Source organism: Oncorhynchus kisutch, linkage group LG6, assembly GCF_002021735.2.
Source record: "Oncorhynchus kisutch isolate 150728-3 linkage group LG6, Okis_V2, whole genome shotgun sequence".
NCBI classification, from domain to species: Eukaryota; Metazoa; Chordata; class Actinopteri; order Salmoniformes; family Salmonidae; genus Oncorhynchus; species Oncorhynchus kisutch.
In genome coordinates, this window is record NC_034179.2 from 59116587 (window position 1) to 59177534 (window position 60948).

Consider the following 60948-nt stretch of genomic DNA (forward strand, 5'->3'; position numbering starts at 1 on the left):
CTGCAATAGGTAAGCAGCTTGGTTTGAAGAAATCAACTGTGGGAGCAATTATTAGGAAATGGAAGACATACAAGACCACTGATAATCTCCCTCGATCTGGGGCTCCACGCAAGATCTCACCCCGTGGGGTCAAAATGATCACAAGAACGGTGAGCAAAAATCTCCGAACCACACGAGAGAGAGAGCTGGGACCAAAGTAACAAAGCCTACCATCAGTAACACACTATGCCGCCAGGGACTCATATCCTGCAGTGCCAGATGTGTCCCCCTGCTTAAGACAGTACATGTCCAGGCCAGTCTGAAGTTTGCTAGAGAGCATTTGGATGATCCAGAAGAAGATTGGGAAATAGTCAAATGAAACCAAAATATAACTTTTTGGTAAAAACTCAACTCATCGAGTTTGGAGGACAAAGAATGCTGAGTTGCATCCAAAGAACACCATACCTACTGTGAAGCATGGGGGAGGAAACATCATGCTTTGGAGCTGTTTTTCTGCAAAGGGACCAGGACGACTGATCCGTGTAAAGGAAAGAATGAATGGGTCCATGTATCGTGAGATTTTGAGTGAAAACCTCCTTCCATCAGCAAGGGCATTGAAGATGAAACGTGGCTGGGTCTTTCAGCATGACAATGATCCCAAATACACGGCCCGGGCAACGAAGGAGTGGCTTCGTAAGAAGCATTTCAAGGTCCTGGAGTGGCCTAGCCAGTCTCCAGATCTCAACCCCATAGAAAATCTTTGGAGGGAGTTGAAAGTCTGTGTTGCCCAGCAACAGCCCCAAAACATCACTGCTCTAGAGGAGATCTGCATGGAGGAATGGGCCAAAATACCAGCAACTGTGTGTGAAAACCTTGTGAAGACTTACAGAAAATGTTTGACCTCTGTCATTATAACAAAGTATTGAGATAAACTTTGTTATTGACCAAATACTTATTTTCCACCATAATTTGCAAATAAATTCATAAAAAATCCTACAATGTGATTTTCTGGATTTTTCTTCTCATTTTGTCTGTCATAGTTGAAGTGTACCTATGATGAAAATTACAGGCCTCTCTCATCTTTTTAAGTGGGAGAACTTGCACAATTGATGGCTGACTAAATACTTTTTTGCCACACTGTATGTATAAGTCCGTATGTGTAAGCAAGCATGTAATTGAGTATGTGTGTGTTCATATCCACTTCATAATGTTCAGACCATTTTACAGTTCCCATACCTTCTTTTTCCCCTGTAAATTGAAGTGCCTGTAGAATTTAGTACAGCCACAGTGTTATGGAGCTGTCTCGGAATAGCTGTCCATCTATAAAGAGTTTGTCCACAATGATAAAGGCATGCCTACCATCCTTCCTTTGTTGTCTTTGTACCGGATACATTCTCTTACAAAGTTTCTTTTATCTCCCTTGGAAATGTGTCATTGAGACCAAATTTGGTCACTTAAGCTCCATTCCTCTGCTTTTGATCAGCTCCTTTTGTTGGTAGTCTTCAAATTTTGCGATGATCAGTTGGGGACCCTTGGTCTTGTTGCTCTGAGCTCCAAGTCTGTGTATTCGGTGGAAAGCCACCTTGTTTACAGTCTCTATAGGAAGTTAAGGCGAATTGCATGAATTCTCTGACCACGCCCACTGGATTATTGGATGCGTCTTCAGAAATCCCAGAAAAAAAATATTTTCATGCATGCTACGATTTTGTATGTCTAGTAGCGACTCCTTCATCACCCTGTATTCCCTGAGTAGACAGTCCATGTTGGAATCGTGAATTTTTACCTTGGATGTGATTGTCTTGTTTTCTCTTTGGAGCGTGAGAATTTCACTCTGGCTGAACTCCAAACTCCCCTGTAGCCTTGCTACCTCCTCACACAACCTTTCCAGTGTTGCATGGATTCCAGCCAGAGCACTAGCCTCTACCTCAATGGTAAGTAAATCGTCCGTGCCTGTGGATGAATCTTCTTTTTTTTTTCGGGTTAAAGTTATTTTGTGAGGTGGTCGGATCTTTCCATGAAGGAGTATGTTGTGCCTCCATTGCGTAAAGCTGTTGGTACTTGTCGATTTCCCTCAGGATCTCCTTCGTATCCAGATTGGCTGGATACAACTGCAACCAGTTGTTTTACGAAAATATAACAATGAGTCTTTCCCAAGATGACGACAGGTGTCTGTAGTACAGCCAGCTAGCACTCGCGGAATCCACACAAAAAAAGTAATGATGATGTATTGACGCTGATGATGTATTGACGTATGGCCCTCCAGGGGTTTGCCTCTGTGCTAATTTCAGGGCGGTGGAAGTATCAAGCCACTGTTCCCCTGTCTTGGAATATCTGATGGTCAAATGAGGACCCTTTTACCTCCTGAGGAAGTTTTCAGCTGTTATTGTGTCTGCTGTATACATTCCACCTCAGGATGATAAAAATAAGCTGCCTCTTAACAAACTGTACCAGGCTATAAACAAGCAGGAAACCCTATACCCAGAGGCTGCCTTTATGATTGCCGACGATTTTAATTTCACATCACAAAGACACATGATTCCCAGCTTCCATCAACATGTCTCCAATGCCGCTAGGTGCAATAAAGTTCCAGACCACTGCTATTTTACTTATAAGCAAGCATACAAGGCCCTACCTCATCTGCCATTCAGCAAATCAGATCATGACTCCCTACTATTGTTTCCTATTTACAAGCAGAAGCTGAAACAATAAGCCCCCGTGATTTGCTCCATTGAGAAATGGTCACCAGAATCAGAGGGTATGCTACAGGACTGCTTTGCGCTGATTGGAATATTGTTTTGAGACTCCGCCGATAATGTCAACGAGCATTATCGGCGGACCTCTGTCACCGGCTTCATTAGAACATTGTACCCACGGTGAGGGTTCGCTGCTTCCCAAGTCAAAAGCCCCGGAATAACACTGAGGTTGGTGCTAAACTAAAGAGCATGGCTACCGCACACAGAGTTACAGAAGACAACCCTGATACTATGGCCAAAGACAGGAATAAGTACCAGGCCCGCTATAACCTCTACAGAGTAATCAAATGAGCAAAAGGACACTATGGGAATAAGGTGGAATCATAAACTCAGCAAAAATAGAAACGTCCTCACACTGTCAACAGGTTTTATTTTTGGCAAATTTAACGTGTAAATATGTGTATGAAGATAAGATTAAACAACGGAGACATAAACTGAACAAGTGCCACAGACATGTGACTAACAGAAATGGAATAATGTGTCCCTGAACAAAGGGGGGTTCAAATTCAAAAGTAACAGTCAGTATCTGGTGTGGCCACCAGCTGCATTAAGTACTGCAGTGCATCTCCTCAAAGACTGCACCAGATGTTCCAGTTCTTGCTGTGAGATGTTACCCCACTCTTCCACCAAGCCACCTGCATGTTCCCAGACATTTCTGTGGAAATGGCCCTAGCCCTCACCCTCTGATCCAACAGGTCCCAGACATGCTCAATGGGATTGAGATCCGGGCTCTTCTCTGGCCATGGCAGAACACTCACATTCCTGCCTTGCAGGAAATCACGCACAGAACGAGCAGTATGGCTGGTGGCATTCTGGAGGGTCATGTCAGGATGAGCCTGAAGGAAGGGTACCACATGATGGAGGAGGATGTCTTCCCTGTAACGCACAGCGTTGAGATTGCCTGCAATGACAAGCTCAGTTCGATGATGCTGTGGACACACCGCCCCAGACCATGGACCCTCCACCTCCAAATCGATCCCGCTCCAGAGTACAGGCCTTGGTGTAACACTCATTCCTTCGACGATAAACGCGAATCCAACCATCACCCCTGGTGAGACAAAACCGTGACTAGTCAGTGAAGAGCACTTTTTGCCAGTCCTGTCTGGTCCAGCAACGATAGGTTTGTGCCCATAGGCGACGTTGTTGCCGGTGGTGTCTGGTGAGGACCTACCTTACAATAGGCCTACAAGCCCTCAGTCCATCCTCTCTCAGCCTATTGCAGAGAGTCTAAGCACTGATGGAGGGATTGTGCATTCCTGGTGTAACTCGGGCAGTTGTTGTTGCCATCCTGTACCTATCCCGCAGGTGTGATGTTCGGATGTACCGATGTACCGCAGGTGTTGTTACACGTGGTCTGCCACTGCGAGGACAATCAGCTGTCCATCCCGTCTCCCTGTAGCTCTGTCTTAGGCGTCTCACAGTACTGACATTGCAATTTATTGCCCTGACCACATCTGCAGTCCTCATGTCTCCTTTGCAGCATGCCTAAGGCACATTCAGCAGATGAGCAAGGATCCTGGGCATATTTCTTTTGGTGTTTTTCAGAGTCTGTAGAAAGGCCTCTTTAATGTCCTAGGTTTTCATAACTGTGACCTTAATTGCCTACCGTCTGTAAGCTGTTAGTGTCTTAATGACCGTTCCACAGGTGCATGTTCATTAATTGTTTATGGTTCATTGACCAAGCATGGGAAACAGTGTTAAACCCTTTACAATGATGATCTGTGAAGGTATTTGGATTTTTACACATTATCTTTGAAAGACAGGGTCCTGAAAAGGGGACTTTTCTTTTTTTGCTGAATTTATTACACAGGCTCCGACGCCCGCCGCATGTGCTACAGTCCATTACTGATTACAAAGGAAGATCCAACTCTGATCTGCCTAATGATGCCTCTCTAACAGATGCATTTTATGCACACCTTGACATCAACAACATTGAACCAGGTGTGAGGGCCATCACCGTCCTAGAGGACTAGGTGAGCTCGCTGTCCAAGGCTGATGTGAGAACGATCTTTAATCAGGTCATGGGGCCCGACAGTATTCCAGGGCACATTCTCAGAGCATGAACAGAACAGCTGGCCTGGCATAATCACAGTCATTTTCAACCTCTCTTTGTCCCAGTCTGTTTCAAAATGACCACAATCATCCCTGTTTGTAAGAACTCTGGCTTCATGCCACAATGATTACCGCCCTGTAGCACTCACTTCTGTAATCATTAAGTGCGTTGAGAGGCTGGTTATGGCACACAGTAACTCCACCATCCCAGCCAGCCTAGACCCACTCCAATTTGCATACTGCCCCAACAGAGCCATAGATGAAGCCATTTCAATTGCCCTCCTCACTGCCCTCACCCACCTAGATAGGAGGAATACCTATGTGAGAATGCTGTTCATTGACTACAGCTCAGCATTCAACACCATTATCCCCTCCAAGCTTGTCACCAAGCTTAGGACTCTGGGTCTGAACACCTCCCTCTGCAACTGCATCCACATCGGCAGTGGAGCAGATAACCAGCTTGAAGTTCTTGGTGTCCAAATCACTAGATTTAAAATGGTCCATACACACCTACAGTCGTGAAGCGCAACAGTGCCTATTCCCTCTCAGGAGGTTGAAAAAGTTTGGCATGCTGTACCATTGAGAGCATATTGACTGGTTTCATCACTGCTTGGTATGGCAATAACACCGCCCTAAATTGCATGGCGATACGGAGGGTTGTGCGGACAGCCCAGTACATCACTGGGGCCGAGCTTCCTGCAATCCAGGACCTCTATGCTAGGCGGTGTGAAAAGAAGGCCCAGAAAATCCTCAAAGACCCCAACCACTCAATCCACCGACTATTTTCTCTGCTGCCGCACACCAAGAGGTACCGGTGCGTCAAGTCTAACACCAACAGGCTCATGAACAGCTTCTCCCCCCAAGCAATACGACTGATAAATAGCTAACAAGTTTACCTTGTATATTTATTGACCTTTTTTTTCAATATTTGCACTGTCACTATGCACACTCACAGGGCCCACAGACACTCACTCACACAGAAAATGCATATACATTTATGCTGACTCCACACACACACACACACACACACACAACACACACACACACACACAACACACACACACACACACAACACTGCTACTCAACACCTCTCCGAATTTGTCAGAAGAAGAAAAAAAACTCTCCACCAGAGCTTGTGCAGCTTTTTTTTCTTCTCCAAACTACAACATTTTTGGCTGAGGTAAGTCACCAAATTTTTGCCAAAACTGAGCGCACAGATTCGACATCTGCGAATATAGTTTTGATTCACCCGTCGCAAGTTTAGTACATTTTGTTGTAAGCTTGCAAACATAATAAAACATTTTCACTGGCAGGAAGAGCAGTGTGTGCCAAACTACAACAACAAAAAAGGTCAAGTTTCAGATTCTTTTACTTTTAGTGTCTCTGGCGTTCTAGTCCACAAGCCATTCAGGAAAGAGAGTGGTTAAAGATGACAGCCACCAGTAGTCTCTTGCGTCGGCGTGTCCATAACTCTTCTTCTGAGGAGTCTGTGGGAGACAGGGCACGCTGTGTCTTCCTAACTGCTCCACTTGAATGTGCTCCAGCCAGCACTCTGTGCTAGTCCGTTGATAAAGGAATGCCTTGGTGTCCTGATTAGCAATCCTGCACAGGTGTGTTGGGTGAGCAGCGCTGTAGCACTGTCGTCAGCTGGCTTGGTGCTGAAAGTAGTGCAGCCTTCCACAGTGCTGCTGTCCGTGGTGCTGAAGTGAGCACACCTGTTTCCTGTGCTGAGGAGGGTGGCTCTGTCCATGACACTGCACTGGGAGTCCTTCAGCCACACCTATGCCCATGCCTCTCACGGTGCCACATACACACATCGCAAAAGCACAGCCCCCACACCACTGTGCTTTGGAAAAATGGGTGGGGTTATATCGTGCCTTGTTGGCCATGTCCGGGGGTATCGTCGGACAGAGCCACAGTGTCCCCCGACTCACCCCGTCTTTATAAATTGAGTCTTTCAAATAATTGACTCTGGCAAGTTTCCCACCAGAGCGTTGCAGTAGGGAAGTAAAGCGGAAGTCGAATCCATCACGTGGGAGTAGATTTTAGCATGCAATGAGAGGCTTTGAAGCCTTATTGGTACTGCTCAAAAAAGCAGTCCTCCATAGGAATGAATGGAATTCTACAGCATTTCATTTAAATGTTTCAAGGACAACACTACATGTATTTAAATATTTTGGTTGTTATAGTGAGGACAGTAACATTAGTACTTGCTACCTTAAGGATTTTTTTTTTGGAAATGTTTATGTTTAGCTCACACAATATAATAAAAAGTATGCATTAAGTGTCTGTAATAGAATAAACGTGACAAAAGAAAGGTAGACATTTATGAATGCATTTCTATAGCTTCCAAAATATTTTTTACAATGTGGGGGAGTGCCAAGATGGAGGCATTGGTGCAGTGTAGAACAGGGGTAGGCAACTAGATTCAGCTGCTGACACTTTTTGGCCAAGCCGATGGTCAGCGGGCCAGAACATGATTATAACAATCATTTTCTTACCTTGATTACATTGAGGAACAATCACAAATCTCTCTTTTTTAAATTCGTGGGAATACTTGGGAACATATTTCTGAAATTAAACTCGTTTATAGCTGAATTTCTGGGGATTTTACAGTCTTTCTTTTACCAAAAACAATAATCACAAAATTATATATTTTTCACCTAAATGTTTTCGGGGGCCCAAAAAAAATCCCTTGGGTTACCGACGTCAGTAAGATGAAGTAAACAAGGATTAAGTAAACAAATGTAATCTTTTAATTCACGTTCTGTTTGCTATTTCATGCAGCAACAGAATAGAAAGAAGCTAAACAAATGATTTTGTATTGGAATTTCTTATTGTTTAAATTTGAGAGATACTGTATCATTCATGCAAAGTAATATAAAGCATATTAGGCATAATCATTGATCATACTGACCTGAAGGATTGGTTAGCATTTTTTATAGTTTAGAGTACATCACAGTCACTCTAAAGCTAGCGGGAAAGGGTAGCTCTGATCTTGTTCATCTAAACACAAATACACTATACAGTGCCTTGCGAAAGTATTCGGCCCCCTTGAACTTTGCGACCTTTTGCCACATTTCAGGCTTCAAACAGAAAGATAGAAAACTGTATTTTTTTGTGAAGAATCAACAACAAGTGGGACACAATCATGAAGTGGAACGACATTTATTGGATATTTCAAACTTTTTTAACAAATCAAAAACTGAAAAATTGGGCGTGCAAAATTATTCAGCCCCCTTAGGTTAATACTTTGTAGCGCCACCTTTTGCTGCGATTACAGCTGTAAGTCGCTTGGGGTATGTCTCTATCAGTTTTGCACATCGAGAGACTGAAATTTTTTCCCATTCCTCCTTGCAAAACAGCTCGAGCTCAGTGAGGTTGGTTGGAGAGCATTTGTGAACAGCAGTTTTCAGTTCTTTCCACAGATTCTCGATTGGATTCAGGTCTGGACTTTGACTTGGCCATTCTAACACCTGGATATGTTTATTTTTGAACCATTCCATTGTAGATTTTGCTTTATGTTTTGGATCATTGTCTTGTTGGAAGACAAATCTCCGTCCCAGTCTCAGGTCTTTTTGCAGACTCCATCAGGTTTTCTTCCAGAATGGTCCTGTATTTGGCTCCATCCATCTTCCCATCAATTTTAACCATCTTCCCTGTCCCTGCTGAAGAAAAACAGGCCCAAACCATGATGCTGCCACCACCATGTTTGACAGTGGGGATGGTGTGTTCAGTGTGATGAGCTGTGTTGCTTTTACGCCAAACATAACGTTTTGCATTGTTGCCAAAAAGTTCAAATTTGGTTTCATCTGACCAGAGCACCTTCTTCAACATGTTGGGTGTGTCTCCCAGGTGGCTTGTGGCAAACTTTAAACTACACCTTTTATGGATATCTTTAAGAAATGGCTTTCTTCTTGCCACTCTTCCATAAAGGCCAGATTTGTGCAATATACGACTGAGTCTCCCACCTCAGCTGTAGATCTCTGCAGTTCATCCAGAGTGATCATGGGCCTCTTGGCTGCATCTCTGATCAGTCTTCTCCTTGTATGAGCTGAAAGTTTAGAGGGACGGCCAGGTCTTGGTAGATTTGCAGTGGTCTGATACTCCTTCCATTTCAATATTATCGCTTGCACAGTGCTCCTTGGGATGTTTAAAGCTTGGGAAATCTTTTTGTATCCAAATCCGGCTTTAAACTTCTTCACAACAGTATCTCGGACCTGCCTGGTGTGTTCCTTGTTCTTCATTATGCTCTCTGCGCTTTTAACGGACCTCTGAGACTATCACAGTGCAGGTGCATTTATACAGAGACTTGATTACACACAGGTGGATTGTATTTATTAGTCATTTAGGTCAACATTGGATCATTCAGAGATCCTCACTGAACTTCTGGAGAGAGTTTGCTGCACTGAAAGTAAAGGGGCTGAATAATTTTGCACGCCCAATTTATCAGTTTTTGATTTGTTAAAAAAGTTTGAAATATCCAATAAATGTCGTTCCACTTCATGATTGTGTGCCACTTGTTGTTGATTCTTCACAAAAAATAAAGTTTTATATCTTTATGTTTGAAGCCTGAAATGTGGCAAAAGGTCGAAAGTTCAAGGGGGCCGAATACTTTCGCAAGGCACTGTATATAGAAAAGTATGTGGACACTCCGTTAAATTAGTGGATTTGGCTATTTCAGCCACACCGTTGCTGACAGGTGTATAAAATGGAGCACTCAGCCTTGCAATTACCATAGACAAAAATTGACAGTAGAATGGCAGATAGCCTAGTGGTTAGAGCATTGGGCCAGTAACCGAAAGATTGCTGGCTCGAATCCCCGAGCTGACAAGGTAAAAATCTGTCATTCTGTCCCTGAACAAGGTAGTTAACCCATTGTTCCCTGGTAGGCTTTCATTGAAAATATGAATTTGTTCTTAACTGACTTGCCTAGTTAACTAAAAATACAATAAAAATGACCTTACTGAAGAGCTCAGTGACTTTCAATGTGGCACTGTCATAGGATACCACCTTTCCAACAAGTAAGTTATTCAAATTTCTGCCCTTATAGAGATGCCTCGGTCAACTGTAAGCGGCGTTATTATTAAGTGGAAACATCTAGGAACAACAATGGCTCGAAGTGGTAGTCCACACAAGCTCACAGAATGGGACCACCAAGTGCTGAGGCTCGTAGCGTGTAAAAATCGTCTGTCCTCAGTTGCAACACTCACTACCAAGTTCAAAACAGTCTCTGGAAGCCACGTCAGCACAGAGGCAATGTCAGCACAAGAACAGAAACTGTTCGTCGGGAGTTTCATGAAATAGGTTTCCATGCCAAGTGTAGACTGGAGTGGTGTAATGCTTGCCTCCATTGGACTCTGGAGCAGTGGAAACACTTCTCTGGAGTGATGAATCATGCTTCACCATCTGGCATTCCGACGGATGAATCTGGGTTTGCCGTATGCCAGGAGAACGCTACCTGCCAGAATGCATAGTGCCAAATGTAAAGTTTGATGGAGGAGGAATAATGATCTGGGGCTGTTTTTCAGGACTAAGCCACTTAGTTCCAGTGAAGTTCTTAAAGCTACAGCATACAATGACATTCTAGACGATTCTGTGCTTCCAACTTTGTGGCAAAAGTTTGGGGAAGGCCCTTCCCTGTTTCAGCATGACAACGCCCCCGTGCACAAAGCTAGGTCCATACAGAAATGGTTTGTCGAGATCGGTGTGTGAGAACTTGACTGGCCTGTACAGAGTCCTGACCTCAACCCCATTGAACACATTTGGGATGAATTGGAACACAGACTGCAAGCCAGGCCTAATCGCCCAACCTCACTAATGCTCGTGGCTGAATGGAAGCAAGTCCCCGTAGCAATTTTCCAACATCTAGTGGAAAGCCTTCACAGAAGAGGCTGTTATAGCAGCAAGGGGAGACCAACTCTATATTAATGCCCATGATTTTGGAATGAGATATTCGACGAGCAGATGTCCACATACTTTTGGACATTTAGTGTAATTAATCTCAGTCAGTGATTGACAGTAGCCTATAGGTATTATTGCATGTTAAATGAGATTCAATCTAGTTTAATCAGTTTAATTTAGGCCTATTTCATTCAGGTAAACTAGTATATTGGCTTGATAGCGGAATTGGTCTTTTTGGTTTGCTAGACATTAATGTAAACTCACCCCATTCCGTACAAATGTGCGCAACCGCAACATTCAAACGAGGCTACAAAGAAAACTAATGGGACTGTAGTGACTGTGTTGATGTCAAAATCGGGGTGTGAACTAGGTTTCTATTCAAGCGTTGATCAACATGGTAATGGCTCTATAGTATTGGAGAAAAGTTGAAAAAACTGACCCTCTGTTACATCTTGACGTGTCATGTCGTAACGTACAGCACGCATAAAGCAACTTAAGTGTATGTCTTTTTGTTTTATTTCTGATCCTTTTGTCTTTTTATTTGTCCCTGAATTATTTGTATTTATCCATTTTAAGTTATACTCAGTAGTGGGTAAGTACATTCAGCATTGCTGTTCTCTATCTAGCTATATGTTCTGCTTCCAAATTGCCTTACTTAAATATTGTTATTTTGTTGCTAATGTGAATATATTGCTGTCGTGTTTGTGTGCATTTAAGCAGAGAAGTGCAATTTGCAATTTGTGCTTGTTGTTTTATGTTTTACATTTGGGTTGTGTAAATTATGGTTTATTTTATTTCTTATATTTTATAAGAGATCAACATCCGACGAGCTTCTCCTTCACGTCTCTATGGATTAAAATGACAATTTTGGTGGTACCTTCAGGCATTTGGAAATTGCTGCCAAGGGTGAACCAGACTTGTGGAGGTCTACACATTTTTTTACGAGTTTTTGACTGAAATTTCTTTTGATCTGCTCTGACGACGAGCTCATGTCTGAAGGAGACGACACCAGCGAGGGTAAAAAAAAACACGCCTTGTTAAGAACTCTTTTTATTTATTTAAATATTTTTTTATATATATTGACTTTCAATGTTGAAATGACAATTTTTAGGGAACGTGAGCTGGGATTAGACCGTCGTGAGACAGGTTAGTTTTACCCTACTGATGATGTGTTGTTGCAATAGTAATTCAGGTCAAAATCAATTTCTGTGGGATAATTAAGAGCAAAATATAGATAAGTATTATACACAACGTTCTGCTTCACTTGATAGAGAATCATCAGTTCACATCTACATGCAATGTTCTGAATATTTCTGTCTTACAGTCTCTATCCTCCAGGTGTAGCACTTTTATCATCCTTTAAAAACAAAAAAATGGACAGTGACGGGGGTAAGGGGGGATACCTAGTAATTTTTTACGTCATCATTGCATGAGATCATCATTCTCAAAGCCGCTGTTTACTTCTAAGATCACTTTAGCACCACCCTAAAAACCCAATTCAAATTTGAGACAAACCTTCAAATAGGTATGTAAATGACACATTATATAAACTCTTTATAGTGTTTTATTTACATTTTAGAGGCGATAAGGTGATAAGTTGGACAGATCGAGTGAAAAAAAGCAATTTTCCCACACAACCATCTCTCCTCCTCACACTATTAAGCATTAGTTTCGCTTCCCCACCCACCATTTAAAAAAAAAGGCCCAACGGGGCTCATTGCCTGCTTGAATTATGCAGAAACGGGCAGCGTTTAGGTCATGTAATTGATTCTGTTGGAAAGGGGAGAAATTGTGCTTTACAATGGTATTGACATTACAGTTGATCTGGAGGTATTACGTTTTTGGGGAGCTAAAATAAGGGCAATTGTACGGACCAAGGCGATGTACGAGTTTACGTTACACATCGAGGGTTCTTGGTTGAACGTGGACGCAACGTGGACGCACGCCGTGCAGTCCTTGCACACCAGGCGAAATGCAGTGGAAAGAGTGTGTCCCTTATTTTCATGGACAGATTTTGGGCGAAGTAAAACCTCTCGCTTCGCCTCTTCCTCTCTGCCATAAACACAAAAACAGTTATGCAACCTATTTTCAACTGATCAATTATTTGGGATGTGTAGTCATCTTGTATAACTTTCGCTGTGTAACTGGAGATGACAGAAACTACACCTCCCAAATAACATTGCGATTAATTGCTTCTCTAGTTTCACGGAGTATAGCTAGTTCACTACTTAAAAATCCCGTTTCATGACTGACTTTATTTATAAACAAATACTTATCCGTTCTCATGGCGGAATCTGCAGCCTGTCCTACATTCCAGCTTGGAAAACCTCGATATGATCAGGTAAAGCATATTTTTTGACTTTTTTGTATCATTAATCCCATTGTTTGGTATCTCTACGAGTGCACAAAAAACACTATAGATCCGACCTCTGCCTGCGATCACATCATTATGCTCGCTGCTTGTGACTTTGTACAAAAATTGCCTCTGATGTCCGCTCGATACATGTTTGTAAAATCTTTGTAGTGCAATCCTGTTTATGTTCTGTGCAAATGCAAGAAAGTATCCTACTTTCTTGAAATTAACAAGTAGCGAAAACGAGGGGTGGGGATGTGTTTCGGAGATGATAGCGGGTTTGGCCGCCCCACTGTAGCTACATGCTGAGGCTAAAATACTTTTGCGAACATCCTATGGTCCTAATAATGGATCCAAACTTTTTGCGTTACTGTTCTGTAAATCATTAGTCTTACTTAAAGAAAAATTGGCAAAATGTTCTAGATTTTTTCCAGGTTCTTTATTACACTTGAGTAGACTGCACTGAATAGGCATATAGAACAACCTAAATATAATTGAATAGCTTTATTATTACTTTTTATGTGACATCCGGATTATTTTTATCTCTTTGCGCCTTTTTATCTCTCGGCATAATCTGAAACCTTCATGAGGGATAAAAAAGTGACAAGAATTTATGTAGGCCTCATCACTTTGTTTTAAAAAAATGTGTTCCTTCCAACTAGTGATGCACCGATATGACATTTTTGGCCAATACTTATTTTCCTTGCCAAAAAAAACCCGATACCGATAAAGCTAATTGATATTTAACATTTTAGTGGCTTTTTAAGCATTCTAATACAGTTTAAATAGTTAACACACAAGAGGCGTCACTACAGTCCCTGGTTCGAATCCAAGCTGTATCACATCCGGCCGTGATTCCCATAGAGCGGCACACAATTGGCCCAGCGTCGTCCGGAATTGGCTTTTTGTTCGTAACCAACTTGCCTAGTTAAATAAAGGTTACACACACCACAATGACCAAAAACATATTTTGTTGGCATTTACGTATGTCCCCATTACCAGTAAAACATCATCAAATCATTTTTTTTTCTCACTTACTTGCTGTGCTGTTTTGTTGATCAGTTGTTCAGTTGTTTCATTCTCAACCAGGATTTCTATGGAACGGCGTTTGGGCCTTTGCGTGTCAAAAAATATACTATTTAACACTATTTGACGTGTCAAATAAGCTTGTTGACCAATCAGGACCTGAATATGACTGCACGTCACATAATAATTTAACTCATTCCTACATTTTTTTACGTAGTGTAATCAATGTGTAGTAACTATCACTTGTATTTCATATGTCACAACGATTCATCGATACCTATGCTATGATTTCTCGCGCACCTACAGTGCTGGTCATAAAAAAAGCTAGCTAGCTCATGGACGCAAACAATGTTCTTCCTCAAAAACATAGCAAAACGACAATCTGTTTCAGTAGCTATAGTTAGCTAGCTAACTATATAGTTAGGTGTCATCGTCTAAAATAACTCAAATTTATAATTCAGTTTTTATTTGATTAATGGTCAGACTCATCTATGTGAAGCTAGCCACAATAAGGATTATCCACAACAGTGGACTTTGCAGTTAGCCTTCAAAATAAAAGTATGGCATAATTATACTATTTTTATTCATTTGCATCACTGTCAATGATGTACTTTTATTTTGACGGAAAACCGCAAATTCCACTATTGTGCCTAATCCTTTTTGTGGCTAGCTTCACAACACATAACATGGTCCGGCCACGCCTCATTAGCCAGATGAAGCTAGCCGGCTGCTTATAACGTTAGCTTTGGGCAACAGGGTTAAGTTGCTAAAGCTAGCTACCTCAGAAGTTGCGGTCGAACAAATTATACTTTATTACCAACGCTGTATTAAACACATCGTTCGTGGCCGGTGTTTGCTTGTTTGCAGACTTTTTTTGTACAGCTCTGCCAGTGCTACTGTATCTTTTTTGACACGCAAAGAACTAAACGGCGTTCCATAGTATGTATGTCGTGAAGCTAATAGCAGTGATGCTATTACTGTGTAACTCTGGTAGGGCAACATCTGAAAAATAGAACACTTGGTAGTGTGTACCGATGCTCAACCAGTCGGCGAAAGCCAACATCACCCACGACAGAGAACGGTTATTTGTCAAGGGCAATGAATTCCATTATCTTGGCTTTAATGGATTTCGCCTTTGAGTTGTCTCGCTGAAATTTTGTTACTCTTTCAAATGACTGCTCGACTTGTTGACTGCTCGATCCAAATAGCAGACATTGCAGGCTTGGCGTCATTACTTCATGTACCCACGTTATATATGTATACACGTCAGCTTTGACATCAGTTTTCCACATCGGCGTTAAACTAGACATTGATACCGATGTTGGCATTTTTAGCTAATATCTTCCGATTCCGATATGTTCACCGATATATCGTGCATCCCTACTTCCAACCATTTAAATATGCCTCTACTAATGACCCAAACTAAATTATTCTGCTGCGCTATGTTTGAGGTGAGGGGTGTTGTACAAAACAAAGTCATCAGTGATGGAATAATCTGTAACCAATCAGATTAGCAAAGCTAATGACATTTTTAAATGGCGCTTTACCCATTTGTGTTCTGGCTCTGGCCCAACCCACCGATTGCTGGGACCAATCAGAACGGTTAGAATGTGTTGGCATTCTAGATATCGTCAGGGAGGCATTCAGGTCATAAGAAGGAATTCCCCTTGACTACTCCCCCCCTAATTGGAGAAAGCAAACATGCTTTCCCATTGACCTGCATTGTAAAAGAGCCAACTTCTCTGTAGATTTTTTGTTACACAGAAATAACAAAACATACCGAAAAGCTGCTGTCTTGTTCAATGTAACCAGGTCAAAAATCCCGACCTATGGTTCGCAATGCTCCCACATTAGGGAAATAGAGCCTGCAAGAAGAGCCCTGTGGCTTCAGGCTATTCTGCATGGGAAATGTGGGGACCCGGTTTCCAATTAGGCTACACGTAGCCAATGGGGTAACCACAGGTTGTTTTCACCATAGGCGGCGGGACCTCGACGTTCTATCTATTGGGACTATCCAGACTCATTGCAAAGAAGAAACTATCCTCCATGGGCGTTGCGTAGTGTTCGGCTTGAGCAAGGAGTTTGGAAAGCCAGGCAAACATCAGATAGTTCAACTCCTAAGAATCTGGGTCATCCTGTTGCAATGTGTGCCAGATTAATGGTCTGTCTACCTTTAGACAGACTATGCCCTTCCCTGGACCACTCATGGCTGTGCCCCTGCCCAGTCATGTGAAATCCATAGATTAGGCCCTTATGAATTTATTTCAATTGACTGATTTTATATTTTGAGGTTGGACTTTAGCACATTGCGCGTACCACTAATATCTGCCGATTCCGATATGCTCACCCGATATATTGTGCATCCCTAGTCTGAATACTTTCCGAATGCACTGTATGTGAGAATGCTATTTATTGACTACAGTTCAGCATTCAACACTATTGTTATCTCCATGCTGTACCCTTTGTTCACCCACAACTGAGTGGTTTTGAATGACAACTCCATCAAGTTTGCTGACGACACCATGGTTGTAGGCCTGATAACCAACAACGATGAGTCAGCTTATAGGGGAAGGTATGTGAACTGGCATTGTGGTGCCAGGACAACAACCTCTCCCTCAACTTCAGCAAAACCAAGAAGTTGATTGTTGACTTCAGGAAGCAGAGGAGGTAACATGCCCCGATCCACATCAACGGGACTGCAGTAGAGAGAGTCAGCAGTTTTAAGTTCCTTGGCGTCCACCTCACGAGGACTTGACATGGACCAACAACACCACCACCCTTGTCAAGAGGGTGCAACTGCGTCTCTACATCCAGCTGAAGAAAATCGGAATGCCACCCAGTCCTCTCCAAATACTACCTCTTCAAAATATAGAAGGTTCTGACCAGTTGCATCACGGCCTGATACGGGAATTGCTCCATCCACAACCACATGGCCCTCCAGTGGGTGGTGAAGACATCTGTGTACATCACTGGGACTGTGCTCCCACCCATCCAGGACATCTACTCGAAATGGTGCCTGAGAAAGGCCTGCAGCATCAAGGACCCACACACCCCCAGCCATGAGCTATTCACTCCCTTACCATTGGGCAGACTGTATCGGCTCATGAGGTCTGATGCCAACATGCTCAGAGACAGTTTCCATCTACAAGCCACTAGAATGACCACTTGCACTGACTCTCCGCACCTCAGCACCAGGGTTAGGGTGTAACGGATTACAAAGAAAACTAACTGCAATTCATTACCAGCTAAAATATTGTAATCAGATTACAGATATTTTTGAAAAACTAGATTATTACTTCGAGGATAACTTTTAAATTCAGAATTATTTTGGGGACACCTTTCTGTTTTCTCAATGACATTCCAATCAGCATTTAAAAAAAAGCACATGTTTTAAGTTTGTTCTGCCTGAGCGAGTCTGACCACAAAGAGACCACTATGACGACGCACCAAATGTGTTTGATGGATCGTGGGAAAAGACAAGGATTAGGCTTTTGTAGGCTACAGTCCAAAAGCTTTGTATTCCAATGGTGCGACCGCTGTCGGCATTCAAAGATAATCCTACTTGAATAAACGTTTGGAGATAAGGACTACAGCCGTGGTACGTAACCAACGGACGGACGGACGGACGATACTGATATCTCTTATTATTGATATCTAGACTACATAGCACATTGATGTGAATCACACTGCTGCTCTCATTTATATGCGCCTTACGGATAGTGGTTGTTGTGGATTGCTGTTCACAAATGTATGTGTATTTTAACCCAATTGGTTGAATTGAAGAAGTTTTTAAGCTGCCCATCAATCATTGTTTTTGCGACCAGGGGTATATTTATTAGAGAAACCGTTTAAGAATCGCACGGAAGCAAGAAGAGCAAAACAAGAGTTTCTATTGAACAAATTCAGGTAGGTCCCTCCTCGTTTCATTCCGTTTGCTTCTGTTTAAGAAATGTTTTGCATCAGAAGTAGAGTAATGAATATGCCTCCGGTGGACAGCCAGTGAAAAATACGCTGTTGCAACAGCTGCATAGTCCGGATCCCAGGCTATGGAAACACTTTTAATTTTAAGAAGACCAGGAGTGGGGCTTTTATTTTCTTAATGGAAAATTACCATTTTGTTTTTCATGTGCAAATAGCACTTTTTCGGTGTTCAAGCATGCCATTCAGAGAGCAGCATTTATTTTTCAACTCAAAGCAATGAGCCCAATCAGTCCTCCATGATAAAGGCAGAACTGAGCGATTTCTGTTAGTTGGGCCAACTGCAAAGTCAAAATAAGCTATATTGTAAAAGTATTTTTGGTATTAATTTAAGGTTATAGTTAGGCATTAGGGTTAACAGTGTGGTTAAGGTTAGATTTAAAATCAAATAGTATCAAATAGTATGACTTTGTGGCTGTGCCAGATACTAACCTGAGCCTCATAAGGGGAAAGTGATCTAAAAGTACCTGAAAGTAATCAGATTACAAGTTATTACAGATTACAGTTTTGGACAGGTAATTAATAACTGTAGAAGATTACATTTAGAATGTAACCTACCCAACCCTGCATAACACACACACACACACACACACACACACACACACACACACACACACACACACACACACACACACACGCGTGCAACACTAGTGCTATTAACTAAAATGTCAATTTGTTTTTTTCAGAGGTCAATGGAAAGCTTCTTTAGAGAAGCGTGTCTACTTGTCCGTTCTGTGTTTCTTTTACGCCTGCTATGTAAAAAAGACAGAATGCGTGATCGAGAGGGATAGACACAGAGGTATAATAAGTGGGTAGAGAGTATTTGCTTCATGAAGTATCTTTACCTGAAAATACATTATCTATGTGATTAATAGATGGTATTCAGCAGTCATAAAAGTATGCCTTATTTACATTGAAGAACTACTAAAATAGTGATTTTTGTCAGACAGCATAGCTAGCAGCTCTATAGAGATGATGACTTGGAATTAAATAATAAAGTCATCAAATAAAACAAATGTAATATACACAATTTAAATATTTTAAAGTAATGTGAATAAATTAAACTGGAGTTAATAAGTGATAAGCAGTAATGGGCAGTCACTACCATCACGGGAGTAGCGAGATCAAAAACCAACCGACACCGAATCGACCTCAAAAAACACCAATCACTCAGCACTATGACACACACACACACACACACACACACACACACACACACACACACACACACACACACACACACACACACACACACACACACACACACAATCCCCCCTTCCCCAAAACATGTGTAAATATTGGACAAAATTGTGCCTTCCTGTATTATACCTATGCTAAAATGCAATTTAGATTTTTATCATTATAAGCCTCCAGTCATATGATGTCAAACGCTGCATTTATCAATGTGTGATGGAAGGTTTCATTGTTTCACGAATAGAGCATCCGTCCATATTTTGTGGCCCAAAAATCTTCAGCACAGGTTGGCTTACGGTAAAAAAAAGGCATATGCAGTAACATTTTCAGTTCGTTGCATCACACCAGTTAAAATTAGGCCAGGTCTTGAATCTCACTGACTCCTTTTGCTGCTGCCCGTGATACATCTCTGCTAGCTGTGTGTTGTGTATTCTCTGGAGAACTGAAGCACATGCATAATTAAAACAGTCTTCTCACATGGAGCCTGTGCTCTTCTCCCAGACAAAACTAGAGCTACAGCAGCGCTGCAGATGCAGGAACTTAATTTGAGCCAGTTTGCTGCAGCAGAAAAACAATCCTGCATCAACAGGAAATTTGAATTATTTTGTGGGTTATAATTAATGGACAGTTTTGTAGGGGTTGATACATTTTTGTAAGGTAAAATCAAGTCTGAAATTTCAAAGTGTAAATTACTAACTTCAGAAGCCTTTTTCATCCTCAAATACACCACAAGTTATCCAGCAACAGGGTGATCAAATTAAGATGCCACCTCTGTTCACATGAGCTGTGAAGACATTTATATATGGGCTGTGAGGACACTGAATAACCAAAGGATACACAGACTTACAGAACGGTAGCTACTGCATTCTTCACAATTACATGGCATTAGAGGTAGAGGAGTCTGTTTTCAATTAAAACAGGAATGTAGGAAAGATAATGAATATGGAGGGACGAACTCTCCTGTCTTGCCTTTTGTCTCCTGCCTTTCATAAGTAATGCATGGCTTGAAGGCATCTGATTGAAGCTGCCATGTTTCAGTCCATCTGGTTTGCCAAATTGAATCTTGGCAAGCACTGCCATCAGGCCTTTTCAAACTGTTGGCTCACAATGTACGGCCGGGCCCATCTAGTAAGGGGAAGGGAAAAATGAAATGTTTCACCACCATGTTTCACTAGTTTAGTTCATTAGGATCCCCATTAGCTACTGCACATGCAGCAGCTACTCTTCCTGGGGCCCACATAAACGTACAAATACATTCAAGTTGAGAACAGTTAGACAAGGATTTTTTTTAAAGTAAGAAAGAAAAAGTATGTGGAATTACCTGGACTTCTGCATAATCTGTGTATCTGTGTATCCTTTTGTTATTCGGTGTCCTCACAGCCCATATATACAGTGCCTTGCGAAAGTATTCGGCCCCCTTGAACTTTGCGACCTTTTGCCACATTTCAGGCTTCAAACATAAAGATATAAAACTGTATTTTTTTGTGAAGAATCAACAACAAGTGGGACACAATCATGAAATGGAAGGACATTTATTGGATATTTCAAACTTTTTTAACAAATCAAAAACAGAAAAATTGGGCGTGCAAAATTATTCAGCCCCTTTTACTTTCAGTGCAGCAAACTCTCTCCAGAAGTTCAGTGAGGATCTCTGAATGATCCAATGTTGACCTAAATGACTAATGATGATAAATACAATCCACCTGTGTGTAATCAAGTCTCCGTATAAATGCACCTGCACTGTGATAGTCTCAGAGGTCCGTTAAAAGCGCAGAGAGCATCATGAAGAACAAGGAACACACCAGGCAGGTCCGAGATACTGTTGTGAAGAAGTTTAATGCCGGATTTGGATACAAAAAGATTTCCCAAGCTTTAAACATCCCAAGGAGCACTGTGCAAGCGATAATATTGAAATGGAAGGAGTATCAGACCACTGCAAATCTACCAAGACCTGGCCGTCCCTCTAAACTTTCAGCTCATACAAGGAGATGACTGATCAGAGATGCAGCCAAGAGGCCCATGATCACTCTGGATGAACTGCAGAGATCTACAGCTGAGGTGGGAGACTCTGTCCATAGGACAACAATCAGTCGTATATTGCACAAATCTGGCCTTTATGGAAGAGTGGCAAGAAGAAAGCCATTTCTTAAAGATATCCATAAAAAGTGTCATTTAAAGTTTGCCACAAGCCACCTGGGAGACACACCAAACATGTGGAAGAAGGTGCTCTGGTCAGATGAAACCAAAATGGAACTTTTTGGCAATAATGCAAAATGTTATGTTTGGCGTAAAAGCAACACAGCTCATCACCCTGAACACAACATCCCCACTGTCAAACATGGTGGTGGCAGCATCATGGTTTGGGCCTGCTTTTCTTCAGCAGGGACAGGGAAGATGGTTAATATTGATGGGAAGATGGATGGAGCCAAATACAGGACCATTCTGGAAGAAAACCTGATGGAGTCTGCAAAAGACCTGAGACTGGGACGGAGATTTGTCTTCCAACAAGACAATCATCCAAAACATAAAGCAAAATCTACAATGGAATGGTTCAAAAATAAACATATCCAGGTGTTAGAATGGCCAAGTCAAAGTCCAGACCTGAATCCAATCGAGAATCTGTGGAAAGAACTGAAAACTGCTGTTCACAAATGCTCTCCATCCAACCTCACTGAGCTCGAGCTGTTTTGCAAGGAGGAATGGGAAAAATGTCAGTCTCTCGATGTGCAAAACTGATAGAGACATACCCCAAGCGACTTACAGCTGTAATCGCAGCAAAAGGTGGTGCTACAAAGTATTAACTTAAGGGGGCTGAATAATTTTGCATGCCCAATTATTCAGTTTTTGATTTGTTAAAAAAGTTTGAAATATCCAATAAATGTCGTTCCACTTCATGATTGTGTCCCACTTGTTGTTGATTCTTCACAAAAAAATACAGTTTTATATCTTTCTGTTTGAAGCCTGAAATGTGGCAAAAGGTCGCAAAGTTCAAGGGGGCCGAATACTTTCGCAAGGCACTGTAAATGTCTTCACAGCCCATGTGTACAGAGGTGGCATCTTAATTTGATCACCCTGTTGATGGATAACTTGTAGTGTATTTGAGGATGAAAGAGGCTTCTGAAGTTAGTAATTTACACTTGGAAATTTCAGACTTGATTTTACCTTACGGAAAATGTATCAATCCCTACAAAACTGTCAAAATAATTCCAAAGGGTTCACATACTTTTTCTTGCCACTCTATGTGTGTGTATTTAATATATGAAGGCTATTCCATGTGAGAAATTGCCAAGAAACTGAAGATCTCGTACAACGCTGTATACTACTCCCTTCACAGAACAGAGCAAACTGGCTTTAACCAGAATAGAAAGTGGCATGGTTTGAGAAACAGACGCCTCACAAGTCCTCAACTGGCAGCTTCATTAAATAGTACCCGCAAACACCAGTCTCAACATCCACAGTGAAGAGTCGACTCCGGGATGATGGCCTTCTAGGCAGAGTTGCAAAGAAAAAGACATATCTCAGACTGGCCAATAAAAATAAAAGATTAAGATGGGGAAAAAGAACACACACTGGACAGAGGAACTCTGCCGGTACCTGATCTTCAGTTTCTTGACAATTTGGAATAGTCTTCATTTCTCAGAACAAGAATAGACTGACAAGTTTCAGAAGAAAGTTCTTTGTTTCTGGCCGTTTTGAGCCTGTAATCGAACACACAAATGCTGATGCTCCAGATACTCAACTAGTCGAAAGAAGGCCCGTTTTATTGCTTCTTTAATCAGAACAACAGTTTTCAGATGTGCTAACATAATTGCCAAAGGGTTTTCTAATGATCAATTAGCCTTTTAAAATGATAAACTTGGATTAGCTAACACAACGTGCCTTTGGAACACAGGAGAAATGGTTGCTGATAATGGTCCTCTGTACACCTATGTAGATATTCCATAAAAAATCTGCCATTTCCAACTACAATAGTCATTTACAACATTAACAATGTCTACACTGTATTTCTGATCAATTTGATGTTATTTTAATGGACATAAAATGTGCTTTTCTTTCAAAAACAAGGACATTTCTAAGTGACCCCAAACTTTTGAACGGTAGTGTATGTCTCATTCTAAAAATAAATATAAAATAAGAGCAGTGGTGAAAAAAGTATCCAAACTGTCATACTTGAGTAAAAGTAAAGATGCCTTAATTGAGAATTACTCAAGTAAAAGTGAAAGTCACCCAGTAAAATACTACTTGAGTAAAAGTCTGAAGGTATTTGGTTTTAAATATACTTAAGTATCAAAAGTAAATGTAATAGCTAAAATATACTTAGGTATTGAGAGTGAGTATAAATCATATTTAATTCCGTATATTAAGCAAACCAGACTGCACCATTTTCTTGTTTTAATTTATTTACGAATAGCCAGGTTCACACTCCAACATAATTTGCCAAAAAACTAAGCATTTGTGTTCATTGAGTCCGCCAGATTAGAGGTAATAGGGATGACCATGGATGTTCTCTTGATAAGTGCATGAATTTGACAATATTCCTGTCCTGCTAGCCATTCAAATGTAACGAGTACTTTTGGGTGTCAGGGAAAATGTATAGAGTAAAATGTACATTTATTTTCTTTAGGAACGTAGTGAAGTAAAAGTTGTCAAATATAAAAAGTAAAGTACAGATACCCCAAAAAAACAAATTAAGTAGTATTTTAAAGTATTTTTACTTCAGTACTTTACACCACTGAATAAGAGTTATACATTGGAAAGATACCAAGAGACACTAGGCACGAATGTAAACAAGTAAGAAGGACTCTGCGATAGAGAGGTGACGAAAACATGCTCAAGTGCACTGTGTCTTAAGAGGCAACCCACACATCTGTTCTGTCTTACTTTGTATCCCTCAAATATTTTCAAGAAATTTAACTCTAAACAACAGTTAGCAGTTTAACCACTTTTCTTCAATCCACATCATTTGAAATTGAGACGTTGATTCATTATTTAAATGTTGAATTTGGGTACCCACAAACAACACGTTATTAAAGATCATCTGACTGTACGACTAAAATGTATTAAGGCATTCATAAAGTATTCATAAGCCCTACATAGCTTCACAAAGCATTTGTAAGTAATATAATACTACGTAAAGGTTGATAGAAATTGTCCTTAAGTCTACTGCTTTGGAAAATGTTGCATAACCTTTTTGTCACCCTTCACATAACATGTGATTTGCTTATGGAGGATTTCTGTGGCATCCATATTTGCCTTATGAAGGGTTTATGAAGGCTTCATTGAGCCTTAAAAGTTATCTTTTGTTTAGAGTGGGACTGGATTATTGAAGATGTGCACAAGCAATTTAGTTACTATCGTTAATGGTATACAATAAAGGAATGAATTGGGTGGTTTGAATTTTGTCCTGCGAGGTCCCACCCACTCTGTGCACCACTGATAACGTACATAGCCATTGAAGATGTTCTCTCCCTCTTTCCCCTGATTTCCCCCTCATTCAGTCCCCCTCACATACAAGTGTGCTACCTATTTACAGAGAGATGGGGTGTTAAGATTTGGTATTGCATTAGCTCATCAATAATTAACTACTTGCTTTGTCTTTTCCAGAGTTCATTTCTTGGCCGGCTGAAACACTTTGTAGAGATCATTGACCCCAGCACACTCTTTGTGTCTGAGGTAAGGTACAGTTGAAAACATCAATCCACGTACTGTTTTACCACTTCAGCAATTGTTTTTTGTAAGAGACCGGATTTATATATGAGACTTGGGAACGGTGGCAACAGGAGAATACCATCCAATACTTTAGATCTGGAATCAAATCAGATAACACAGGGTCGGACTAGGAACAGAAATTGGCCCACAAATTTCTCATACACCAGCCCATTTTTCCCTCAAAGGCCCCATTGTTAGCCCATTGTTAATTCTGCTCAAAATAATTTTGGGACAGGCCCACTGGGCTAAAGATGCCCGATTTCCTTCTATGAGATAACACATTAACTCAAAACCTACCTATTATTAATTACCGATCGCTACCTGCACCTTTTGTCCAACATCACTACTCTGGACGGCTCTGACTTAGAATACGTGGACAACTACAAATACTTAGGTGTCTGGTTAGACTGTAAACTCTCCTTCCAGACCCATATCAAACATCTCCAATCCAAAGTTAAATCTAGAATTGGCTTCCTATTTCGCAACAAAGCATCCTTCACTCATGCTGCCAAACATACCCTTGTAAAACTGACCATCCTACCAATCCTCGACTTTGGCGATGTCATTTACAAAATAGCCTCCAATACCCTACTCAACAAATTGGATGCAGTCTATCACAGTGCAATCCGTTTTATCACCAAAGCCCCATATACTACCCACCATTGCGACCTGTACGCTCTCGTTGGCTGGCCCTCGCTTCATACTCGTCGCCAAACCCACTGGCTCCATGTCATCTACAAGACCCTGCTAGGTAAAGTCCCCCCTTATCTCAGCTCGCTGGTCACCATAGCATCTCCCACCTGTAGCACACGCTCCAGCAGGTAGATCTCTCTAGTCACCCCCAAAACCAATTCTTTCTTTGGCCGCCTCTCCTTCCAGTTCTCTGCTGCCAATGACTGGAACGAACTACAAAAATCTCTGAAACTGGAAACACTTATCTCCCTCACTAGCTTTAAGCACCAACTGTCAGAGCAGCTCACAGATTACTGCACATAGCCCACCTATAATTTAGCCCAAACAACTACCTCTTTCCCAACTGTATTTCATTTTTATTTATTTATTTATTTTGCTCCTTTGCACCCCATTATTTTTATTTCTACTTTGCACATTCTTCCATTGCAAAACTACCATTCCAGTGTTTTACTTGCTATATTGTATTTACTTTGCCACCATGGCCTTTTTTGCCTTTACCTCCCTTCTCACCTCATTTGCTCACATTGTATATAGACTTGTTTATACTGTATTATTGACTGTATGTTTGTTTTACTCCATGTGTAACTCTGTGTCGTTGTATCTGTCGAACTGCTTTGCTTTATCTTGGCCAGGTCGCAATTGTAAATGAGAACTTGTTCTCAACTTGCCTACCTGGTTAAATAAAGGTAAAATAAATAAATCTTGTTGACTCAAATGACTCTTATCTCTCCAGAGACGATTGACAGAATGCATTAAGCTCCTGGATGAATTTAAACACGGAAAACTACCACCGGGAGTTTCTGATCTACAGGTTAACTTTTTGTTTTTCAGAAATTCCTTTGTCAGTGTTACAGAATATATACTTTTCCAAAATGTAATTTTATTTTAAGCATAATGTTTATGACACTTTCAATGTGTAGCTGTAACACACTCCATACATTCAGCTGCCCAACATTTTCCTTCACTGCGCTGAACTGACGTAGCTGTTTTTTAAAACTATTTAGCTATGGGAAGCCCAAAAGGTCACGCAGGTAAGTTGTGGCACACGTCTGTTTGTATAAAGCAGTCTGACCCCATTTTGACCCCATGTACAGTTGAAGTTGGAGGTTTACTTACACCTTAGCCAAATACATTTAAACTCAGTTTTTCACAAATCCTGACATTTAACCCTAGTAAAAATTCCCTGTCTTAGGTCAGTTAGGATCACCACTTTATTTTAAGAATGTGAAATGCCAGAATAATAGTAGAGAGAATTATTTTTTTCAGCTTTTATTTATTTCATCACATTCCCAGTGAGTCAGAAGTTTACATACACTCAATTAGTATTTGGTAGCATTGCCTTTAAATTGTTTAACTTGGGTCAAACATTTCGGGTAGCCTTCCTCTTAGTAGTATTCCTCTTGACAGAGCTGGTGTAACTGAGTCAGGTTTGTAAGGCCTCCTTGCTCGTACACACTTTTTCAGTTCTGCCCACACATTTTCTATTGGATTGAGGTCAGGGCTTTGTGATGGCCACTCCAATACCTTGACTTTTTTGTCCTTAAGCCATTTTGCCACAACTTTGGAAGTGTGCTTGGGGTCATTGTCCATTTGGAAGACCCATTTGTGACCAAGCTTTAACTTCCTGACTGATGTCTTGAGATGTTGCTTCAGTATATCCACATAATTTTCCTCCCTCATGTTGCCATCTATTTTGTGAAGTGCACCAGTCCCTCCTGCAGCAAAGCACCCCCACAACATGATGCTGCCACCACTGTGCTTCACGTTTGGGATGGTGTTCTTCGGCTTGCAAGCTTCCCCCTTTTTCCTCCAAACATAACGATGGTCATTATGGCCAAACAGTTCTATTTTTGTTTCATCAGACCAGAGGACATTTCTCAAAAAAGTACGATCTTTGTCCCTCATATAGATATTTTTGTACCTGTTTCCTCCAGAATCTTCACAAGGTCCTTTGATGTTGTTCTGGGATTGATTTTCACATTCTGCACCAAAGTACATTCATCTCTAGGAGAATGAACGCGTCTCCTTCCTGAGTGGTATGACGGCGGCGTGGTCCCATGGTGCTTATACTTGCGTACTATTGTTTGTACAGATGAATGTGGTACCTTCAGGCGTTTGGAAATTGATCCCAAGGATGAACCAGACTTGTGGACGTCTACCATTTTTTTCTGAGGTCTTGGCTGATTTCTTTTGATTTTCCCATGATGTCAAGCAAAGAGGCACTGAGTTTGAAGGTAGGCCTTGAATTACATCCACAGGTACACCTCCAATTGACTCAGGCTAATTGACATCATTTATCAGAACCTTCTAAAACCATGACATCATTTTCTGTAATTTTCCAAGCTGTTTAAAGGCACAGTCAACTTAGTGTATCTAAACTTCTGACACGCTGGAATTGTAATACAATGAATTATAAGTGAAATAATCTGTCTGTAAACAATTGTTGGAAAAATGACTTGTGTCATGCACAAAGTAGATGTCCTAACCGACTTGCCAAAACTATAGTTTGTTAATAAGAAATTTGTGGAGTGGTTAAAAAAAAAGTTTTAATAACTCCAGCCTAAGTGCATGTAAATTTCCAACTTCAACTGTATGTATTGCCATACATACATTTTCCCTCTCCTCTTGGAAGATTGATGATGATGTCACACTCTTTCTCATATCTGAATGCAGGCCATCATTCATCCTGACACAGGAGAGAAGATTTTCATGCCTTTTCGAATGTCAGGTATGACTTCCAAGTGAAGATTTTCACCAGAGTGATTTTTATTTTGTTAATGGTAATTTTTACACTGATTTTATATATTTTTTGCGTCTAAACAGGTTATGTCCCATTTGGAACACCAATTGTAAGTCTTATATGAAATTATTACTGTATTTCATATGTATCTATGGATACAATATTACAACTTTTTCCTGAAGATGATTACTGTATGTAAATACGTGTAACATCTGGTATGGTCACTTGTTTAATAATACACTGTTGGTTGTACTGACTTTTTGGTTTCGAGGGAAGCAGTTATTCTGGAGACCTTGCAAAACTAGAGCAGTTGCACTATTGTCTCCCTGTCTGGCCTAATCTAGGTTGTGGGCCTTCTTCTTCCAAATCAGACTGTGGTATCCACCATTTTCTGGCAGGTAAAGACATTTACAAGCAACCTTTTCAGCAATAACGGTCCCATGTTGTTAATATCCACATTGGATACGCTCTCCTTCCCAGTGAGGTAAAGAGATGTAATTGAATTTCACAGAACATTTTTTGTCTTCTCCTTTCAGTGGCTTAACCAGAGTCACAATGCCTGTGTCAACTACTCAAACCGCAATGCTACTAAGGTAGTGTATGATGCTACCAAGGTAGTGTATGAGAGGATCATTTATATTATTTACGGCTTGATTCTCAGAAAAGCTATTGAATTACAATTCTGTGTAAGTGTTTTTGGTCCACATACTGTGCTGCTCCATAGCAACTAGCACTGCATCTCCTGCATCTGGCACTGTAGACTTCCTTCATTTTAGCCATGGCTCATGTCCATTAGGCACCAAATAGAAGAAAATGGACTGAAACAGCGAGGGACTACCTGGACTTGTGCAATAAGAGACACACATTTTTGTTTTCCGTTGCAACACGTTTAGCTATGGTTTGCTCTAATTAACACCACCCAGATGTACAGTATAGAAAGTGTTTTGAACATGTGACTGATGTCAAAGTGTACATTTTCCATTCAAGGTTTTGGTATTCAAGAGAGTGATTTTAGCCAATGTTAGCCTTACGTAAGAGGCTGTGAGATACTAAGTCATTCGTGTTGTTGTTCATATTAGCCTACACCGACATCCACGTTTCTTCAAGGTTACTTCGGAGCTGTGACCAGTGCTGTCTCTCTTGCGGTCAGTTGATGATTATTATACATGTATGGGAATGAATATTCAGTTTCAGCGATTCTGTCCGGCCTATTTCTGCCTAATGTAACGTGTTAAATGGGTTTAGAGCACAGGCGGCCAATAGCACCTTAATTGGGGAGGACAGGCTCATAGTGATGGCTGAAACGGAATGAATGTAATAGTATGGAACACATCAAATACATGGTTTCCATGTGTTTGATACCATTCCATTCCAGCCATTATTATGAGCCACCCTCCCCTCAGCAGCCTCCTGTGGTTTTAGAGTGTATCCTAAACTTTGTGCTGTGTTGTTTAGGTAGGACTGAATGTACTGATTCAGAAAGCCAACAGGTTGAGTCCAGCGACCCGAATGATAATACAGAGACTCATCCCTTTCCCAGCTGTGGGTAAGTATTCGTAAATCATTTGAATAAAAACGCATTAATATAGTATTAATGTGAACATCTAGACTTGATTTAAAATCAGTTTGTCACAAAGTAATATGAGCTACAGGTGCAAATGAATAGGCTGCACTGCGTTTACTTTTGGGTTCATTCTCTGTCCTGTATGTAGGTCTTCTCCTTTTTGTTAATAGAGCTTTGCTATAAATGCATCAATCACAGGGATAAATCACCTTTAACAAGAGCTGCAAAACATTTGGTGTCAGAGGAGGCAGAGCTTTGCTGCCGGTTTCTTCTCTATAAGCTTTGTATGGTTAGCATTGTGTAGCTAATAGTTACCCTCCTACTCTGTTCAATATTTTCAAGGTTGTACTATAAGCTCTCTCCAGTTGTAAATGTGAAACCTATGTGCTTACTAAGGGCTATAGACCTCACATGCTGAAGTGGAATACTCAAAACAAATCAAGATGAAATAGATACATTGGCCCTGTTGGAATACTCTTAAAATGCATCCTTCCTTCCTGCCATCCCTAAAGTAGTCGGCGGCAGGTAGCCTAGCGGTTAGAGCGTCGGGCCAGTAACCAAAAAGTCGGTGGTTCAAAAACTGGAGCTGACAAGGTGAAAAATCTGATGCGCCTGTGAGCAAGGCACTTTACCCTAATTTACACCAGGGGCGCCGTACTACTATGGCTGACCCTGTAAAAAAATCAACATTTCACTGCACCTATCTGACTATTCTAGTTGTCTAGTAGTGTCAGATCAGTGATTACTTCAAATGGGTAGGTCTCAATCTCAGCTGAATGTCAGGCATTGCCACTGTCACAACCAGTATTCTCTGCTTACTCAGCCAGTGCCAACATTTGCAACGTGGGCCTCATGAGGCACAATGAGCTGTCGGAGGGCGTCGACGTGCTGGACGAAAATGGGAACATATTGGGCTCCTCAAAGATTGCTGCCAAACATGTGAGTGGCTGGTCATCAGTGAGACCTCTCACACAAGCCTTTATAAAAATACTGTTTCCTTCCTGGCCACAGAGAGAAAATGAATGGAGTCATTCCACTCGCTAGCTATCAAACATACTGTGCAGATACAGTGCCTTCAGAAAGTATGCATACCTCTTGACTCATTCCACATTTTGTTGTGTTAAAGCCAGAAAAAAAATGGCTAAATCGGTCCGCTAATATACAGCATCAGTCAAAAGTTTTGACACACCTACTCATTCAAGTATAAGGAGAGTTTACAGTCTAACCAGACACCTAAGTATTTGTAGTTGTCTACGTATTCTAAGTCAGAGCCGTCCAGAGTAGTGATGTTGGACAGGCGGGCAGGTGCAGGCAGCGATCGTTTGAAGAGCATGCATTTAGTTTTACTTGTATTTAAGAGCAATTGGAGGCCACGGAAGGAGAGTTGTAATGGTATTGAAGCTTGCCTGGAGGGTTGTTAACAAAGAAGGGCCAGAAGTATACAGAATGGTGTCGTCTGCGTAGAGGTGGATCAGAGACTCACCAGCAGCAAGAGCGACCTCATTGATGTATACAGAGAAGAGAGTCGGTCCAAGAATTGAACCCTGTGGCACCCCCATAGAGCCTGCCAGAGGTCCGGACAGAAGACCCTCCGATTTGACACATTGAACTCTATCAGAGAAGTAGTTGGTGAACCAGGCGAGGCAATCATTTGAGAAACCAAGGCTGTCGAGTCTGACGATGAGGATGTGGTGATTGACAGAGTCGAAAGCCTTGGCCAGACCAATGAATACGGCTGCACAGTAATGTTTCTTATCGATGGCGGTTAAGATATCGTTTAGGACCTTGAGCGTGGCTGAGGTGCACCCATGACCAGCTCTGAAAGCAGATTGCATAGCAGAGAAGGTATGGTGAGATTCGAAATGGTCGGTAATCTTTTTGTTGACTTGGCTTTCGAAGACCTTAGAAAGGCAGGGTAGGATAGATATAGGTCTGTAGTAGTTTGGGTCAAGAATGTCCCCCCCTTTGAAGAGGGGGATGACCGCAGCTGCTTTCCAATCTTTGGGAATCTCAGACGACACGAAAGAGAGGTTGAACAGGCTCTCGGCAGATAATTTTAGAAAGAAGGGGTCCAGATTGTCTAGCCCGGCTGATTTGTAGGGGTCCAGATTTTGCAGCTCTTTCAGAACATCAGCTGACTGGATTTGAGAGAAGGAGAAATGGGGAAGGCTTGGGCGAGTTGCTGTGGGGGGTGCAGTGCTGTTGACCGGGGTAGGAGTAGCCAGGTGGAAAGCATGGCCAGCCGTAGAAAAATGCTTATTGAAATTCTCAATTATAGTGGATTTATCAGTGGTGACAGTATGTCCTATCTTCAGTGGGCAGATGAGGTACTCATTTAAAATCATGTTAAACACAATTATTGCACACAGAGTGAATCCATGCAACTTATGTGACTTGTTAAGCAAATATTTACTTATGAACTTAACATTTCAGCTTTTTATTTGTAAATCATTTATAAAAAATTCTGAAAACATAATTCCACTTTGACATTATGGGGTATTGTGTATAGGCCAGACAATTTTATGGAACAAAATGTGGAAAAGTCAAGGTGCCTGAATACTTTCTGAAAGCACTGTATATCAAATTCATTGTTTTAGCATATTCAATCAGTATTTAGAAGGAAAGATACCCTGACCAAGATGGCCATCCTGTAATCATTCTAGTGTTCTATTTAGTGTTCTATTTAGTTCTCTGTTCCTGGCAAAATATTTTGTCTGCAAACTGTCGATATTTTATATTCGATGCAAAATGTGTATTTTTAATGTGTGGAGAATCAGTTTCTGAATAGTCTGTCTGTGACTGAAGTCAGTATGATTCTTCATATGAGGTTCAATAAAGTAAGAACAGGTTTATTTTATAATTTATTATTAGTAAACATAAACATATTTATGTGTTTTTCCTCATATGTCCATATGCTGCATCCTTTAAACCTCATGGGAGGGGGAATTTAATCCAACATATTGCAATATTTTGAATTGAAGCATGTGTACAATATTGTTCTTTCCCCCCAGGCAATTATGGAGACAGCCTTTACCAGAGTGGTCCTCCCGATGCCAATCTTTGTCCTTCCTCCCATAATTATGTCCTACCTAGAAAAGTAAGTCAGGCTTTCTAGATGGGTCAGAAATATTTAGTGTACTGCCTTGTCTAGTCCCTGCATTAATATCAGAATAGTGTCAGTTGAGTTATGGTCATCCCAATACCTAAAGCCTGAAAAATAGGGTCCTGGATAGGACAATGTTTTCAACATATTAACATTCTGTGGCATTTCATTTTTTTGGAAGGGTGGAGGTGTAATCATTTTGTAATCATGTGTAAGAAATGTTGTATTAGTGTTGAGATTGTACTCAATACAAATGCCAATATCAAATGTGTGCTTCCCTTCTTGTCTGTTAGACTTCCATTGCTGCAAATGAATCGGAGGCTGTTGCTGCCCATCCACAGCCTGGTGTGTCTGGCTACCTTCAGCCTCTCCCTGCCCCTGGCCATCAGCCTATTCCCACAGATCTCTCAGGTACCACTGCTGCTGCCATCCCTGGAGGCTGGCCAGCTGGGAGGAATTAACTTCACACACACTTCACTTGTCTCTCTTGTAATTAAGAACAAACGATAAAGGTTCTGGATTTAGAGGTACTGTGACAGGCTATTAGGTGTTGCAGACGGTTGGTAGGCCGTATTGTGTGTTTACATGTTTCACTGGTTCAACTTCAACAGATAGAGGTGTCTCAGCTTGAGCCGGAGATCGCAATGGCAACCGATTGCAAGGTGGTGACCTACAACAAGGGACTGTGATGACTGGCCCCCGAGGAGAGAGTAGAGGACAGGGCACTGAACAGAAGTGCAAATTAGCCTCCTTTTTGACTGGCTGTAACGGACACTCCAGGTCTCTCTCTGGTGTAGGGTGAAGTTGCCCCTAGACGCTGATCTTGGCTCAGCTTTGTATTTTCCCACTAATGGATTGGGGAGGAGAAGCTTATCCCAGATCTGAGCCTAGGGGAAACTTCACCCTGGATCTCTGTCTCTCATAGCATGGTAACAGCTCCAGGCGCTTTTTGCTGCATTAAAATAGTGTAGCATAGATAATGTACTGTCTTAATCAATGGTTTTAATACAACACATTCCATGGAATGTGAAAATTATGCAAATCAGTAAGGATTGAGGGAGGTTAATGGAACAATATTGTTGTCATATGTAATATGTTGTAATATGTTATGATGGAACTTTATTATGTAATGCCCATACCATACCAGCTATTTCGCAATTGGTCATGCTGATCAACCCAATTGTTAAAATTTTTATGAGATGTTTTTATTGTTGACCTGAAGTTTAAAAAATCAAATCAAATCAAATCAAATTTATTTATATAGCCCTTCGTACATCAGCTGATATCTCAAAGTGCTGTACAGAAACCCAGCCTAAAACCCCAAACAGCAAGCAATGCAGGTGGAGAAGCACGGTGGCTAGGAAAAACTCCCTAGAAAGGCCAATACCTAGGAAGAAACCTAGAGAGGAACCAGGCTATGTGGGGTGGCCAGTCCTCTTCTGGCTGTGCCGGGTGGAGATTATAACAGAACATGGTCAAGATGTTCAATGTTCATAAATGACCAGCATGGTCGAATAATAATAAGGCAGAACAGTTGAAACTAGAGCAGCAGCACAGTCAGGTGGAAGTTGAAACTGGAGCAGCAGCATGGCCAGGTAGACTGGGGACAGCAAGGAGTCATCATGTCAGGTAGTCCTGGGGCATGGTCCTAGGGCTCAGGTCAGTTGAAACTGGAACAGCAGCATGGCCAGGTGGACGGGACAGCAAAAAAAAAAGTTTAAGTAAAAGATACAATCTAAAATAGTTTTACAATCACATTAATCAGTGTTGAGTGATAGATCCTGACAGACTGTTACATACCCCTTGACTTATTCCACATTGTTTTGTTACAGCCTGAATTCAAAATGGTTTGGATAGATTTGTTTTCTCTCACCCATCTACACACAATACAGAAATATACAATTTACATACGTATTCACACCCCTGAGTCAATCACATGTTAGAATCACCTATGGCAGTGATTACAGCTGTAAGTCTCTACGAGCTTTGCACACCTGGATTGTACAATATTTATACATTATTTTAAAAATTCTTCAAGCTCTGTCAAGTTGGTTGTTGATCATTGCTAAACATCCATTTAAGTCTAGCCATAGATTTTCAAGCCTAATTAAGTCAAAACTGGAAGTAGGCCACTCAGGAACATTCAATGTTGTCTTGGTAAGCAACTCCAGTGTATATTTGGCCTTGTGTTTTAGGTTATTGTCCTGCTAAAAGGTTGTTGATCCATCCTCCATTTCTCCTATCACAGCCATTAAACTCTGCTCAAAGGGATATTCAATGTTTGCTTTTTTGTTGTTGTACCCATCTACCAATAGGTGCCCTTATTTTGAGGCATTGGAAAACCTCCCTGGTGTTTGAATCTGTATTTGAAATTCACTGCTCGGCTGAGGAACCTTACAATTATCTGTATGTGTGGGGTACAGAGAGGAGGTAGTCACTCAAAATCATGTTCAACACTATTCTTGCACACAGAGTGAGCCAATGCAACTTTATTATGTAACTTGTTTAGCAAATATTTTCTCCTGAACTTATTTAGGCTTGCCATAACAAAGGGGTTGAATACTTATTGACTCAAGACATTTCAGATTTTCATTTATAATTCATTTGTAAAAAACTCTAAAAACATTCCACATTGACGTTAATAGTGTGTGTAGACCAGTGACACAAAATGTGGAAAAAGTCAAGGGGTGTGAATACTTTATGAAGTCACTGTATATCAAAAGATGGCCATCCTGTAATCATCTCCATTCTACTGTTCTATTTAATTCTGTGTTCATGGCAAAATATATTGTCTGTAAACATAATCTCAATTGAATCCATTTAAAATTCAGGCTTTAACATAACAACATGTGGAAATAGTCTAGGGGTGTGAATACTTTATGAAAGCACTGTATAATGTGAAAGAGCAGGCTAGGCTATTCTGTAGGCTACTTGAGTCTGACGTAAAGATTACAAAGAGGCCCCTGTCCAGAAACGGCCCCTAGCCTCTACACCCCGTACCACAGGCTATGATTGAATCGCAGTTCTCCACCCTCCTCCCTAGGTGTGCACCATCATGGATTTAAAAGCACTGGATTGGTGTAAGATTCCACCACTATTATGGGGAATGTGCAAGTGCACACTTGGGGAGAAGGGTGGAGAATCGGGATGCAGCCTAGGTCTGTTTCTTGACTAGGGCCATTCTAGGACATTCTATAGAGGAAGTCGGTTTGTGGACCATGGTTGCTAAAAATAAAATTTTCTATTCTACGTTGTATATTTTTGTACATTCCTTTCCCGATGATAATTGCATGAGAAAGGGTACAATACAGTATTGACTGATTGAAGAAGTTATATAACTGGTGCACAGTACAATGTTTTTGTGTGTATTATTATCAGAACATATTGTACTAACCAATGTGTTATCCATTACCTCTACATATTTAAAACTAGAATCCTTAGTTGCTAAATTCATTTTTGGACTTAATTATATATATCCATTAATTCTTGAAGAATATAACTTATAAATGCCTCATTAGTTTAGTTCAAATGTACCCCATCAGAACCCAAAATATAAGATTATTTTACTCCAATGTTTGTAAACAATGTAAATACTGTGTAGCCTCAACATGGTTAAAACTATAATTGGTATATCATGGATGGTCAGTCTTTGCATCAATAGCTTTGTCTATGAATTTGAAAGTGGTGATATTTTTCAAGACGCATCATCACTCAGCTTTTAACCAAATCAGAGGTAGGGTGACCACTTTATTGTTTCAATTAAGGATTCTATTCTATGTATTTTCTGCTACTCAAAATGTACTAAATGTTATCTATGATTCAATTGCATATATAAATGTTTAGTAATATTCTAAAATATATAAACTTTTATTTGTCTTCTGTCAAATTGCATGTATGTGTGACAGTGAGCCATTTACCTTTGCGTGACAATGAGGGTCAGCTTCCGCATAATTCATTCATTTATCAGGTGCTGTAAAATATTGGAAAAAGTTTGGCGATCATGATATGATTCATTACATTTCATCGAAGATAAAATCATGTCAGAATTTTGCAAGGCACTATTTGCAGTCAATCTGTATACAAGAAAAATACTATCTAAATCAACCGCTAGAGGCCACTAAATGCCTACGGGTAGACTCTTCTAAAAACGTCAGAGTTGAAAGGTCGAAGGTTGTTTTGAAGATGGCTGCCCCCCAAGATGACATGTTTTCTCTCTGCGTCGACCCCACTAAAGTTAGCAGTTGTGTGGAAGTCCGATTTATTGACAAGATTAAGGTAATGTGCAGACAATGATTATTTTGAAAAGGCTCATTTCAAGTTTATCGGATCTAGCACCGTTTTGATGCCAAATTCATTGGCACGCATGCTGTCAATCTGTAGACTGGCTGGGCAAATCAAAAAATTATTCGCAGGACAGAATTTGTTGTCATTTTGTTGACGTTTTCTGGCAGGCTATAGCTACGTAGTTACTTGCTAGCTGTGTTAATGTTTTAGATTCATCATGGTGTAACCGATGTGAAATGGCTAGCTAGTTAGCGGGGTGCGCGCAAATAGCCTTTCAATTGGTGACGTCACTCCCCTTGCTCAGCAAGGGCCGCGGCTTTTGTGGAGAGCGATGGGTAAAACGATGCTTTGAGGGTGGCTGTTGTAGATGTGTGCAGAAGTTCCCTGGTACGAGCCCAGGTAGGGGCGAGGAGAGGGACGGGAAGGTATACTGTTACAATGGCTTATTGTAGTTAGCTAGCAAATTACGTTCACCACCAATTACAGTCACCACCGTCATGCCACATGGATTGCTATCTGATTCCTTTTAAAACTAGCTAAGCTTTTTGTCTATTTAAACAACTAGCATCTTGAAACGTTAGCTATCTAGGTATGCACAGAGATACCTTTTGGGGGACTAATAAAGTGCAACGGCTAGCCTGTTCTGAGTCAATAGAATACACTTTGTGTGGATAAAGTATGGGTAGGTGCATATTACTGAAATTGACAATGCTTTTTATATCTAAACATTTGGTTTTTATTTTAGGGCAAGGGATTATTCGCCAAGAAGGCCATCAAGAAAGGAGACACCATTTTTATTGAGCGCCCTCTTGTCTCTGCCCAGTTCTTGTGGAATTCCCTGTACAAGTACAAAGGTGAGGTGTTATAGGTTCAAGATTTAGGTGATTGACAGACTGAACACATCCTCCTTCCTAAAATCGTGGAGCAAAAATGTTCCAGCATGCTTTTCTTTCGCATGCTTTGCTTTTTAGATTAACATAGGCCAAGGGGGAAACCTCACATTTTGAGTCTTTTGAATGGTCTTTAATATTTAGTGACATGACCCTTAGTTGTCTAATTTATCATCCATCCCTGTCTCTTCTCCAGCCTGTGAGTTTTGCTTGCGTGCTCTGGAGACAGCCGAGGATAATGCCCGTAGACTCAGTGGCATCCCTGACCTCAGTCTACCCCACCCCGAGCTGTGCAAAGTGCATCCAGAGCTGCACCAAGCTTGCCCACAATGCCAGGTGTGTGCCTCTCACAAGTCCTCCTCATCTGCACTGCCAATTAAGGACTGGACAGTACTGATCGAAAAACACATTGTAACCCATTTTTGAAAGTGGGTTTTAGCATATATTTTCGTTTGTCTCCTGCATCTTCGCAAACTGAAGTTTAATTGTAAGGATGTTTTTTCTATTAATAGCGTAAAATTAAGATGTACAGAAAGACTCATGTGAAGGCCAAATTACAGAGGAGGAACTTCTTGATGCAATTAAAGCCTTTAAGTCCAGTAAAACTCCAGGGCTGGATGGCATACCAGTTGAGGTACATCAAACCTTTTTCCATTATTAGCATGTTTTGATCACTTCTATAAAAATGGTAGACTATTGAATACTCAGCAAGAAGGTCTGATTTCACTATTACTGAAACCGGACCCAGGTGGTAAATCCAGCCCACTAAAAAACTGGATGCCCTTTACACTTCACTGTTGTGATGCAAAAATTCTAGCAAAATGCATAGAATAAAAAAAATAAACTATTGTCAGACAAGTTTTTTTTACATGGACGATACATAGGAGATAATATAAGAGAAGTACTGGAAACAATAGAACACTATGAAAAATCGGGGAAACCGGGCCTGGTGTTCATTTTGAAAAGTACAACTAGGATTTATGTATAAATGGAGTATTTTAATTTTGGAGGATCTCTTATACAATGGGTTAAAGTTATGTATAGTAACTCCAGTTGTAAACGAGTAAATAATGGCTACTTCTCAAAGTATTAAACTGTCAAGAGGAGTGAAACAATGTTGTCCACTATCAGCATATCTATTAATAAACACGTACCATTCCAGTGTTTAATTGCTATATTGTAATTACTTCGCCACCATATTGCCTTAACTCCCTTATCTTACCTCTTTTGCACTCACTGTATATAGACTTTTTGTTTTCACCACAATGCATTTTAATAGAAAGTTAGCAAAATTAGATATATTGTGCCATGAAAAGGTAAATAAATACCTGTCTATTTGTGGAAAAATCACCCTGATTAATTATTTAGTCATATCCCAGTTTACGTATTTACCCATGGCCCTGGCTACACTGAACGACTTGTTTTTAAAAAATTGTATGAGCAAAGAATATTCTACTTTATTTTTAATGGCAAGCCAGACAAAATTAAACGTGCCGATTTATATAATTCATATGAATTCAGAGGGCTGAAATTTAAATATTAAAGCGTTGAACCTTTCACTAAAGGCTTCAGTCATACAAAAGTTGTACTTCAATCTGAACTGGTTTTCCAGCAGATTAGTAAGAATAGCTCTCCAGAATAGCTCATCCGTTCAAAAAAGGCTTTTTTCCTTTTAGTCAGATTACAACACCTTTCGGTTATTTGAAAATGAAATAATCTCTAGAATATCCCTATTTTTGAAACAAGCCATGGAAAGCTGGTTGCAATTTCAGTTTAATCTACCTTAAAAGACAGAACAAATATTACAACAAATATTATGGTTAAACTCCTATACTAATTGATACAAAAAATATATATTTTATTTTTGGAAAAATCATATAATGATCTAATCTTTGTTAATGATATCATAAATGCAGCTGAGGGGAGTTATGTCACACATACGCCTAACATTAATATATGGAAATGTCTGCTTTATTCAAAATTACAGCCAACTGATTGCAGCATTACCACGGGATGGGGGAGAAAGTCTGTCGGCCCTCCATTAGACCAAAATTGGTTAAAGAAAAAATAAATATACCAGTTTCATTTAAGGACCAAAAAATGGACAGCTTCGCCATGAAGGTTGCAAAATAGTTGGGATGAGATTTTCAATGTTCCCGATTCCATGGCACATGGTTTATGAACTGATGGATTCAAAACATATAGTTGTCCCATTTAAATTATTTTGCTAAATTCTTGCAACCATTACAATGTTATGTATATGGGAGAAACATCCATCCCAGCTCTGTTGATTTTGCTGTGGGAATACAGAATCATTAGATCACTTGTTTTGGTACTGTCCACATTGTAAATCTTAAGCCATTTCTGAACCTGTGACCAAAAACACGCTACAGCGTGTTTTTGGTCACAGGTTCAGAAATGGCTTAAGATTTACAATATTTGCCTGGAGATGGCACTGCAAATAGCACTGCTGGGTGACTTGAAAAGCCATAGTCAATCAATCAATCTAATAATACTCTTAGTAAAAATGTTAATCTTTAATTTTTTTCTATGAGAATAGAAAGGTTCAGAACTTAAAAAAATATTTGGGAATGAGATTGATGGGAGGATTTGAGGGTAACAGAAGGGTGGTACAAAAAAAGATGTGTCTAATATTCTGTGAATGTATATTTTATGTATAAGATTTAAGTAGAGGCCTAAGTATTGTTGTCCATTAGATTACTCCAATTAGGGGAATAATAATAAAGGGGAAATTATAAAACATATGGGGGATTGGAAATTATGAAGACAATGACATAGATTGTGGGTTCTATTAATAGTCAATATTGATCTGATCTACCCCCTAAAAAATACAAATAAATACATACATTGTATTGGAAAGCAATATGGAAGATTCCTACTTTGCCTGTGTTTTCAGATCAGTAAAGATTAAGGATTAGAAGCCACTTAAATGAGATGTACCTGCCCAATGCCACATGGAGATGTGTTTATATGCTGTAGCTACTTCCTCCAATCTAGTCCAGTGTCTCGTTTTGGGTTTCAGTGAGACTTTGTTTCCCCCTGCAGGTGATGTACTGTAGCAACGAGTGTCGGCAGGCTGCGGCAGACCAGTACCATCGGGCCCTGTGCCTAGGCACCTCCCAAGAGGACCCAAACCACCCCATCAGCAAACTAAAGGATGCCTGGAGGTGAGAGATGGATTTTCTGTTTAATTGAATACCACTAGATGGGGCCCATATTTTTCTTGGGCTGGATTTTATATTTTTACTAGCTGTCAAATTCTTGCTTCCTCATTTCCTCTAATTCCTCACCTCCCTCTCAAAGCACCCTCCCTTGCAACTCCCTTGCTTTCAATTAGATTTGTGTAAACGAGGACGAGAAAGCAAGGATTTGACAGCTAATAACGTTTTCAGATCCAGCCCCAGTAATATTCTGTCTGTGATTGCTGCAGTATGAATTGACATTGTCCCTTATCTGTCCCCTAGGAGCATGCACTACCCTCCTGAGACCTCCAGCATCATGCTCATGGCCAGGATGGTGGCCACTGTCAAACAGGTGAGCCTCCTCTGCCTCCTGCCTCAGCCTTTTTTTTGTTGAGCTTCTCCAGTTCCAAAGTGGGTTGCACTTTGCATTTGCATTCTGTCTTTGTGGTGAATGTTAGTTTGAGATTAAGGTTTTTGGAGATTGAAAGATCTTCACAATGCCTGGGGAACCATTTAACCTGTCAGTTTGATATAATAAACCTATATTCTTTGCATACCTGTGCATAATATGTATTTCTCAAACATAATAATAATAATAATGTTTGAATCATTTGTGTCATGCAGGCCCAGGACAAAGGGCACTGGCAGAAGCTGTTCTCTCAATTCTGCAGCCGTGCGGCCAACGAGGAGGAGGAGATTGCACATAAGCTTCTGGGAGAGAAGTTTCAGGTAAGCATAGAGATAATGCTTCCCCCATCCTTGTTTCCTAAATTCCCCTTAAGGCTCATTAGAGGTGGTCTGAGGAAAGGACCTTGGAACACTCCTCCAATGTGCTTTGAGAAGAATTGAGGAAACCAGGTTTGAGCTTCAAATTTGGTTTAAAAAAAATGTGGTCAGTAATTACCTTTGAGTCACCATTGGAATAGATTTTAAAATGGTTACTTAATGACTGTTACCTTCATTTTGACATTGTATTGGCTTTGTAGGGGCAGTTGACCGTACTACGAACCCTGTTTACAACGGCACTTTACGACGATCATCTCAATCGGGTGAGTGTGGCACCATTTCCCCTTTCACAACCAATTTATTTATAGACATAAAGTCGTGGCCAAAAGTTTTGAGAATGACACAAATATACATTTTCACAAAGTCTGCTGCCTCAGTGTCTTTAGATATTTTTGTCAGATGTTACTATTGAATACTGAAGTATAATTACAATTATAATCATAAGTGTCAAAGGCTTTTATTGACAATTATATGAAGTTGATGCAGAGTCAATATTTGCAGTGTTGACCCTTCTCTGCAATCTGCCCTGGTATGCTGTCAATTGACTTCTGGGCCACTGATGGCAGCCCATTCTTGCATAATCAATGCTTGGAGTTTGTCAGAATTTGTGGGTTTTTGTTTGTCCACCCACCTCTTGAGGATTGACCACACGTTCTCAATGGGATTAAGGACTGGGGAGTTTCCTGGCCATGGACCCAAAATATCAATGTTTTGTTCCCTGAGCCACTTAGTTATCACTTTTGCCTTATTGCAAGGTGCTCCATCATGCTGGAAAATGCATTGTTCGTCACCAAACTGTTCCTGAATGGTTGGGAGAAGTTGTTCTCGGAGGATGTGTTGGTACCATTCTTTATTCATGGCTGTGTTCTTTGGAAAAATTGTGAGTGAGCCCACTCCCTTGGCTGAGAAGCAACCCCACACATGAATGGTCTCGGGATGCTTTACTGTTGGCATGGCACAGGACTGATGGTAGCACTCACCTTGTCTTCTCCGGACAAGCTTTTTTCCGGAAGCCCCAAACAATCGTAAAGGGGATTCATCAGAGAAAATGACTTTACCCCAGTCCTCAGCAGTCCAATCCATGTACCTTTTGCAAAATATTAGTCGGTCCCTGATGTTTTTCCTGGAGAGAAGTGGCTTCTTTGCTGCCCTTCTTGACACCAGGCCATCCTCCAAAAGTCTTTGCCTCAACTGTGTGTGCAGATGCACTCACACCCGCCTGCTGCCATTCCTGAGCAAGCTCTGTACTGGTGGTGCCCCGATCCCGCAGCTGAATCAACTTTAGGAGACGGTCCTGGCGCTTGCTGGACTTTCTTGGGCGCCCTGAAGCCTTCTTCACAACAATTGAACCGCTCTCCTTGAAGTTCTTGATGATCTGATAAATGGTTGATTTATGTGCAATCTTACTGGCAGCAATATCCTTGCCTGTGAAGCCCTTTTGTCCAAAGCAATGATGACGGCACATGTTCCCTTGCAGGTAACCATGGTTGACAGAGGAAGAACAATGATTCCAAGCACCACCCTCCTTTTGAAGTTTCCAGTCTGTTATTCCAACTCAATCAGCATCACAGAGGGATCTCCAGCCTTGTCCTCGTCAACACTCACACCTGTGTTAACGAGAGAATCAATTACATGATGTCAGCTGGTCCTTTTGTGGCAGGGCTGAAATGCAGTGGAAATGTTTTTGGGGGATTCAGTTCATTTACATGGCAAAGAGGGACTTTGCAATTCATCTGATCACTCTTCATAACATTCTTGAGTATATGCAAATTGCCGTCATACAAACTGAGGCAGCAGACTTTGTGAAAATTAATATTTGTGTCATTCTCAAAACTTTTGGCCACGACTGTACATGTTTTTCAAGCTGGTACTTAGCTACTTCTTCGCTCCCAGTAGACAAGACTGTAAAATAATGTCTTTGATTGAACAATTTGTTATGGACATGTGTGATTATGATGCAGATAGTTTATGCTATAAGGTGTGTCCTTGCATGTTACAGTGGTTTACACCTGAGGGATTTCGTTCCCTCTTCTCCCTTGTGGGGACCAATGGACAGGGTATAGGTACCAGGTAAGGTTCATCTCTAAATCTCCAACTCATAAATAATGCACTGTGCCATTAGTCTGAATATTATTCAATTTAAAGTGCTGACATTGTTTTCTTATGTCTCGTTATCTAGTTCTCTCAGCCAATGGGTTCATGCATGTGATGCTTTGGCGCTGACTAGCCAGCAGAGGGAGCAATTGGATTCCTTCATTGACCAACTATACAAGGATGTCGAGAAAGGTCACAATTCCCTCCCTACACTCAAATACAGTGCCGTTTCCTGTGACATCTGTACCGTTTGAGGAATACTGCAGAAAACTGTCTGATAAATAGATTTGAGTCTAAACCTACATTACCAAGAAAGTTCTTCAGAGGCTTTGTACAGCTCACATTTTATGAAAGATAGTAAATAATACTTGGCGCCTCTGAATTGGAGTGGCTTGACTCAGGCATATTTGAAATCATTACTAATATGGAATGAATCTCCTCTACTGACAATGGAGGTCAGAGCTGAATTAGATTTGTCTCCGCAGAGACCGGTGACTTTCTGAACTGCGAGGGTTCCGGGCTCTTCCTACTGCAAAGCGCATGTGAGTCGTCACTATCGGATGGTTTCTAACCCCAGCTCCCAGAATCCTCAAACTTGCTCAACATACAGAATCAATTAAATGAACTAGAAATACATTTTTTCACTGGTCAAAAGTTTGATTGTTTGATTATTTCGTCTACTCTCTAGGTAACCATAGCTGCATTCCGAATGCGGCGGCATCTTTTCCGAGCAACAACTTCTTGCTTCATCTCAGTGCCCTAAGTGACATCAGCCCTGGAGAGGTCAGAAGAGGATGCTGGTTGGGGGGGGGGGGGGGGGGGGTGAAATGTTTTGTCAGCCGATTGAATTTTTGCTAAAAATGTGAGCGCTTTAGTGTCGTTCTAATGACCATGATAGGATAGTGACAAGATTTGGCGCCTGCTGCTGAGTAAACATGAAACAACCAGATAAAGTAACAAAACTTGAACAATAACTCTAGTAGTTTGAGGTGGCTAACTGTCATTCATTGTTGTGTAAATGAATCCCTATATAGTAACTGTAATGGGAGGTCTTTTGATGTGAATGTCCTCATCTGCTAACATGTTAAACTCTGTTTCCTCACATCTCCAGGAGATCGGTATCAGTTACTTGGACTGCTGTCAGTGTGACAGGAGCCGTCATAGCAGACACAAAATCCTGAGGTAAACAACTGAAATCCCCTGTGTACCAATCATTTTGACAGACTCAAACTGTTCCTAGTTCAGTCAAGATCAATGGCCACCCTCCCAGGCAATAACGGGCAGTCCTGGGCCAGCACAGCCAAGGAGTTCTTGGCAGTTATTCCGGTGCCTTACCTATGCTCCGGTACTGATTTTTACCCCCTTAAACCCAGGGCTGGTTTGCTCTGCGGGAACCGATTTTTGGATTCATATTCACTGTATCCTGTTGAAAGGCACTTCCCCTTGAAAATCTGCAACTCCCAGAAACTGAAGGTAGTGAAGCATGAACAAAGACTGGTCTCGGTCTCTTTTCTCAGAAAATGAGAACCAAAGATGGTGGATAAATTAAGATGGTTCACTCTGGTGGTTTACCGTTGAAAAAAGAAAAAGAAGTCCATTCCAGTCTACTTAAAGGCCCAGTTCAGTCAAACATTTCCTGTGCTTTATATACACTTTATATAAAAAAGTATGTGTACACCCCTTCAAATGAGTGGATTCGGCCATTTTGACAGGTGTATAAAACCGAGCACACAGCCATGCAATATCCATAGACAAACATTGTCAGTAGAATGGCCTTATTGAAGAGCTCAGTGACTTTCAACTTGGTACCGTCATAAGATGCCACCTTTCCAACAAGTCAGTCTGTCAAATTTCTGCCCTGCTAGAGCTGCCCCGGTCAACTGTAAGTGCTATTATTTTGAAGTGGAAACATCTAGGAGCAACAATGGCACGACCGCAAAGTGGTAGGCCACACAAGCTCACAGAACGGGACCACCGATTGCTGAAGCGATTTGCGTGTAAAAATCATCTGTCCTCGGTTGCAACACTCTCTACCGAGTTCCAAGCTGCCTCTGGAAGCAACGTCAGCACAAGAACTGTTCGTCGGGAGCGCCATGAATGGGGTTTCCATGGCCGAGCAGCCGCACACAAACCTAAGATCACCATGCGCAATGCCAAGCGTCGGCTGGAGTGGTGTAAAGCTCATCCCTATTGGACTCTGGAGTGATGAATCACGCTTCACCATCTGGCATTCCGGCGGACGAATCTGGGTTTGGCGGCTGCCAGGAGAACACTACCTGCCCGAATGCATAGTGCCAACTGTAAAGTTTGGTGGAGGAGGAACAATCGTCTGGGGCTGTTTTTCATGGTTTGTGCTAGGCCCCTGAAGGGATGTAATGCTACATCATACAATGACATTCTAGACGATTCTGGGCTTCCAACTTTGTGGCACTAGTTTGGGGAAGGCCCTTTCTTGTTTCAGCATGACAATGCCCCCGAGCACAAAGTGAGGTCCACGCAGAAATGGTTTGTTGAGATCTGTGTGGAAGAACTCTCAACCCCATCAAACACCTTTGGGATGAATTGGAATGCCGACTGCGAGCCAGGCCTCATCACCCAACATCAGTGCCCAACATTAAAGCCTTCCCAGAAGAGTGGAGGCTGTTATAGAATCGATGGTTGGACCAACTCCATATGAATGTCCATGATTATGGAATAAGATGTTCGACGAGCAGGTGTCCACATACTTTTCGCCACGTATTATATATTCCCACACTGAAGATGGAATAATACTTTGAAATGTTGAAAATTATGATAATGCCCCTTTGGTATAAGAGCTGGAAATGTCAGCCTGTTTTTGTGGGATGGCGTTTTGGCCCGCCTGGTGACATTGGTTTGTTAGTAGACCAATACCAAAGAGTTCTAAACCTCTGCCAATAAGAGCTAGTTTTCAGTTTTCACCTCCCAACTCAGACCCTCCCAGACAGTCCTAGCTAAATTCTTGCTTAAGAAATTGCTCTTTTTGCTTCTTTTCAACGGTTTAAATTTATAACAATCACAGTAACGTACTTAATTGTTACCCAGAAATGATTTGATATTGAGATTAAAATGTCTGCATTAGACCTTTAACTGGTTGTCTCCCCCATAGACACCAATGCAATAGCAGCTAAGTCTATTCTACTTAGTTCATTGACTTTCAATGAACCAGAACAAAACAGCGAGTAGGGTGTCTCGCTTCCTCTTCCTATTCAGACCCACATTGTATTACGCTTACATAAACAGTAAGTTTACCGTGTTGAATCATGGCATTTATTTTTGAGGAGCTTGCAGATTGACGCAAATGTATTTATCAGTCTGCGTTATATTCTTTATTCTTCCTTTTGCTCTCTCGCCAAGGCAATCTTTGTCCAGAACGAGACACGCAGCCGTGTGACTTATATAACATCGTTATTCTCTTCCCAGGGATAACTACCTGTTCATCTGCTCGTGTCCAAAATGTGTGTCTCAGATGGATGAGTTGGATCTGACGTCGGACGAGGAGGAGGAGGAGGAGGGGGAGGCCGAGGGGGATGACATGGAGGACGAGATGACGGACGTCTGAGGGGGTAAAAAGACCCGCTCTGTTCCCACTCACCCCCTCCCTCCCTAATCCACTCACTCAGCCATGCTAGCTAACTGCACAGTGAAAACCAACCTTAAAGAAGACCTTGCATATCGCCAAATATATCAAATTCGTTATGTAACTAAATATTTTTTTCAAGGAAAATAAGTCACTCACTGCCCTACTCTTTGGATCTCCCCCTTGAAAAGCGTTTGCTCACATTACTGTACAGTAGCAGATGTTTTGGCTGTCACCTCTCGTGTATCTTCTGCTTATTGGAAAAGTTTACATGGAAGACGTCCAGTTCACTAATGTTTTTCATTTATCACCGTTTTTAGTACATCTAGAATGGTAGAAACCATTAAATTGGCAAGATGTCATTTATTCCTCGTGTTGAGTGCATTAGGTGTAGATTAATTCAGACAGAATTATATAGTGCCTGTTCTGCAAAGGATAATTCACTTGGCAAACCAAGTAGTGATAACATTGCAGTATAGAAGAAGTAACTGACCCTAATTAAGTACATATATTTTCATATGAGATTAGAAACGGTCATTGCAAGCGATGAGGTAACCATCAACCAGGATATTACTCTGAGACCTTGAGCTGTTGAAAGCTTTTGTCAGTTAACTATTTGCCCTTTATTGAGTAGAACAGATTTTCACTGTTATTTGACAAATGAAATTGCTGCTACTGCCCACACATGAATCAATACAACCGCAATGACTGTAATCTTCAGTGCCAACATTTTCAATGTTACCGGACAAATATGGCTAACATCGAATGACTAACTTCAATTATCTCAGTTGGCATTTCAGAGCAGTGGTGCATGAGAACAAATTGCTTTTGATGTCACACAATGAAATGCTGCCATGTAAGAGCAGCAGTAAATAATGTATGAGAATCCTAGAAATTATAATTTTTATTGCTCTGGCATAAACCATTGAGATTAAAAAGTCTTGTCTCTTATTTGCTTTATTTGTATTCTCAGTACAATTTGGATTAAAGCAGAAGTTAAGCCAACTGGAAATTTCTCAGTCTTCATCAAATATGAACCACAAGTCAACATTGTTTGAAGCAGACTGATATCCTGTGGATAACTAGATATTCTGAAGTCATTAAGTCTTATTTGTGAGTTGTCGCCAACATCTTTGAGAGCATGAAGATTTGACAAGTATTCCTTTCTAGTTATTTTCTACTTCATTAGTGGGTCTTTTAATGATGGTTTCATTTGTGTGCCTGTTATTATAGGCTATCTATTTGCCTGATGACTCAAAACGGAATTATTCTGCTGCTCTATCGTTTGATACATTAGTCAGACTGCCATCATTGAAGTTGTTTGTGTTGACGTCAAAATGAGGGGTGTTGTACAAAACAAAGAAATCAGCGAGTGGATCATCTTTAACCAATCAAGAGTATCAAAGCCCATTACTAATTTTCATGTGATCTTGCTCTGTCCCAACCCATCATTTTTTCTATTATAATTGATTTCCATTATGAAACTCTTCAGGGAGGTACCCGATCCAGACTCGGAGAAGAAACTAGCGTCCGTGAGCCTAGTGTTTGGCCGGAGCAAGGATTTTTGGGTAGCCAGACAAATTATCTATTGATACTAGATAATGTGACTGATAGCCACATTTTCTGAGTGACCTATTTTGTGATTTCACACAAGCTCCCATTTTTTCTTCAGGCTGACACTGATGAACATTTGTGTTACTATCTTCCCTATGGGAATGGTTTAGATGAGTCAAATGCACATTTCTATTGGAAGAGAACGCATGTTTTTCTTCCATGAGAGGATGCTCATAGCTGGAGCCAGGCATGGTGGGAGGCTGGACCTCTGAACAAGTCCAACTCTCATTGGTCGTCATCCTCAGAGCTCATGCCAGTATCCCCACGGGACTTCTTCAGCTCTGGAATGTGGCCTGGGCTTTTGGCAGAGAAGTCCATTGAAGGGGTCGAGGGCAGGCAGTCACACACATGCACAACACACAGCACTATTGCTTAGTTTGTTCCACTGTATAGAAGTAATTTAATAACCCATTCATAGACCCTTACTACCTTTAGCGCCTATTGATAATAGTATATTCTGGTCAGGGGAGTTTTATGAGCCCCGATGCTAATTCTGAACGTTAAACTTGTGGTAAGGTTTTCATATCAGCGACAAATAATTTTCAAAAAACAAAAGGTTAAATTACTGCACACCTTTATAGGGTTAGTGTTTCCATACAGCTATACAGTGGGGCAAAAAAAGTATTTAGTCAGCCACCAATTGTGCAAGTTCTCCCACTTAAAAAGATGAGGCCTGTAATTGTCATCATAGGTACACTTCAACTATGACAGACAAAATGAGAGAAGAAAATCCAGAAAATCACATTGTAGGATTTTTTATGAATTTATTTGCAAATGATGGTGGAAAATAAGTATTTGGTCAATAACAAAAGTTTATCTCAATACTTTGTTATATACCCTTTGTTGGCAATGACAGGTCAAACGTTTTCTGTAAGTCTTCACAAGGTTTTCACACACTGTTGCCGGTATTTTGGTCCATTCCTCCATGCAGATCTCTAGAGCAGTGATGTTTTGGGGCTGTTGCTGGGCAACACAGACTTTCAACTCCCTCCAAAGATTTTCTATGGGGTTGAGACCTGGAGATTGGCTAGGCCCCTCCAGGACCTTGAAATGCTTCTTACGAAGCCACTCCTTCATTGCCCGGGTGGTGTGTTTGGGATCATTGTCATGCTGAAAGACCCAGCCACGTTTCATCTTCAATGCCCTTGCTGATGGTAGGCTTTGTTACTTTGGTCCCAGCTCTCTGCAGGTCATTCACTAGTCCCCCCCCGTGTGGTTCTGGGATGATCATTACACAGCATGATCATTACACAGATGCACCTTGTGCTGGAGACAATAAAAGGCCACTCTAAAATGTGCAATTGTCACACAACGCCACAGATGTGTTACATTTTGAGGGAGCGTGCAACTTGCATGCTGACTGCAGAAATGTCCGACAGAGCTGTTGCCAGAAAATTGGATGTTCTTTACTATAAGCCGCCTCTAACATTGTTGTAGAGAATTTGGCAGTACATCCGACCGGCATCACAACTGCAGACCACGTGTAATCACGAGAGCCCAGGACCTCCACATCAGGCTTCTTCACCTGCGAGATCGTCTGGGAGGGCTCTTTCTGTCTGTAATAAAGTCCTTTTGTGGGGAAAAACTCATACTGATTGGCTGGGCATGGCTCCCCAGGCCCACCCATGGCTGCACAACTGCCCATTCATGTGAAGTCCATAGATTAGGGCACCGAACACCTGTGTGTAAACTGGGGAGGACGGGCTCATAGTAATGGCTGGAACGGAATAAATGGAATGGTATCAAACAAGTGGTTTCCATGTGTTTGATGCCATTCCATATACTTCATTCCAGCCATTATTATGAGCTGTCCACCCTTCAACAGCATCCTGTGGTGTAAGCATAATTGGGGAGGAAGTGCAGTTCATCAACTGGAGGCACACACAGCGTATGGATCTGTGCAAACCTGCTACAGTAAGTATCTTTCTCGCTGATATGAAAAATAAGGGACATATCAGCATATGTTTTGAAAACCATTTTGCAAGCCATAATTATTTACATTTCTAAACGTTAAAACACAGCATCGGGATTGTTCACATGCAGACAACCGTGGGCAAAGCTAACCACTAAAAACTCTCCTGATGAGGTTTTTCGTGATCGGTGTGGCAGCCACACACATACACAACAGCATTGCCACTTTGTTTGAACCTCTATAGGGTTTGAGTGTAGGCAGTGCCACACATTGCAATTTTGGAATGTGGGCTTTTGGCGGGGCGGTCCAGTTTGGTCCACAGTAGGGTTCGAATTCAGGCAGCCACACACATACACAACACACAGCATTGTCCCTACAAATGGAGAAAGTGGGAAGGTCAATGGACACGCCCCAGGAGAAAGGGGCTGACCCAGATTTTCATTTGAAGATAGAAGGTGACACAAAGTGGGAGGAGGAGGATGATGAGGGAGGTGGTGGTGTCTAAATAAAAGGCAATTTTATGCACACAGAGAAAGAGGCCTTTATTCTATCTAACCAAGGCCAAAACACAAATAATCTACATTTCAATAAAGAGATTGGAAAGAAAGAGAAGTGGGCACATTATAATCATTGCCACGCCATGCAGATGGAGAGAAATTATAAAATTAACATCTCATGATTTAAAGCATGGTTAAATCAGATAAAATTATGTCAGACTTACATGTGCAGGCTTGACATTCAAATTATAATTCATAATATAAACCCTTCAGTATCTGATTAAATATTCATACATAGAGGCTCATCTTTTCACAGGTCCTATGAAACACGTAGCCAAATTCCATAATACGCATAACTTATATGAAAAGCATGGCAGTATGCTGATTGTCACAGTGTTTTCTCTTTGATGGAGATCAATGGTACATCTAAATAACTAACATTTTCAATTACCAGGAGTCCCACAGACTAGTAATCACAAACATTCAAATTCATCACTTACAGATGTAGGTTTTAATGACTGTCTTTTTTGACTGAATTTGCACCTACTTGTAACATATTGGATTATGTTCAGATTGGATTAGGCATCAGATTACTTTTTCTTATATTTTTGGACAACATTTTCTCTTTTGTCAGTCCCTTTCCTCTAGGTGGACAGTGATATGACTAATAATTGCCAATACTATACATTTCTACCAAAACTTGTTTGAAGTTGGCACACCATGATTGACGGGCAGTGCTGAAATGGAAGCTGTTTTGAGACCAGAATGAGTCACTGGGCTTGAAATGGGTACCGTATGGAAACAATCTACAATATATACACACATTAAGCCCATCCAAAAATTGGTTCCCGCAATGGATACCATGACTGCCTTGGAAGGCTATTCCAAGGGTGAGTGATAGATGACCAGTCGAGCTGGGACCAGCCAACCTGAATGAGGGCGGTTGCACCGTAGCTCACCATGTATGAATACAAACATGATGGAGAACAATATCATGATAACTGTCAGTACCGTAGTAAAATAACACTTTTAGGGTTTAGATAGAATGCTTCAGATACAGTTGAAGTCGGAAGTTTACATACACCTTAGCCAAATACATTTAAACTAGCCACATTTAAACTTAGCCAAATACATTTAAACTCAGTTTTTTCACAATTTCTGACATTTAATCCTAGTAAAAATTCTCTGTCTTAGGTCAGTTAGGATCACCACTTTATTTTAAGAATGTGAAATGTCAGAATAATAGTAGAGAGAATGAATTATTTCAGCTTTTATTTATTTCATCACATTCTCAGTGGGTCAGAAGTTTACATACACCCAATTAGTATTTGGTAGCATTGCCTTTAAATTGTTTAACTTGGGTCAAATGTTTCGGGTAGCCTTCCACAAGCTTCCCACAATAAGTTGGGTGAATTTTGGCCCATTCCTCCTGACAGAGTTGGTGTAACTGAGTCCGGTTTGTAGGCCTCCTTGCTCGCACACGCTTTTTCAGTTCTTCCCACAAATTTTATATTGGATTGAGGTCAGGGCTTTGTGATGGCCACTCCAATTCCTTGATTTTGTTGTCCTTAAGCCATTTTGCCACAACTTTGGAGTCATTGTCCATTTAGAAGACCCATTTACTACCAAGCTTTAACTTTCTGACTGATGTCTTGAGATGTTGCTTCAATATATACACATAATTTTCCTGCCCTCATGATACCATCTTTTTTGTGAATTGCGCCAGTCCCTCCTGCAGCAAAGCACCCCCACAACATGATGCTGCCACCCCCGTGTTTCACGATGGGATGGTGTTCTTCTGCTTGTAAGCTTCCCCCTTTTTCCTCCAAACATAACGATGGTCATTATGGCCAAACAGTTCTATTTTTTTTTCATCAGACCAGAGGACATTTCTTCAAAAAGTATGATCTTTGTCCCCATGTGCAGTTGCAAACCGTAGTCTGCCTTATGGTGGTTTTGGAGCAGTGACTTCTTTCTTGCTGAGCGGCCTTTCAGGTTATGTCGATATAGGACTCGTTTTACTGTGGATATAGAGACTTTTGTACCTGTTTCTTCCAGCATCTTCAAGGTCCTTTGCTGTTGTTCTGGGATTAACCCTTTTAGCACCAAAGTACGTTCATCTCTAGGAGACAGAACACTTCTCCTTCTTGAGTGGTATGACGGCTGCGTGGTCCCATGGTGTTTATTCTTGCGTACTACTGTTTGTACAGATGAATGTGGTACCTTCAGGCATTTGGAAATTGCTCCCAAGGATGAACCAGACATGTGGAGGTCTACATTTTTTTTTTTACTGATTTCTTTTGATTTTATCATGATGTCAAGCAAAGAGGCACTGAGTTTGAAGGTAGGCCTTGAAATACATCCACAAGTACACCCTCCAATTGACTAAAATTATGTCAATTAGCCTATCAGCTTCTAAAAGCCATCAAGCTTCTAAAGCCATGACATCATTTTCACATTTGTAAATATTTGGGAGGCGCATGGCGATACGGTGCGGAGCTCGATTTGGCCTCCACAAGCTCCCGGAAGCACCACAATTGAGTCACACCCTCCATACTGAGCCTCCAGGACAGCATTGCCAGATCAAGCATAAAAGGCTCTGCATGGTCAATCTGAGTCTGCAGTTGCCGTACAGCATTTTACTGTGATTTGGCCTCAGCTGAAGTCAGAGCATTCATACTTTTTGCGCTTCACAGAGCTGTTGTGTAGTACGCTGTCAAGGAAGTGAGTCTGTGTTTATACAGGATCTCCCATCCCCACCTACCGTCAACCAATCATGTCAATAGGAGGTTGGTGGCATCTTAATTGGGTAGGACGGGCTCGTGATAATGGCTGGAGCGGAATCAGGGGAATGCTATCAAACACATGGTTTCCATGTCTTTGATGCAATTCCGTTTGCGTCGTTCCAGCCATTATTTTGAGTCGTCCTCCCCTCAGCAGCCTTCTTCCCATTAAAGAAAGCACCGGCACCACAGCTAAATCAGTTGGGATCTCGCATTTTGCCGCACACTGTTTGAAAAACCATATGATAAAACGAAGCTTCGGACGTCATTGATCACGTGGTAGCGTTTGAAACTAACGTGTATGCTTTGAAACCTGTTTGAAATGAGTAACCTAGATTTTTTAAAACAAAAAATACATTAATAAAAGACTGTGGCTAGGGCTGCGGTGGTCACACCGGCTGACAATTTTGTCAGCCGGTGATTGTCTAGCAAATAACATTAACACATTCTGGCTTCCACTGATGCAGACCTTTGGAACATCTACATTTTAAAAAGTCTAATAAATCCATGTAATATAGCCTACACCTTGACAATAAATACATTCATTATTTTGGTCAGGTCTGAAGAAACATGATATGAAGAAAATGTAGTTTATTTAAGAAGAAGAGAATCGAGTTGTCCTTATGTTAGGTCCTGATGTGGCTATGCCAAATTGCTGTGGGGTACACTAGTTCATTTAGCAGATAAAGATTTTCTAAGAATGAATTCTGTGGCATTATTTTATATTATGACGAATACAATTGAACAAAGCTGAATAAAATAGAAAGGACATTTTCTCCAAAAGATTTCAGGGAGTGCACACCTGCTGCTATTCTGTGTTGGTTAACAAAGGAATAGGTACTCCTATATGCTTAATTTAGAGTGATTAATGTAACTTTAGTTGTTCTACAAACGTTGGGCTATATGTTTTGAATTTTAATACATTGTAAGGCTGCATGATGCGACTCTAATGATGATTTGAAAAAAGTTGCTTGAAAGTGATGCTTGAAAGCTTTGTTGTACAGTGCAGGCTGTACACTTCATCATTCTCTCATTCACAATTTGACTAATGCCTCAAATTTGCCAGCGGCATCCCCTTTGTGTGGCCGTAATGCACCCTAAAAACATCCAGGCCTTTTGCGGCCAGTGGCCGTTGTGCTGCCTGCTCAGTGCCTCTCACTCACATGGCTCACTCACCTGGCACACGGGTCTTTCTCACAGGCTACAAGTAAAGACAGAAAGACAGACACATCGCGGACGCAACTGCATGTGTCCTTATCCAATTCCGAGGTGCATATTAAAGATATTGGAAGAACTGTCCATATTTACTTTTCGGCAGCCAACAAGATAAGTAGGCCTAACGAACAGCAAAGCACTAGCCTATGTCGATCTACTCTCCCCCATAGTACAAAAGCTGACCTATTCTATTCTGTGCAAGAAATAAATATTCCAAACATAGTATGGGACAGTCATGGATGTGATAGATCCCAAATTATTACAACCTCTAGCATCAACATGTTTTATTTAAAAATGTGCATTTTTATGGTGAACTTTAAACTCACACGCTGCTTATGTATGCAAGTTAGGCTCTACACCCCTTGTAAAGCTGATTAATGTGCTTAGTTTTAAGAAGTTTTTTGGCCACTTTAGTTGTGATACAAACATTATCAAAACATATAGGCCTATGGGCTAGGCTACATGAGGTGTGCGACTATGATTAGAAAACGTTTTTTTTGTAAAGGAATTGCATCTTGCCTTATGCTGGGAATCATTCAAGAAGACCATTATCATGCACCTGTCTCAAAACAGGGGCAGGAGAATAAATACATGTCACCTATGCACTTAAATAACAAATGGAGCATGCGTTTCCCATGGTTCAATTTCATGCCAGCCAGGTAGGCTATACTCCTGTTGTAAAGATAAGCAATGTGCTTAATATTAGGAAAGTTGAGAAAGAAATACAATAGGCATAGCCTATAGAAAGCTGATGGGCTCCCCCACTTTTTAATAGAGGCCATCACTCATGCAATTGCATTGCCTATAGAAATGTTGCGCAACATGAGCTCATGGGCTCTCAATAAGTGTTTGATTAGATTTTCGATTACATTTGCATTGATGTCAGAGTGATTAGATGGACAATAGAGTGCTGAGTACCAGGCAGTTAGCAAGTTTGGTTGGCTACTAATGACCATCAGCAGCATCAGAACTTGGATAAGCTTATTTACCGTGACTAAATTGTCAGGTGGAATTTGACTGCCTCCATGACTCGTGACCTCGGTAGTACAATTACTCCAACAGCCCTAACTGTCTATCCATTGCATGATTTAGGATGTTAAATTTAAAAAACTGAACAGCCTAGGCTTTGTTTCCAGAAAACAGGATTCCCCATTATAGTGAATGGAGAAATGGCGATCTTGATGGTCAGTGTTCGTGGATATATATGTTTAACACAATTATGGTACAAATAATTGTTTATATTTTACCAGGACGTATGTCCTTGAACCAATTACTCTAAAATCACACACAGACGAAGTTATAAGGATCATTTAGATGCTAATGGTTGACTGCAGTACCTCGGTCGGCCTTCAGTTTGAGATACTCCATGAGAGAGGGCAGCACTGAGCTAGCCTACAACGTAACTTCCTAGAGTAGCTCAAACTGCTCATGCAATGTTTCCGAAAATTCCTCCATGTAGCAAGATGGCGATACTGAAATAACACTTCCTGATCATCAAATGCGCCACTGAGCATTCTCATAGAAAACAAATGGGGTGATGTCAGATGGCTTCCTCCATATTTTTAACAGTCTATGGTTTAGGATTGTATAATCTTAGTTGAGCAACCTCTTACATGGTGGAAACCAGCTAATCAGAAGTCAGGTACAGGTCTTGCCCAAGAACAAGAGAACAGGAGCATTCAAGTAGGACCATTTACTGTATTAATCGTTGATTCTACAGAAGATGGAGTACAGGCTGCAGAACTGGAAAACAAACATTTGTTTATCAACAAACAAGCCATACTTTAACGTGAAATAATATTAGGCCTATGATATTGCTGATGAAAGACTGGTGTTTCTTTGTATTAGGAACTGGTTTGATGCCGAGTGTTTTTAATTCCTCAACACTGATCTGTTTCACCTGTCTTGCTTGTCTCCACCCCCCTCCAGGCATTGGCAGTTCTAGTTTGTATGTCTCCCTGGGCAATCCCCCCCCCCCAACAAAAATAAGCACCATTTTGCACTAACTGTAATTTTTATTCAGACATTTGGAACAACACAAATAAATAATCATAACATTTAACATTATAATAATATAAACATCTATACAAAAATAATGTAAAAAAAATAAGTAACAAAGACAAATAGAAACAAATTGTAGTATAGAAATAAATCGCACAAATTCTATATCACACAAAAAAAAAGTATATCACACACCAGAAAAGTATGGCTTTAGCTGGTTTACTGAAAGATAACAATGAAAATATGAAACCTTTCCATGATGTCTTTTTGACATCATTAAAAAAGTCTGAAGTCTCTACAACCAGAACCAGTTTAAAACCAAATCTTGCCCACTGGGTTATCTTTTAGCTTTTGATAAGATCTGTACATCTCTCTCCTAGGGTCACAACCTCACCACAGAGGCTTGGAACTGAAACCAAGAGGAGAGGCTGAAATAAAAAAGAAAGTGAATTTGAAAATCAAACATGTTCATTAGCTGGTCTCACTGGACCAGAATACTTGGGCCCAAACAATGTGGGCCTAAGTATAATTGCAATACCCGTTTATGAGCTCATTAGAGAAAGACTGGCTGAAAAATAATAGCCACTCAAAAGTAACTTGATTCCATTGCATTTTCTCTGGATTTGACACTGATTTAATTGCACTTCAGTGATCTAAAGACATGACACTGACTGAATGTTCTAACTTTCACCTTAATTAGCATGACTTTGTGTTCTGTGAAATGAGTTCAGTGATAGCAAAGAGCTAAAGTGGAGAGGTGGTGGTGATGAGCAACGTTAATGAACGTGGTTGAGAGATTTCTTTAAAAAAGGTTTCCACTGCACTGAAAGCCACAAGCTTTTTGCCATGAAATTGACTAACGTTTATGACAAAGGCCCTCAGACATCTCACTGACTTTGTATGATATGAGCGTGCTCCTTCCTGGCTATGAATATTAGCCACTAGCTACAATGTAGGTAGGCGTTGATTGAAGTCAAGGCCGTTGACTTCAGAAGAATTGGTGATTTTCCATTAGACAGTAGAAATAGTCAAAATGGACGAATACCATCTGTTTGGGAGTCTTATTGATTTCAGGAGGTTTCTATTCAGGAGGTTCCTGAGTGGTGCAGGTTTCTAAGATAGTGCATCTCAGTGCAAGAGGTGTCACTACAGTACCTGGTTCAAATCCAGGCTGCATCACATCTGGCTGCAATTGGGAGTCCCATAGGGCAGCGCACAATTAGCCCAGCGTCGCCGTCATTGTAAATAAGAATTTGTTCTTAACTGTCTTTCCTGGTTAAATTAAATACAGTATGCAGTTGATGTTTTACACTTCAAACACCATGTACGATGTCGTTTGTGTTGAATATGGTTTATTATAATTTTATTTATATGTGAATATTCAGAAATCTGGGCCCACATCTCAGATTAGGGGTGCTGATCTAGGATTAGTTTTAGATCGTGATGAACATGATTATATTCACGGGGGGGGGGGGGGGGGACATGATCCTAAATCAGCACTTCTACTCTGAGATGCTTTATGACCACGGGCCCTGATCCATAGCAGTGAGTTGATTCTAATAGTAGGGGTGTAAATTCAACTTCTGTTTGTTGTGTGTACCCCCACTTACTTTTCCCATTCAGGAGGAACCTCTTGTTACTGTCAATCTCTAATGGCACTGTGAACTGACCCTTTCATGATGTATGGCGTCCGTTTTTTGGATCCAAAAGAAACCGATCCCTTCTGTAAATATTCATTCCCTGTCCCAAATGAAAAAGCCTGTGTCATACTGTCTTGACGTTGGCCTGGGGGTAGGTTTATGACAGTCATAAATACCTCTTCCCCTCTTTTTCCTCTCTCTACCCTACTAATGTTACAGTTGTAAAACCCTTGGTTAACACAGATATTCTGGGAACATCAGAAGGTGGGGGGAAATGGACTATATTCTGGTAATCCGATCAATTGAACATATGGGGTGGTACTTAATGAATATGATGTCAGTTCGGTTGTCATCTGAGACATTCTCATCAATGATAAGATGACATAAACTCTACAGTGGAAAGTCTACACATCAGAGTTATCTGATTCACATGGAATTGTTGTTCAATTTAAATGTTTGAATATGAAATTATTCGTGATGGGAGGAAATTTGATTTTACCTTCTAAATGTGAGATTTGGGTTTTCATAAGGTAGGGCTCTGCTCAATCAGTGGACCGCCCCTGTGAAGGGTCAAGGGCTATAAAACTTTTCAAACACTCCCTTCCTATATAAAGCCTTGACGACAATATAACCTCCTGTTCCGAGGATGTGAGGACGACGGTCCGATGTCAGAATGGTTCAGATAATAACTACAGAACGAAGCCAACATCAGTGTGAGCTTTGGTTGCGAATGGTATGAACTTTGAACTCTTATTCACTACAGAAGTGATACCTCCTAGCCGTTGAGTTAGCAACAGCAGCTGCAAACGCAGGTTAGAAAGGAACAGACGGAGTATCCCGTCTTCCACACAACGACGTTAATCCAACATATCCAATTGACCACCAGAGACATTCTTCTCTGGCAACACTCTGGCAACACTGCCTTCCATCTACCACCAACCTACCGAAGCGCAGCTCAGAGTAAATATTTATTGCATTTTCCTTTTCCAAATGGGCGGTAATTTAGAATGCATAAGATTCTGTATTTACAATAGCACAGCTTCGCCCTTTGTTCCTCAGTCTTCCCGCTCTTTCACTCAAACCCAGCCTTTTTCTTTTGTGTAACCAGCTGTCATATCTGTTCCGCCCCCTAGGGACGTTTTCCTTTATGACGTAATTTGTAATCAAGTTATGATTTAATTATGTGTATATATAATTCTGTGTGATTAGTTAGGTATTTAGTAAATAAATAATTAAACCCAATTTTGTATTGCTGATTCAACTTATTAGCCAGGGTTCGTGCAGATAACCAAGAATTTACAACTTCAGATGAGACTGAATTAAGGTGACAATTAATATTGACTGCTATTGATGTAAAATATTACTAGGTCTTTAAAACGTCCT

General features: G+C 40.9%; 2 protein-coding genes across 5 annotated transcripts; both read left to right on the forward strand.

Moving 5' to 3' along the window:
• The first annotated feature begins 12780 nt into the window (after positions 1 to 12780).
• On the forward strand, positions 12781 to 36304 carry LOC109893050 (sideroflexin-5). 4 transcript variants are annotated; one of them, XM_020486049.2, is made up of 14 exons: positions 12781 to 13029; positions 24844 to 24912; positions 26375 to 26452; positions 26646 to 26672; positions 28315 to 28369; positions 28465 to 28490; positions 28726 to 28779; positions 28918 to 28995; positions 29461 to 29526; positions 29837 to 29927; positions 30769 to 30884; positions 32957 to 33042; positions 33342 to 33459; positions 33660 to 34284. In XM_020486049.2, exons 1-14 carry the CDS (start codon positions 12973 to 12975, stop codon positions 33735 to 33737), a joined length of 999 nt encoding a protein of 332 aa, XP_020341638.1. In that variant the 5' UTR covers positions 12781 to 12972; the 3' UTR covers positions 33738 to 34284. The 4 variants fall into 4 exon arrangements, with proteins under 4 accessions (XP_020341638.1, XP_020341641.1, XP_020341639.1 ...); XM_020486050.2 differs by having other exon boundaries at positions 12788 to 13029; positions 28918 to 28974; positions 33660 to 36304; XM_020486052.2 differs by lacking the exon at positions 26646 to 26672.
• Positions 36305 to 37192: 888 nt separating this feature from the next.
• LOC109893051 (SET and MYND domain-containing protein 5) lies at positions 37193 to 48908 on the forward strand. Its single transcript, XM_020486054.2, has 13 exons — positions 37193 to 37323; positions 38078 to 38186; positions 38419 to 38558; positions 41289 to 41410; positions 41708 to 41777; positions 42050 to 42154; positions 42412 to 42474; positions 44211 to 44281; positions 44391 to 44497; positions 44791 to 44847; positions 44994 to 45088; positions 45417 to 45487; positions 47747 to 48908. The coding sequence occupies exons 1-13, from the start codon at positions 37231 to 37233 to the stop codon at positions 47883 to 47885; spliced, it is 1242 nt and encodes a 413-aa protein (XP_020341643.1). The 5' UTR covers positions 37193 to 37230; the 3' UTR covers positions 47886 to 48908.
• Positions 48909 to 60948: the final 12040 nt, after the last annotated feature.

What these genes read in the sequence shown, in the direction of transcription:
- LOC109893050 (XM_020486049.2), top strand. Translation starts at nt 12,973, where the DNA reads ATGGCGGAATCTGCAGCCTGTCCTACATTCCAGCTTGGAAAACCTCGA. An exon ending in TCCCATTTGGAACACCAATT is followed by an intron (nt 28,491 to 28,725) that starts GTAAGTCTTATA and finishes GGCCTAATCTAG; the next exon opens with GTTGTGGGCCTTCTTCTTCC. An exon ending in TAGTGTATGATGCTACCAAG is followed by an intron (nt 28,996 to 29,460) that starts GTAGTGTATGAG and finishes TGTTCATATTAG; the next exon opens with CCTACACCGACATCCACGTT.
- LOC109893051 (XM_020486054.2), top strand. Translation starts at nt 37,231, where the DNA reads ATGGCTGCCCCCCAAGATGACATGTTTTCTCTCTGCGTCGACCCCACT. An exon ending in TTCTGGGAGAGAAGTTTCAG is followed by an intron (nt 42,155 to 42,411) that starts GTAAGCATAGAG and finishes TTGGCTTTGTAG; the next exon opens with GGGCAGTTGACCGTACTACG. An exon ending in GGACAGGGTATAGGTACCAG is followed by an intron (nt 44,282 to 44,390) that starts GTAAGGTTCATC and finishes CTCGTTATCTAG; the next exon opens with TTCTCTCAGCCAATGGGTTC.